The sequence below is a fragment of the Panthera tigris genome, chromosome C1 (assembly GCF_018350195.1).
Source record: "Panthera tigris isolate Pti1 chromosome C1, P.tigris_Pti1_mat1.1, whole genome shotgun sequence".
Taxonomy (NCBI): domain Eukaryota; kingdom Metazoa; phylum Chordata; class Mammalia; order Carnivora; family Felidae; genus Panthera; species Panthera tigris.
Genome location: NC_056667.1, coordinates 157022505 through 157083452, shown reverse-complemented (window position 1 = coordinate 157083452; position 60948 = coordinate 157022505). Strand labels below are relative to the sequence as shown.

General features: G+C 37.2%; 1 protein-coding gene and 1 non-coding gene across 6 annotated transcripts; one reads left to right on the top strand and one right to left on the bottom strand.

Moving 5' to 3' along the window:
* Positions 1-230: 230 nt before the first annotated feature.
* Positions 231-42076, bottom strand: BBS5 (Bardet-Biedl syndrome 5). Of its 5 annotated transcripts, none has more exons than XM_042994642.1 (17): positions 41926-42075; positions 39780-39862; positions 36523-36588; positions 35826-35875; positions 35567-35694; positions 31607-31742; positions 28848-28943; positions 26388-26450; positions 24500-24634; positions 20512-20595; positions 19545-19568; positions 15289-16410; positions 10907-11064; positions 10655-10762; positions 7397-7582; positions 5598-5744; positions 231-793 (listed from the first exon to the last, which is right to left on the bottom strand). In XM_042994642.1, exons 1-17 carry the CDS (start codon positions 41982-41984, stop codon positions 682-684), a joined length of 2757 nt encoding a protein of 918 aa, XP_042850576.1. In that variant the 5' UTR covers positions 41985-42075; the 3' UTR covers positions 231-681. The 5 variants fall into 5 exon arrangements, with proteins under 5 accessions (XP_042850576.1, XP_042850577.1, XP_042850578.1 ...); XM_042994643.1 differs by lacking the exon at positions 41926-42075 and adding an exon at positions 41830-41917; XM_042994644.1 differs by lacking the exon at positions 41926-42075 and adding an exon at positions 41488-41823.
* LOC122241640 lies at positions 34291-34397 on the top strand. The gene has a single exon (XR_006221881.1). It is a non-coding gene; the product is annotated as a U6 spliceosomal RNA (small nuclear RNA).
* Positions 42077-60948: the final 18872 nt, after the last annotated feature.

Here is a 60948-nt window from a genome sequence, read left to right as displayed (position 1 = left end):
CCGACTGAGTCACCCAGGTAACCCCCCCAAAAAATTAAATTTGATTTAAATCATAAACAATATACTAGTGTCACAAAAGGAATGGAGAAAAAAAGAAAGACCACTTAAAGTTGACTACTTAGAGGTTTTTTCCCCTTCAAATGAAACCCATTTATTATACTTTTTAAATAGCATTTCCAAATACCATTACCAAATTCCAATACCATTTTCTCATGGTATGTAATCTTTAATATAATGCATAGAATCTTGTCATATCTTGAAGCACAAGGGAAAGTTTTTGACATTTTAAACATTAAAAAATGTAGATGTACATGTTTCATTCTCCAATTTCATTTATAATAGAAAATGAGTGTAAAGTTACCATAACAATGCAAATGAAAGAATTAGTAAACAACTCAAATTTAGAAAATTTCTTTACAATCGAGTGAGACAGATTAACAAAAGGTATAATCTGTTCAACTTAATACTTAATTTCCTACTAGAAAATGGTTTTAAACAATGATCGTTACATTGAAGATTCAATGACCGAGGTTTTGACACCCACTGCTAACCTCATGGACAGTAATTAGTGAATAATTTCTACATCAATCTCTGTATAGGCTTTTGAAAACATAATAAATTAAAGCCCTATTATCCAAACAAACCACATTCCATTCTATTGTGTTTTTTTCACCTCCCGGTTTATAGTTTAGACAGTTTGAAGAGGTTTAAACGTGTTGCTAGGCAACTAGCTCCTGAAGCATAACGTATTTCCTTCAACATCCCAGCCCATTCTTTTTTATCATCTTCATACCTGATGGAGAAAAAAAAAGTAATCAATAAGCAGTTTTTAAATAGATAGTTCTGTATGTTTCCTTGTATTAAATATACGAATGTGGGTCTTTGAGAAAAACCTATTGGCTCTTAACTAGAGGAGGACACACCTGACTGGTACAATATCATTTGAATTCCTCCTCAAATATGCTTTCTCTGAGCATATGTCTGAACCACCGCCATGGTGTTTAATCTGGATGTTTAGGCAGTTAATTAAGCCTTCTCTGGGAATCAAAGACTGTGCAGAGATGAAGAGTAACAGTTAATCAGTCATTCACATTTGGATTGATAAAGATGGCTGGTCGCTATGAGTCAAAGTCAGCAGACTCTACATTAAGAGTAAGAACTGAAAAGTCAGGGACAGCTGGTCACCTTGATTATAATTTCAATCCTTCCCATACAGTGGTGCCCACCATGGCAGCTGATGCTAGTGATCACTCCAGAACAATCCATTCCCTTCTGCTTTATTGTCCTGTGTGAGTACTATTAGATTTTGCATTTGATGTTAGGTAAGAACTAACATTAGGTTGTTCCCTCAGGGAATATTCACGGTTATAAAGATACAGGAACTTGAATTGCTTTGAAATATGTGTGCCTCTACTCTGCCTGGTGCCTGGAATGCCTTCTCTGCATGAGGAATTCCTAAACGCTGCCCTCTCTCTGAAGCCTTTTTGTAGCTTTCCCTTCATTTCTCACATTGTCCTTTATATAGTATCTATTATAGCAGTTACCATTCTATTGAAAATTTTTCCTCATATTTATGTCCTCAACAAGCTCAAGGGTATTTGAGGGCAAATAATATATCTTATTCACCTTAGTATTCTCCCTCCTCCAGAAGCTATTAATACTTGGCACAAAGGAAATACCGCCAAATCATTCTATGATGATGATTTAAAGTAATAATTTTTAAAAGTAGCTCATACTTATGTAAGATATGTCCTATCTGACTTAATTTTAACAATAGTCCAAATTTAATTTTCAAGATTTGTACTGTACACCAAGTGATTTTTACATTGAGAAAAGTAGACAAAAAATATTTTACCACTAATAAAGGGAAGAACTTTAATTATCTATACAAAATTTGGGGCAACAAATTAAAAGAACGGTTTTAAGTGACTTAAAGAAAAAGTGACCACATTTAAGCAATATCAGGTTAAATGAGGCTTAAAAGCATTTGCTTCCTGACAGTTATGTATTTTTTATTTTTATTTATTTTTAATTTTTAAAAATTTAATGTTTATTTATTTTGAGAGAGAGAGAGACAGAGTGCAAGCAGGGGAAGGGCAGAGAGAGGGAGACACAGAATCTGAAGCAGGCTCCAGGCTCTGAGCCATCAGCACAGGGCCCGACGCGGGGCTCAAACTCACAGCTGTGAGATCATGACCTGAGCCGAAGTCGGATGCTCAACTGACTGAACCACCCAGGTGCCCCAGTGACAGTTATATTTTTACTTTCAGCTTGGTCAATCCTAAATAATGGAAAGATTTCAGCAAAAAATACGAGAATGGAAGGTTTTTGGGGTTTTTTTTTTACATATCACACTAAGAGGGTCTATATGTTTGGAATGTGGTATACTGATAGTTCTCATCTCTGCAAATGTGAGTAGAGATTCACCAGGAAGTTGAGGACAAGTGGGCAGCCACCTTTCTGGAAGATCAGTGGCTCTCAACTTTTTTTTTTCTCTTTAATGTTTCAAGTTTTTATTTAAATTCTAGTTAGGTAACATACAGTGTAATATTAGTTTCAGGAGAATTTAAGTGGCCGTCAACTTCAGTGCACATCTGAGTCACCTGGAGGTCTTGCTAGAACACAGATGGCTGGACCCCCCAATCCCAGAGTTTCAGTAGATCTGAGGTAAGGCCTGAGAATGTGCATATTTAACAAGTACACAGGTGGTGCTGATGCTGCCTTGGAAACCACAGCAGATCACTGGTTTTCAAGAGCACATTTGGAACCACTAGAGACATTAAAAATACTGATGCCTGGGTCCTACCCCCAGAGACTGATTTAACTGGTATGGAGTATGGCCTGGGCAAGAACATTTTTTAAAGTTCCTGACGTGATTCTAATACGCAGCAAGAGTTGAGAATTATTGCTCTAGATTTTATCACCCAAGTGGAAAACACCAGTACCTAAATTTAAAATTTTACAGCCAAGCAGACAGTGATGAATGCATTCTTGCCTTTCCCCAATCTGGCGGTTCCCAAACTTGTCTGCATATTAGAATCATCCAGGGGTCTTTTGAAAGTTTAAAAGCCCAGACCATACTCTAGAAAATGAAATCATAGTCCATAGAGATAGGAAAGAGGTGTCAGTACTTTTTGAAGCTCCCTATGTGATTCCAGTGAGCAAGCAACTTTGGGAACCACTGTCCTAATTGCAAAATCAAACATAATCAGAGAGGATGCCTCTTTCAGGCTCCCCTCAGCAATATAAGGGCTACTTTTAGCAGGAGATGCTCTACTTTGCTGCCTACAACATCCTCCTGCTGAAGCAACTTAGCTTTTGACCACCGTTAGGAACCACAGTGGCTCATGTGGGATTCAGCTGATTGACAGCACCATTCCCTAACATCAGTGTTTTTGACGCTGGCTGCATAGTAGAATCACCTGAGAAGGTTTTGGGACCTCACTGCAGAAATCCTGATTTAATTGGCCTGCGTTAAGGTCCAGGCGCTGGTATATTTTAAAAGCCTCCCAGGTGATTTAAAATTTTTTTCTTTAATGTTTTTATTTATTTTTGAGACAGAGAGACAGAGCATGAGCAGGGGAGGGGCAGAGAGAGAGGGAGACACAGAATCTGAAGCAGGCTGCAGGCTCTGAGCTGTCAGCAAAGAGTCCGATGCAGGGCTCAAACTCATGGACTGTGAGATCATGACCTGAGCCGAAGTCGGACGCTCAACTGAGCCACCCAGGCACCCCCATCCCAGGTGATTTTAATGTGCAGCCAGGGTTAAGGATCACTGCCTATTCACTCTTTGTGCTTATCCCTGTTTTCCAAAAACCCTAACCTTCTCAGCCCTCCATTATTTCATTCTTTTTTTCCCTACTGCTTCCAGCCTTTTTCCATCTCAACTTCTCCCTAAGATAGCTCCTTTCCTCCCTGGAAATCTCTGGTTTCTTTTTGTTCCTCCTCCTTTTTTGGGGTGGGGAAAGATGAGTAATACTTACCTTCCCTTTATAGCTACTTTTTTTCTTGCCTTCTACGTAGCTAGTTACTATTACAACAACACAAGGAAATAATGTTTGATGCATAAAATAATTCCTTGGTTAAGCCACCTGTCTTTCAGCCTTTCAGTTCACCAGGGAATAAGGCATGTGGTGGGTCAGGTATAGAAGCAGTAATATCCACTTTCTACTCTTGGCCTTGGCGGTATGCCTTCACTGATCGCTCTTCCAAAGCTATCCCTACAAATTTATTTATTTATTTTTATTATTTTTTTAAAAATGAAATTTATTGTCAAATGTGTTTCCATACAACACCCAGTGCTCATCCCAACAGGTGCCCTCCTCAATGCCCATCACCCACTTTCCCCTCCCTCCCACTCCCCATCAACCCTCAGTTTATTCTCAGTTTTTAAGAGTCTCTTATGGTTTGCCTCCCTCCCTCCCTAAAAATTTAAATTAGTGAGCAAATCACTTGTTAAAATGAAGATACTGATTAAATTTGGGGTGAGACCTGGGATTATGCATTTCTAAGAAGCTCTCAGGAGATGCCACCACTGGTGGTCCATAGACCATACTTTGAGTACCAAGGTTCCAGACAATCTGGTGACAGACCAAGGAAGAGCATCCATCCTTGAGGGTGGGGGCTGGCCTTCAGCTGAGAGGGAAAGCATGAATTTGGCAGTTTCTGGATGAGTGTACGGTATCAACTCACTAATGCTTACCTCAAGCAACTGAGATCTGCCTCCTATAAATTTTTATCAGCAAACACAGTGCCTGGGCTGAAGGCAGCAGGTGCCATTTGACAGACACATGTGGTATCCTAGTGGTAACCAGATATCTGCATTCTGTATGCCCTGCCCCAACCATGTGGCTCTCCATGACACAACTTACACTTCTGCTCCTAAGACTTCCTGTATGTGCCCTGGTCTCCAGGGGACATTCACTGTATTAGAAACTATGGTAAAATTCACCACCCCCCACACACTGTATAAATACTACATTCGTTTCAAGCCTAACTTCAAAATATTCAACTGAGTAACCACTGCAGGTGTCATCCTTCGGAGACCTGCCCAGCATCGATCTGAGGGGTAAAATGGATTGCTCCTTTTCACCTGTTTCTTTTTTAAAACGCTTTTGTAACTGAATCTTCAAAAACTCAAAAACGGTTTAAATTAGAATCAAAACAGAATTAATGAATTTGTGGAAAACTCAAGAAGTTAACTACATGTTTCTTCAGAACTCTTAGGAAATAAAGTACCCTCTGGTAGAAAGGTTTGGAAGCAGCCCTCACTCTACTGGATGCCTAGTGCAGTACACTTTCAGAGCAGAGTAGAGCTTTATTAAAGAATCAACAGTCCGAATCTCATTTTACTGATTAAGAAAAAGGCCTAGATAAGTTCTTTCCCAAGCACACAGCTAATTAGAAGCAGTACTTGATCATCAAGTAAGTGGCACGTGCAAAAGTTCAGTTAGGTTTGAAAAGCGTTTAAGCTACTATCAAGAAGAAGCATACATGTTGGGAAAGTCTGGCTTACTCTTTACTGCAAAATTGCTTTATCGGTTATCAGTTATTTGATTTAATCTTTGGTCCAAAAAATTGGAGTCAAAAAAACTTACTTCCATATGTCATTGACTTCAGTGGGTGCAAACTCTTTAGACTCCAGTTGAATCATGGCAAAGCCCCCGATGGCATACAGGGATCCAGCCAGGCTGACCAAACTGATGGAGCTTCTTTCTTGGGGAAATTCAGTCATTACTTCCCATCTAGGAATTATTGAAAAGACAGTCAATGTAAAACCTAAGGAAATGCCAAATTTATTTACTGAACAATTATGTGAAATTATAATTTAAAAATTCAAGTTAGCATAGGCATCTAAAATTAGAAGATTAAGTTTTTCTACTGAAAAATAGCTAAATATTTCTTTATTTGAAAGATGTAACCAGATTAAATATAAAGCCCTCAATATGTCAATCTTGGACTATTTCACCTTCATCAATTAGCATGTTCAGCAATGGTTATCAAAATGTGTGCCATAAACTGGGGGGTTGGTACACTTCTAGGGCTCCTGAGTCTTACTGTGCTGGATTTCATTTGAATGGTAATACAAATTTTTAAAAAGCCTGGTTTCCATCATTTCTCAAGAAATCTCTAAATCCTTTGCAGTAAAGGCATGTAATTAACCTAGTTGAGAAACTAGAGTTAGTAATTTTCTTTTTAATGACTTCATCTTTTTAAATAAAGGATTTAAGGGAACTTTTTAATGTTTAAAGCCATATGAAATAGGACAACTAATGATAAAATTAATAAAATCAGTTGGAGGTATCAAGAATCTAGAATGAGTTAGTCATTTTGGCAACTCTCTATTCTATTTCTCTGTCATTAAAAGTGGACCTTTCTCTAAACATATTATTTGTTTTTCTAACTATAAAAATAGCACATATACATTGTAGACAATCTGGAAATACAAAAAGGTATAGAAGAAAACAAATACCACCATGATCATACCCTCCAGACATAACCATAAGCAACATTTTAGTGTAATTTTGTTTTTTTCAAAAAGCATACAGATTTATAAATATAAATGTCTATACATACACATGAAAAAGCTATGAACATAGAGTGTTTATAGTTCTGTGCACTGCTTCTTTAACTTCTTATGAGTGTTTACCTATATGATAGTTTTCAAAAACACGATTTTTAATGATCGTTTAAAATCCTGTCCCATAAAAGTTCCTTGGTGATTTTCAGATACTAAAGTGTATTTTGTAATCAGGCATACATGGTTCCTTAAAAAAGTAATGACAGTGCTCTGATTTTTCTTCATTGCTAAACTAAGAGTGTAAAAACTATGTATTTATCTAGATGAGTGAACTCAAAAATTTGAAAAGACTAATTTTACATAAACGATATCTGTCAAATGTCTTTTCATATTAACTTTAAGCCAATAAAAGCTTATAAGTGAAAATATTAAGAAATTATAAAGAGTATAAAAGAATTAACCATTTGAAGCATTCATGCTTTACAAATATCATAAGCTAAGTGGAGGTCTTTTCATTCTACATATTTCAAATCAAAACACCATACGGAGACATGTATATTCACCCACGTGTATATAATTATTCAGAAGTATTACCTTTGCACGACTAAATTCATAAAGTTAAGTTAATAACAAATAAGGACAAATTGAACACTCCAACATTAACTTGAGGACTATGTGTTCCAAGTTGCAAACACATGTAATGCATCAAAATGTTAGGCTTTTCACACCCAATGACAGTAGAAGGAACCCACATACTTCATCTTAATCCTTGCCTCCCTGCCCTCCTCTCCCCATGTCCTAATCAGAAAGCTTCATTTTCATCCAAAGTTAAAAAGTAGAGTGATTCATATGCTTTGGTAAGATACAGCAACTCACTTATTGGTTATGAGGTCAAAAGCTTCTACCGAAGCTGAAAGGCCATCTTCGGTGACGCCTCCTGCAATCACAATCTTGCCCTTATGTATGGCCACCCCAAACATGGAACGAGGGGTTTTCATTGGAGCCACATCTTTCCAGTCTCCTTTTTTTGGGTTGTAGATAAACACTCTGTTTGTACACTTTCTGTAAACATAAAAGACAACAAAATGGTCCTTTTAGAACCTTCCTTTCTGAAAGAAGCAATTTCACTAATCGTTTAACATTGCTTCCCATCTCAGATACATAAAGCAGAATTAGAAAAACTCATAAGTATTCTGAATCTGAGCCTATGACACAAGTGAAGGACAATTGCGAATGTGGGCACTAAAACTATTTTATAACTTAAATATACTACTGAATGGTAGAGTATCTTTCCTTTCGGCAATCACCCAGAGTGGATTTTAATCCTATCTGCTGCTAAATTCAACAGAAGACACAGATAGAGTTAAAAAAAAGATCATAGACCCTTTTTGTGCCAAGTAACAAAAATGTTAAGTTTATCTTATTGTTTGAATCTCCTAGGAATGACTTAGTTAATTTAAAAAATAATTAGGTATGAAAGTACCTATTTTAAATTTAACTCCATAATATGATGGCTTGTTTCATTTTAGTATACTACTAATACACCAGTGTATTTTAAGAAATCTGGGACTATAGATTAGACAACTAGTCGTCTGAATAGATGAGTAAGGAGAGCAGTTTTATATGCTAAATGCTACCAGGAAAACCTGTACTCATCTGAATTATTCTTAGTATGTTCCTCAGAGTTCCTTAAGGTTATCCATAATTTACTGATAGGAGTTCAAAATGCTAAATAATAATTCATCAACTGGATATATTTGTGGGCTTTTTAATTTTGTTTTTGCTTTTTTAAAGTAAGCTCTACACCCAATGTGGGGCTTGAACTCGCAGCCCCAAGACCGAGGGTCATATGCTGTAGCAGCTGAACCAACCAGGTGCCCCTGGATATATTTGGTAAAGCAAAAAAGCCAACAAACAATACTCCCAACGTTTTAGGAGGACAACTTTTTTCTTTAGTCTTATGAAAGACCAGATATCTGGAGTAGAAGCATTTCCTCTAATATTTGACTATGGGTATTATTTTAAAACTTCTTGACAAGGTCATGATACAAAACTATGTTCTTCAAATTCAGTGGTGTTAACTAGTGAGATTTAGTGCTTACTTTTAGATAATGACTCATTTCAAAGTTCTTTGGCATTCATCAAGCAATGCTGTCTTGGTTAATCATACTCTCAAGATTAATATATTCTTACCAACAAGACCTGTATGCTTCTTACTGACATATCAATTTCCTGGTTACTAATACCACTTGAAGGAAACAATTTAAATCATTTGGCAGGGTCAGTAGATTTTCAAAGTCAGAACACTGCTTAATACACATTTTCCATCCTATTTACTCAGGAAAAATACCCCAAATAAGATTTTGCACTAAGTTTGTAATATGGCCTTCCTTTAAATTATGGGAATGGCTGGGATTAAGGAAAATATTAAAATATCAGAATATGTTATCTTTGAATATGGATAGACTGTATAAAACCCATTGTTCTTTTTAAACAATTAGTTATTTATTTTTATTTTATTTTATTTTTAATTGAAGTATAACTGACATACCATATCGTATTAGTTTCAGATGTATATCATAGTGATTTGATATTTTTATACATTATGAAATGATCCCCCTGGGTAAGTCTAGTTATCATGTGTCACCATACAAAGTTGTTAACAATATTATTGACTACATTCCCTATCCGTATATTACATCCCCATGAGTTATTTTATGATTGGAAATTTGTATCTCTCAATCCCCTTTACCTGTCTCACCCATCCCCAACATCTCCCCACTCTGGTAACCACCCGTTTGTTTCCTATATCAATGAGTCTGTTTCTTTTCTTTTCTTTCTTTTTTTTTTTTTTTTGCTCGTTAGGTTCCCATTGCTTTTTAAAATCACATTTCCTGTGCTATTTGTCATTTTAATTTAATAATAACCATTAATTGTTAACTCAGAATATAGAGTTCTTTATTTCTAGCACATTTCCATATTCTACTCTCCTTTCCTGCTTTGCCCTTATAATTCTTAATTCTGGTTCCCTTTCCAGGATTATCTCTATTTGTTAAGTAGCTCGGGCAAATGAGGACAAGCCAAATTAGGCAGAGTTTTCAGAGGCAGGACATTAGTTCTCACTATTTAAACTGAAAATCTTCATTTTACCAGACAGGCTCCTGGCTTAACCGACTGACTTTTGGAGCCCTCTGAAGTCACTTCTCCCTTTGAGTAACAAGATCCTTTTCCTAATTACCTATCCCTTGAGAAGTGCCTAGAAATCAAGTTATATGAATCTTCATCCTGTTTTTCTCACAAGAAACTAGGCAGCCATGGGTGTACCAGATGCAGCTGTTCTGTTTGATCAGTGCCTCTTTGTGACCAGTTGTTAAACATTTTGACTATCAAAATATTTAAATATTTTTACTCTGTCCAGGAGTAAATCAGTGAAACATTGTTTAGGAAATAACTGCTTTCTTTTCTGTCACCAGGCTCCTCAGTTTCAAACTCACCTATCTAAATTCTTTTATGAAGGTAAAGTACAAATCCATGATATTTTAATGCACTATTGGTTTAGCAGTTATATTTTAGATATAACATTAAAGAGGTACACTTAGTTTTTATCTAGTTGTGGCCAAAAGAATAAGAAAGCCCACTGGCTTTAACGTAGTGAAATATAATGAAAAAGACTTGATTATGCTCCTAAATGCTGCTTTTCAACTGTAAGAATGCTTATGAGGGCGGTATCATGCTAGTTCCTAGCAATATGCTGAATATCTACACATTTACTTTAACAAGTTTTATTTATTTTTTGATACTTTAGCAACTGTTAACTTTTATACAGTTTCCCTTCAGAAATCATTTATAATATCCTCCAATAGCTTTTCAAATTTTATTTTGAAACTTTCACTTCCAAAATGTTATAAGTGAGAACCAAGTCTCATTTCAGTATGTAGATTCAGATGAAAGGAGGGAAGAACTCTTGCAATAACAAAATCATTTGGAGGGGCGCCCGGCTGGCTCAGTCAGTGAAGCATGCAACTCTTGATCAGGTTTGTGAGTTCAAGCGCCACGTTGGGGGTAGAGCTTACTTAAAAAAATGTTAAAGAAAATCATTTGGATGTAAACCATAAGGAGATTTTAGGTACTTACTTGTCATCTGTCTTTCCTCCTAGACAATATATCATCCCCTTATGTGAAATCACACTATGGCCATAGACTTTGATAGGCAGTTTTTTAACTTCATTCCATTTTGCAGTCCTGAAATGAGAAGACGGTAGAATTTCTATGCTTTGAAACACGTTTTCTATGCTTTCAGTTAATTCTAGGTTCTAAAGCTATGAATATGTAATGGGCATTCATATACCTGAATGCTTACGAAACAGGAATGTCATGGCAACTTACACGGGATCATAGCATAATACTGAATCCAGCGAAGCCTCTGTTTGAAGGTCTTTGCCTGCAACTACATAGATTTTGTCATCTACCTCTCCCAGACCGAAGAGACACCTGGCTGATGGCAGAGGTGGAAGTCCAACCCACTCGGATGCTATGTTGTCAAGCTGAAAGAAAAATATATAAGGAATTGTACAGCTTGTTAGAAAAGAGTTACAGTTGTTCCAAGAAATATGCTATATTCTATGTGTTGTTTACAATACACTGAGATAGTGGGACGCCTGGGTGGCTCAGCTGGGTAAGCATCTGACTCTTGGTTTTGGCTCAGGTCACTATCTCACAGTTCGTGAAATCAAGCCCTGCATCGGGCTTTGTGCTGACAGCATGGAGCCTGCTTGCGATTCTCTCTCTGCCTCTCTCTCTGTCCCTCCCCTGCTTGTTCTCTCTCTCTCAAAATAAATAAACTTAAAATATATATATTAAAAAAGAATACACTGAGATAGTCAAAGATGTTGCAGGTAAAATAAAACTGCAATCCAAAAGTATCATATTTTACCTCTGGATTACCAAGAAAAATGAGAAATTCTGCTTGGTTTACCAAAATAGCTAAAAGTAACAAAATCTGGAAAAAGAGAATAGAGTCACTAGAGTTTGGTTAGAACTGTGAGGTTTCTTGTCAAAGTTTCTTCCCATGTTGTCTTGTTCAGGTTCGAAAAAAGCATCCTAATACTGTTAGCTCCTTGGGGAAGAGAAGTTGTGACTGTGGGGAGGGTGTATGTGAGTGACCCCCGAATGCTATATTTAACATGCTCCCCAAGCCAGGACAGCTGGACCTGTCGCTCAGTCCACAGACAACTGGGATGTTAGGCAATATCTTTTTTCTTTTCTTCAAAACTGTGTAGGTTTCTCTCTGTTTCGCTTTATTATTTCTGACATAGGCAGGGTTCTGGCTATAACCTCCTAGCCTTTTGCTGGAAGTCATTGGAAAAACCCTCGCCTCTGTCTTTTTTTAAAATTGTATTAGGAAGTAACTTGCTTGTGTTTGCTGCTGCTACTTCTGCAAGCCTCAGACAGCTCTCTAGGTGCCCATGCTCTCGGGTAGGTAATTCTGGTGTGGCAGGTATCAGTTTCAGCGCTTACTATTGGTAATTTTACATTTTTCCACTTTGCATTTTAGGACATGAAGGCATGAGAAAATTGCTTTTTGAAGGAGTGCAGTTACAGATTTGTTGTTCTCTGTAGTGCTACATCTGTGTAGCAGAAGAAGGAATAAACCCCAGAATAACTGGATACCAAGAGTAGGTGCAGATAATAAGGGCTGTGGTCAAGGGAGGGTCTCTGTAGAAGCCTATGTATATTTCACCTCATAACTTTGGTTAAAGCAAGTACTAATTAAGACTAGATAAAATGAGCAGTTTAATCCTCACATATGCATTGTTAGGTCTGCATTCACAAATTTTTTTTTTTTTCAACGTTTTTTTTTTTTTATTTATTTATTTTTGAGACAGAGAGAGACAGAGCATGAACGGGGGAGGGTCAGAGAGAGGGAGACACAGAATCTGAAACAGGCTCCGGGCTCTGAGCTGTCAGCACAGGGGCCCGACGCGGGGCTCGAACTCACGGACCGCGAGATCGTGACCTGAGCCGAAGTCGGCGCTCAACCGACTGAGCCACCCAGGCGCCCCACACAAATTTTAACATCTAGGTTGTGATCGCTGATTTTTTCATTTTTGAAAAAAAAGTCCTTTCAGCAAGTAAGTGGTGTGTAGTATAGTAGAAATAATGATGAACATTTATGAAGTTTGGACTCTGTGACAGGCTGCGTACGGAACACTTTACACGGGTAATCTCATTCAGTCCTCCAGGATTGCCACTTTTATTATCTGTTTTACAGACGAGAAAACTGAGGCACAGAAAGGTTAAATAATTGGTCAAGCACAGAGCTTTTAAGTGATATTCAAAAACAAGCTATATAAATCCACTGTTTTTTAAAAATGGGAACAGCAATTACAATCCCAGACTAAAGAGTTAACTGCCCACACTGTACAGGACTGTCCACATCACCATCCTCTCCCCAATCAGGGCATTTAGTACAGCAGATGTAACAGTACTGTCTACCAGGCTCTTTTATAGATGATCTGTCAAGCTATTTAACCTGTCTGGCTCCAGTTTCCTCATCCTTAAAATCAGGGTTTGGACCTACATTACTTTAAAATGGGATCCTGTTCAAAGATTTGATGAATCTTTTAATTCTATGAAAAACAAAACAAAACAAACAACCCTCTCTTAGGTAAAAAATTCTCATAATCTATTTATAGTACACAATCAAAGATCATACTACTCCTAACTTAATACATTCTAAACAGACGGGATCAAGCAGAAAAATACAATATAAAACTTGAAATTCTCATATATTTTCTTGTGAGTCATAAATAACCCTTCTTACAGTCAGGTGTTTTTATCCTGGCATCTTGTTGCACTATTTGTCCCTTTTAAGAGAAGCAAGTCATGGGCAATGACAGAGAGTTGACCTTTTCAACTTTGTGTAGCTGTTTTCGTAGCTATAAAGAACATTGAACAGATTTCTTGAACCAGAAATGAGAGGCTGTGCCCATAAAAGTAAGAGTAGTCGGTGATCACAAAGAATGAAATTTTGCCATTTGCAACAATGTAGATGAAACTAAAGTATATTATGCTAAGTGAAATAAGTCAGTCAGAGAAAAACATATCATATTATTTCACTCTTATGTGGAATTTAAGAAACAAAACAGATGAACATTGGGGAAGGGAAGCAAAAATAAGATAAAAACAGAGAGGGAGACAAACCATAATAGACTCTTAAAGACAGAGAACAAATTGAGGGTCGCTGGAGGGGTGGGGGTGGGGGGATGGGCTTGTTGGGATGAGCACTGGGTGTTATATGTAAGTGACAACTAAATTCTATTCCTGAAATCATTATTACACCATACGTTAACTAACTTGGATTTAAATTAAAAAAAAAAAAAAGTAGTAACAGGATGGAAGAGAATAAAGATAATACTGTTAAGTATTCCTTGATCTATGATTTCTAGATACCTGTCTGTCCATTTGTGTTTTATGTCATTTTTACTTCCTAGATATAATGATTGCCTTTTAAATTCAATTTGGCTTTTCTGAAATTTCACTGATTTTAAAATTAGAGCTTAGGAAATTTTCTGGCATGCATTCAAACACTTAGGATTATAGCTTCTGTTTTATTTTTGTATTTCATAGTTAACATTTTTCAATGGAACTTTGAAAATTAAGAATGATTAACATATATATTACATTTTTCAAGATTAGGAAAAGCTGGTTAAAGGTAGTATTTTGTGAAGGCACAGTATGTCGCACACTGAGAGCACACAGTGACTGTGGTATGACATTCTACACTTATCTTTGGCCTTTCCAGTTCAAGTGCCCATAAATCTCAGGCCATGAGTAGCTATGATCTAAACAAACTCATCTGAGCTAGCTGTAAGCTACAAAGTAGCTTAAAAATTGGCATTATTAAAGATAAAGGGTAAGCCACTGATTCCTTCATAAACGGATAAAATATAATGTGTTAATAATATGAAACAAACTCACTTCAAACAAACTATAAAGAGTTTAGTTGGGAGTATTTGGTTTCTTGGACACATCTGTGGTTTCACAAAACAGATTAAATTGGAATGATGTCGAAGTACAACTCTGATCCAAATACATGTGGTCACTTGTCATAAATAAAAAATCATCGTAAATAAAAATTTCTAAATATAATTGATGAATTCAAATTAGTGACACCTTTGTAGTTTTTCCCAGAAGGTAACCCAAAGTTTGTAAATTAAGTTATATAAGTTCTCTTCATTTTCAACAAAATTATATTTTAGGCAGTAAACATAAATAACAGATAAAATACCACCCTTAAGAATTTCAAATCAGTTCAAGAAAACCTGGAAAAAGGCTGAAAATCTGACCAATTATAATTTTTGCAATGTGGAAGTACTACGGTTTAGAGAAATACATTAACCTACTTAATGGGTTAAAAGTTTCAATTTAGGTTTTACTAACACACTGGGTTTTGAAGGATTATAGTCACCATCAGCTATAAACTTAACACTGTGGGTAAAAGAGTGTAAAAAAAATCTGAGTCCTCACTTACACATTAATTAGAACCTCATTCTTCACCAAACCTTTTATTAAATATTAACAAGCAGTTAAGTTAACTGATCTAAGTACTTCTGTCAGCTCTGTAAGTAGCAAAGGTGCAAGGGACTGGATAGACATCTAGTAGAATAAAATGCAAGCAGCCTGAATGATTCACACATCAGGTAACTGGGTAGTAAACAGCAGCCTTTCCTTTACATCTCTACTTTTAGAAAACTAGCCCTTCTTACCTGGAAGAAGTAGGACTGTAGAGGTTGATCTTTATTTTCTTCATCCACATATAGTCCTCCTACCACATACACCTGATTTTGTTGGGTAACAATGCTAGAATGATTTCGGGGAATCTGCTCAGCCAGTGCAGTGAGGTAGCACTCATTTTCTGTGGGATCATAAGCCACGGCAGCTGTGTCATTCACCAAGAGGATGAGGTCTTTGACAAACATTCCATGCCTGGGAATGTCATTCAGGTAACCAGGAAGTAAATCTTCATCACCAACATCACCATTCACCTCCCCAGCCCCAGCCTTCTCTGCATTTTTGCTAGGTTCTGGGAGTTTGCCTGCAAAGGCATCTTTGAGAACTTTGATTTTTTTCTGGAGTTCTGGGTTGCTTTTAATTATATCATCTTTCTCAACGTGATCTTTAAAATATTTTTCTGTCATAAGGCGAAAACGAATACAATCAAACACTTCGCTAAGGTTTTTGACCCTGTTTTCCTTGTCTGTTCGCACCCATTTCATCACCGCCTCAAATACCGCTTCTTCCTTCTCCACATTTAGACTGTCATTTGAAATGACTGAGATCAGTTCCTGCGGAGATAGTTGCATGAAGTCCTCTTCCTTACAAATCTGTACAAAACGATCAGACACAAATTCACGGGCAGAGATCGCAAGTCTCGGGCAGTCAAGAAGAAGTCCTAATCTTAAGATGGCTAGACAGTTACCAGGAGCAAGTCTTTTCTGAAGATAGGAAACACAGACAGTGAACACCGAGGGGATCTGAAAGCGGCTGGCCAAGGCAAAAATATCTTGCACGTTTCCATCGTTGAGATCAATACTGGCAGAGTACAGGTACTTGATGATTAAATCCAATACAGCAGGATCCACATTATCTAATACTACCTCCTTTTTTTTCCCCTCATCAATTTCAGATAAAAAATACTCACGGAAGTAAGGACTACAAGCTGACAAAATCAATCTGTGGCAAGGAAGACTTTTGTCACCTGCTTTTAGGGTGCAATCGATGAATTTTTTTTCATCCAGGAGATCTTTTAGACCATCCTGAAGAAGGGTGGATTGGTAAAGCCGCAGTTCCTCTGTGAGTTCCCGCTGGGAATCCATTTTGTGAGTAACCTGGGTAAGGAAGGGGACACTGAAGGCCTTAGCTCCTCGCAGCACACAGGTCTAGCTGTAAAAAGGCAGATCAGTGTGCTTTGCCCAGCTTGAAGCCTTTGCAATTTAATCCCACCGGCTAAATATAGATACCCACTCTAACAACGGGAATTTAGGAGAGCTGGTTTGGAAAGAAGAGTTGTTCTTGCAGCTGTTATAGATTGAAGGGAACAACTGGAACTTTTAATCACTAAGGAAACAGCTAAGAAACAGGGGATTTAAATGAAGTAGAAAGCTTTAAAATACATAAAGCATTACAGCATATGTCAATAAAGGCATGTTTAAAGAAAATGTTTATTGAACTAACAGAAAACTGAATCATAAAAAATGAGTCAGTCCGCTAAAAATGGTCTAGTGGCAAACTCCTTGGCTGTCTGAATTAATGATGCAAAGGTCAAGAATATGAGGTGAGTTCATCTGAATACTCATAAGCAAAATCCCTTTTCCAATAAGTGTTACATACGAATTTTTATTTTCTATTTAAAACAGTGGGATTTACAATTTTCTTTTAGAAGTACGAAACTTAAAAACTTCTGTTTATGTACTGTAATTTTATTTTTAAAAACCATCAATAATAATACCCCACCATAATTGAAATAATAAATACAGAGAAATTGCTAGTTTTCTAAGACATTCCGAATTATCTTTATTCTTAAATGGAAAAACCCTAATTTGTATTGAATTAAATGATAAAATTATTTATTCATACCCTGCCTTGCTCTACAAAGGATCTGATGTGGCAAACAATAATAAAACAAGTAAAATAAAGGCAAAAGGTTAAAAGGAGTCATCAAGCTTAGACAGAAATAGAAATAGTTAAAAGTCAACAATAGGGAAAGAAAAAACTCAAATATAATATGATTTACTAAAGATACTCTGTGATTTTAAATGTTGAAGATAACCTTTCATTAAATAAAAAGTTAAAATACAGATATAACTCCATGAAAACAATGTTATCAACAGACTACAGCAGACTGAGGAAGAAGTGCTATATATCACCTGCATAATTTGGAAAACAAGACTATATAAGGAAAAAGAAAAGAATATATAACTGAAATCATAATTTAAGTTCTCGATTATAATAGAACACCATATTGATTAGGGAATGCAGAAGTCATGATTTGAAAAAAAATTGATCCTTTGTTTATATGCAGATGACATTGTATACCTCTTCATGAACTATTTTATTATAAAATTATATTGTCACAGTTTCCGAACTCAGTGGGGCTATAGAAATACTGTATAATTTCAAATTTTGGTATTCATGAAAATGCTCAAAAGAATATAAGCTCCATGAAGACAGGAAGTTTTTTTGGCTTGCTTTGTTCAATGCTATAGCCCCAGGGCCTTGTGTGCTCCATAAATATTTGTCGAATGAATAAATGCCCCCAGATCAGTGAATTCTGTATTTTTAAACTTCAAGGTTTCTACCCATGAGTAAAGACTTTTTCTTTTATTTTACATCACAGTGAAGTCAATGGTACTGTCAGCTGCTAAAACAACAGCTGAAAGAAGAGCTCATTGACTCTTTTTTCCATTTATAGATGTCAGTGAAGGTTTTAACACACTAGAAAAAATGAACAGCTGCTCCCGTGTTTAAACAATAAATGACTCATTTCTCTCTACAAGTAACAACTAACATTTGAAAAGATTAATGAGTCAGATGCAAACACCATGCTATGACATTTAAGATTCCTTACTAGTAAGCAATTATGAAGTTTGTTTTGCTTGAAAAACTATTTAAATATATTCCTGGCAGCATTTTGTGACCTGTATAAATTTTTCAAACAACCTTTTCTCCCCTTAACATAGGTTGTTTATTCTAACCCCACCTTTAAAAATGTACAAATCTTTTCCTTTTTAGATAAAGAAACCAATGTATAGCTTTTGTTCACTGATTTTTATTAAACTCAGGTTAGCATTTGGTTGTACTATGTGTTTATGGTTGTACATACCGTTGCATCTCATTTTAATGTTTCTAAAACACTCCTTTCTCTTGAGAGAAAGAGGGCTCTTTCTGCTGATTTCAATGATTTGACAAAGGTTCCTTACAGTGTTTCTTTATACCCAAGCAGTGGCAAAAAACACTGATGCCAGAGAAGTTGCCAAATCTTAGCTAACCGAGAAATCTGAGAATACTCTATTTTTGAAAACTTCAAAGAAGTTTCAATGAATACAAACAAGGAGAAAGTCAATAAATGAACTATTTATTTACAAACTATTTAAAACTATTTCCTTACTAAATAAATGTATTCTTGTCAAATCTATATTGAAATTACTTATAAAATAGTGCCCAAAACATTACACAGGGGTTGATATACTTCAGAGTTAGCTATCATTTTTAGGTTTTACAGAAATGGTCACCTAAACATGACAAGTTTAAGGGTCATAATTTATATTAGAGTTCGTTTACATTTGGAGCTTTTTGATAATTCATTTACCAGATTTTAAAATTAAAAAAGCAGTATTTTGATAACTCCATAAGAATAATCTTATTGTTTTAAATGATGCTTTCAAAACATTAAATGGTGCTGCATAAGTTCTTTATTAACCCAACAAGATACAGTCTTTTAATATCTGCAGACTAATAATGTACAAGCATTAGATACAAAATAAACATATTTACAAACCAGATATGTGATGATTACAATTTTAAATATAATTTTTAGAAGAGAGGCAATAAAATCTTAGATAAATGAGTTTTTCCTTAATCATTAAAAAAACCCCTCTTTCTTAAAAGCTTTTTCTGTAAATGTAAAAACTATTCCATGCCTTATAGCAGGCGACTAGTACTTAATCTTGAGATATCTTTAAATAGAAATCCAGCTCAACTCAAGATCAACTCATCACTTCCCAAAGTCCCTGTAGGGTGAATCCATCCTTCAATTTCTCTATTGCAAGCCCCAGTTCTTCTGAAAATACAGGTTCACGATCTTGTTGCTTTTTGTGAGATAAGAGGATGAGATGGGAATGAAGAAGGTGGGCAAGGAAGAGGGAAAAAAAACAAAAAATAGGATTCACATAAGTTTTGTGAATACTAAATGTTAGAATACAGAAAGTTTTTTTTTCATATACTATAGGTAAAATGTCCTTACCTTATTGCCATCAGCAAAATAAGCCTATAAGACAAAGAAAATAATATTTCACATACTCAACATGTAATAGGTGAGTGGACTAAGAAATAGGTAATTCATTTATAAAACAACTGTGTAACTACATATATTTCACATTCTGTTTCATTCTGTCTAATGCTCTTGTCATCTATCTTTACTATGCTAGCAGCAGATTTAACTTGCCAATCATTAGTAGTGACTACAAGCTTTAAGCTCCAAAAAATGTGCTTTGTAATTAGTACATAATTAGCATTGTTAACCTGAAAGGAGATAAAAAGAATGACTTAAAAGCTATAAAATTTTATCCCTACTTTTGGTTTAGAAGAAGATGCTGGCAAAACAAAACAAAGCAATCAGTGCTTCAATGTATCAGCAAATGCATACATTTGAGGTAGTAGTAGTTTATAATTAAATATTTTACACGAATTTCACACTTGTTTAAAAATACTTGTTCCCAGAGAGGTATGCTAGTCAGATTTATACACCACCATATATAGAAAGCATTATTATTATTCTGGCTATGAAAGCTAAATAATATAAATTTGCAACAGAAAAGTTCATTGTTCAAATATCCTTTTTAAGGTAATACGCCAATAAATCGAAGGGAAGTCCATCTCATAAAGACTAATTATGAAAAGTATAGATTTTTAAATTAATTTAATTAACTAGCATGTTCTATTATTCTTGGGTATGAAAAATCTTTTGCAGATCTGAAATCCTCCGAATAATTGTGTTCTCAAACTATTTCCCAGTTTGGTAACTTAAAGGTAATTTCAAAGAACAAGTCCCTAACTTAAAGAAAAAATTGCTTTCCAACTCATATGTAAGATAACTCTCAAAAAGTCTCATGTTCTATGGTGTTTTACATACTTAAGCCATTACTTAATTAAACATGACTCAGATTTTAAAAATCATAAGATTTTCAGTAGCTCGTCTTCATCATGCTCACCACAAAAGCATCCGTGTGATCATCAGAGTCTATTTCTACATCATCTTGAATCTGTTCAACTGTCAGAGCTTCAAGGGGCTGTGGCTAAAAATCAGCAGATGTTAAAATGCATCAAAGAGGTGATAGTAATTCAACAAATAATTTTAGTAAAATGTGCTGTGAAAATTGTAAATACTTGTAAAAGGATAAAACAGTTGCAAACTACTCAAATCTTAGAAAAATCACTGCATAGTTTATATTCTGTTTATTTACTTGTATGTGTGTGTGTGTGTGTGAGAGAGAGAGAGAGAGAGAGAGAGGGAGAAGAGAGAGAAGAGAGAGCAGGGGAGGGGCAAAGAAAGAGGAAGACAGAAAATCCTAAGCAGCTCTGCACTGCCAGCAGCCTGAAGCATGGCTCAAACTCATGTGCTGTGAGATCATGACCTTAGCCGAAATCAAGAGTCAGAGGCTTAACCAACTGAGCCACCCAGATACACCATAATTTATATTCTATTAAAATTACCTTGAGTAATCAGTTAAACATCAAGGTTTTAAATATGAAGTCAATATCATCAAAAATATTAAAATGACAAATTTACACATACTTAATATGATACTTAGAGATATCCTTAAAGAAAAAAACTCTCATTGGACTTTATCTGATTTTCTTTCACATGGTTTAAAAAAAACTAAGTTTGGATAACAGCAAATTTTCCATTTTCCTTAAAACTGAAATGGTCATTAAACAGAATTTGTGAAAAGTAAAAGAACTATGATTTGCACGGACTATTCTAATGGTAAAGCGAAATAAAATATGGTACTGATATTCATTTTTCAAATGTTTTAGTATCTTTGGTGTGTTAGGCACTATGCTAGTACTACCAAGGGTAAAAAGTTCCTGTCCTTACAAAAGGTCTGTAATCTCGTGGGAAGGGAGCAACAGATAAAACACAATTACAAATAATTAAATACTAGGTTGAAACATATGAAATTGCCATTTTTACTAGTCAAAAATGGTCAAAGATTAATATCATATGGTTTAACCAATGAAAAGTAGCTGTAACAAATGCAATTTATCTATTATAATAAAAATGTATATAGACAGCACGACTTCTGGCTTGTGAATCCCAGAAATTTTCATGAAGAAAAAAGTGGCATATAAGGTAGGCCTTTTGGGATGAAGATGGCTTCCATAGGTAGGGTTAGGGGAAAGGGTATTCCTGGCAGAGGGGACCAGCATCAGCAAAGGTGAGAAACCACAGGATGTGGCTGAAGAATGATGAATAATCCAGTATGGTCAGAATATAAGAGTCCCATGAGACAGAAGAAGCTAGCAGGGCTACTGTATTGAACAACCTCAAAGGAGCATCATTCACACTACATTTACCAGGTTCTTATAGTTGGGCAGTGCACAAGCTGTACAACCAGATACTGTGGCTGTGCAGATAAGGTAGGAAATGTAGACTGGTGTCTACTGAAATTCTTTAATACCAGCCCAAAGAATTTAGACTTTATCTATACTATAGGTAATTGATGGGAGGGGTGTGTAGGGTAGAAGTGTATTACTTGACAAGAGCGACCTGATTCTTTGAGGACAGCCTGAATGTTTCAACCACATTCACAGTTGTGTAACTGTGTATAAGTAACTTAACCTAGCTAAGCCTCAATCTCCTTAACTGTGAGATAAGGATAATAATACTATACTTCAGAGTACTGTTGGGAGGATTAAATGAAATGATGCATATAAAGTTCTTAGAGCAGTGAATTGGAACAGTAGGTGTTCAATGCAGCCATTCAACATCTATGAATATTCACTAAGAGCCTATTAGGTGTTAGTTCTGATTGCTGGAGATACAGTGGTTAAAGAAAATAGATGAAAATCCCTGACTGCATGGAGATTATTTACAATGAAGACTGATGAGTAGTACCAAAAATAAAAGAAGCAAGCAAGCCAGCAAGCAAGGATAAGGGACAAAAAAATGACGGAGGCTGCTGTTTTAGATGGTAGTCAGGGAAGACCTCCCTGAAGAGGTGGCTTTTGAGTAGGGGCTTAACACAAGATGATAAGAGTGAGTCATTATGGCTGGCTATTACGCACTGCGGATCAAAAAAGAAGAAAAGAGAAGAAATGAAAAGCAGAGAATTTGTAGGAGAATTAACATCCTGAGTGCCTCTCATATGCCAGCCATTTCATGGACATGATCAATAACTTTGTGAGAGAGATTATCTTCATTTTATAATGAGAAAATTGTACTTCAAATTTGCCTAGAATCACAAATAAATGGTGAGATGGGGATTAAAGTCAGGTTTGCCAGGTTCCAAGGAACATGCTTGTTCCACAACATTATTCTGGAAGGAAAAGTCATAACAGTAATTGTGGTCTGAGTGTAAAGAAAGGGATAGGAAAAGGGAGGAGGCTGTATGATTGACTGAATGTATGAAATCAGACAATCAGAAAAACAAAAAGGAAATCTCAGCTTTTGAGCACGGCTGACTTTGACTAATGCTAAAAATAAACAAATAGGTCCATCAGTAGGATGGTGCTTTTGAGAAAAATGATAGCATTTTAGGTATGCCAAGTTTGAGGTATGCAATCAAGTCCCAGGGTAGCTTAGAGACTTGGAAAATTATTTATTTACTTAAATTACTCAGATAAACTTTTAAGTGAGAAATTCAATTTATGTTATTTGGAACACTCATTTATGTGAATATCTTCATAAATATTTGGGGGCTTGGCAATATGAGAGAACGTGTCGAGGTCGGAACAAAAGATGTGGGAGTCGTGCACAGCAGTGTACGTGGACGGAACTGGAGGACGGCTGACATTGCTGAGCAATGTACAGAGAAGGCCGAGTGAAAGGGAGAATGCCGAAGGAAGTGCAGAGTGGGAGGAAAACAGAAAATGACGGTTAAGGAGATGAAATACATGAACGTATGTATAATGCAGTCAGCAACCCACAGAGAAGTTTCAGCTGGAAGGGAGGGGGCTATATACAGAGTACTACAGGGAGAGAAAAAACTGCGTGCAAGGAGTGCTACCAGGCAACAAAGGCCTGGCTGAAGTCGGAGGGTGTGGATTTGAACTTAGCTGTCCAGCCCTACTTGATCTTCTCCCTCACGCACTGTAGTCCGAGAGCAGAAGAGACAGGTAATGTATATGCTTTGTGATATGGCTCAACATGCTGAGTGCCAGCAGGGACACTACTGACAGGGGGTGGCGAGGGCACCAGTAACAGTGTACGGTGAGGGCCTGAGCAAAATAACAGATAGCAAGGGCACCTGTGAGAAGACTAGTCAGTGAGGGCACCAGAGACAGAACCTCTGGCAAGGGTCCCACTGACAGAGCAGACAGTGAGGACATCTCCGATGTAGTGGCTGGTGAGGACACCAGTGACAGACCAGATGACAAGGGTCCTAGTTGGAGAGGCTGAAGAATAAAGCCAAAGGAGAGTTCATGTACCTGGAGAGCAGGGTGGGTTTGGGGGCAAAAGCCAGAAATCATACAGAAAGCAAAGAGCAGACATATGGACATGATACTCAAAATACTTCCTAACTGGTATGTCAGAGGCACTGATGAATAGGGAACGGACCTGGCCCTATTGATGGAGTAGACTCCTGGAGTTGCTATATGGTGGGGCTCTGTGAGAAAAGCATTGTATCTGTAAGGCCTGTAAGGTTTGCCCAAATGCTAAGGGGAGGCAGAAGTGGAATAAAAACCAAACAGCGTGAGAGACTGAAGTCTTTCCACATCATAGGAGCCTTGCACGTGGACGCTTCTCTGAATAAACCTCTCACCTAGAAGGGCAGGAATGACAACGGAGCAGCCAGTGGACAGACAGGTGGATAGCTGCAAATTTGTGATGGCTGAGGGGGTCATGCTCACTGAGCAGTCTGTACATTCATCGTTTTAAACAAAGTTCAAAATTGTACACATGTATTTATGTCTGAATTTTATAGATGTGTAAAAGCAATTCAGCGTACTCTGTATTTTACATACTGAACTAATTACCTTTTCTTCCATCTCATAATCCACTCCAAATATAGGACTGGCAGAATAGACTTTGTGAAGTGAATTGATTTCCTTAACTGATTCTTGTAGTTTTTCCACAGGATCTATTTTAAAGCCAAGAACATATCCTCCACTCTGTACAAAAAAAAAAAAAAAAAAGAAAAGAAAAGAAAAAACAAGCCTGGGAATGGTAATCACAGTATATAATAAACTATAACTCTAGTCTTTATTTCAGAGCACCACAGGTAAGCTGATTTTTTCATTTAAAATTTTTGTAATGAAAAATTGAAAGCACATACAAAAATAGAAGAAAGAGTACAATAAGCACGTATGTAGCCATCTCTAGTTTTGACAAGTAGCAATGTGTGGCCAACTCTGTTCCATATTTAACCTCCCTCTCCCCCAAATCTCCTCCTCTCACCCCTCAGGATTATTTTGAAGCATAGCCAGATATCACATCATTTCATCTATAAATATCAAAGATGATATTTTAAGATTAAAAAAAAAATACACTGTATATTATGATGGCCAAGGGAACTAAGCTTTTCTTGAGCTAGACCTTGAAAAACAATAAACCATATTAAAAGAAGAAAGGGAATGGCCTAGCGGAGGCTCTCTCCTTGAAGAATTAGGAAAGGAACCTGATCACGACAGATTGTTGTTGAAGAGTGTTAAAAAATTAAGTAGTGGTGGGGGGCGGGGGGTGGCGACTGGCTGGCTCAGTCAGAGGAGCATGTGACTCTTGATCTTGGGGTTGGTTCAAGCCCCAAATGGGGTGTAGGGATTACTTTAAAAAAAATCTTAAAAAACAATTAAGTAGCATTCTGTGAAAGGTGAGAGCATATACTTTTGGGTTCAAATTCTGTGTTTTACAACAAATTTACTATCTGATGCTGGGAAACATATTTTCCTTAATCTTTTAAGCCTCAGTTTTCTAACCATAAAACAGTTATCTAATTGTATTAAATAAAATAATGTACACATGACATTTGATACAGTTCCTGGAACATTAGCAAGCACTCAGTAAATGGAAGCTACTAATCTGCAGGCCAAGGGGAAGGAGTGAGTAGACATTCATATTCAAACTTCGAATTTAGAAGAGCAGTGATTTTACAAGTAAATGTTTTATTTAAATGTATTTCTGCAAAGAACTGGCCTAATGGGGCACAGCAATTATAATTAGATACCGTATAATCTCAGGGTGCATGTGTGTGTCTATTTGTATATATCTGTGTTTCCCTAGGACACTCTTGTGAATCAGTCAGACCTGAATCAAAATCTATCCCCACCACTTACTAGTTGTGAGACTATGGGCAAGGTTCCTAACTTCTCTAAGCCTCGGATTCCTTGAGTGTAAAATGGGGAAAAAATAGTAACTGTATCATAGGGTAGAGATTGAGATAATACATGAAAAGTACAGTGACTTAACTCTGTCATTAAGAACGATAATCATGGGGCACCTGGGTGGCTCAGTCAGTTGAGGGTCCAACTCTTGATTTTGGCTCAGGTCATGATCTCACGGTTTGTGAGATGGAGCTCTGTGTTGGGCTCAATGCTGACAGCTCAGAGCCTGCTTGGGGTTCTCTCTCTCCCTCTCTCTCTGCCCCTCCCACACACACTCTCTCTCAAAATAAATAAATAAACATAAAAAAATGATAATCATAATGATGATAATGGTTATGTCTGCCCAACAAAGAAACAAACATAAGCAAGGTTCTTCCTATGTGGACAATTACTGCATGATTTTAAACTTTTCATATAACTTCATGTTATAGCTAATATTCTTCTTGGATGTAAACCGGTTACTATAGAAATAAAACTAAAAATATAGACAGTCATATAGTTTAAAAAATCTATTAAAGATTAATACAAATAGAAAATATCTTACCTGCTGAGAGCTTTCTATGACAAGAGCTAAACCAAATTTTGAATCTCTAATCTTTATTGAACGCTAGATGTAAAATGAAAAAAAAAAATGCACGTTTTTACTATCTGATAGTAGTGATTCTTTAACACAAGTTTTTCAACTTCTACACAGTAACCACTTTTCATAATCTAAAGAACAGAATTCTCCCTCTTTCCTGCATTACACTCCCACTGAGATCAAGTAAAATGAAAATGTTCATACTTAGAAACAGGCAGCAAACTTGTTAGGTAATCAAAAGAGGAAATCTCTGAAATGTGCATAAAATTATCTGATTCAAATATCCCCACCCACCCCCCCAATCAGGGAGTCCACAACTTTTCTGAATATTTGAAACCAAAGGCCAGCAACCTTTTAGTACTGGAGAGCCAGCATCTTTTGTGGTTTTTAAGGCTGGGTTAGTTTTTAAAAGTCACATGGATATGACTGTCCTAGTGACAGAGTGTGATGATATCAGATTGCAAGTTGTTTGGACCAGGCTGAATTCATTCCAAAGGCCATTTTTGGTAACTGTATTCTTAAATAACAAAAAGTATCGTATTTGAAGAACAAAAAGCACAAGGTTGTTTACTACTCAGTAATTTTTTAGTACAATACAGATTAGGTCAGGCAAGCTAGAACATATGTAAACGCATATAAAACAGCCATCAACAATACAAACACCAGTTTATCAAATACCTATGCAGATTCTGTCATATCTTCCCAGCCATGGTTATTAAATTCTTATATGTCTTTAGATGGCCAGAAATCATTTTCTTCCTATCAGTTTTTACGATTTTCTGTTTAATGTGTTGGTTTTCTCCACCAGGCTGACAACTCTTTGAAGGCAGGAACTGTGTGCTGGTTCATGGTGTTCACGACTATCTCTCTAGCACCTAGCACAGAGTGGGTGCTAAATATTTGTCACATTAACAATCAGATATTTTATTTTTTTTTTAATTTTTTTTAAATGTTTTTATTTTATTTTTGAGACAGAGAGAGACAGAGCATGAATGGGGGAGGGTCAGAGAGAGGGAGACACAGAATCTGAAACAGGCTCCAGGCTCTGAGCCATCAGCACAGAGCCTGACGCGGGGCTTGAGCTCACGAACCGCGAGATCATGACCTGAGCCGAAGTCGGCCGCTTAACTGACTGAGCCACCCAGGCACCCCAACAATCAGATATTTTAAAGTAACTCAGAAATCAAACGATTTGGCAAAAGATAGGCTTGGGAACAGTTTACAAAGAACCATCCTTGTAAACTCAGAAGTCTTACAAAATGACATTTTCCAGGTATCATATACATTGTGTCTATTCAATAAATAGTTGTTAATGAAACTGCCTAGTCTTAAGACTTCTTATATCCCACAATAAGGGTGATTACCATAGACAAATCACACAGGATTTTCATTAACTATTTTTACGTTCCATCTAATTTGCACTAGAGTCCTATATGTAATTTCCTTATGTAAATGAAATTCTTCAGTTTATTGGAATTTACTATCTGTTTCACTGAATCACATACTTAGCAGAAGATATAAAAAGAACCGCCTTTACTCTCAAAACAACTGGTCTCAGATGTAGTTAGTTCTTATTTTGGATTTTAACAGCTTTAATTGAACTTAAGCTAAAATCATTATCACTAAAAACCATCTTGATTCCTTTCACCAAACCTGTAGTATGAATCTAGCTTGTATTAATGCTGTTTCTGTAAACAGTGAAAACAGTTCATTCACAGAATTAAAGACTTCATTCTGCCTTTAAAAGCAGAAAGTGTGAAGAGAGCCAAAACAAAGTGTGTGGAGCAGTATGCTTAAGACTTGCAAAGAACCACTATACATCTACCTCATGAAAAGGTTATGGAGAACTTTAGTAGCTAACACTCTCCAACTGGAACCTAAGAAAGACACATCTTAAAAAAAAAAAAAAAAAAAAAAGAAAGAAAGACACATCTTAATCTGTATGGTAACTACTAAAAATTTGAAAATCCTGCATATTTCTCTCTTAATAGCAAGTTGATAATGCTGGGGTTTCCCTTGAATGTAAGTACTGTTGCGTCTTTTCTATGCTGAAATTGTAAATTCTCAACATTTTAAAAGTCTGCTCTTAGCTACACTGTTGCCACTTAAAAAGAGGGAGATAGAGGGGCACCTGGGCGGCTCAGTTGGTTAAAGCCCTTGCCTTTTGGTTTTGGCTCAGGTCATGATCTCACGGTTCGAGCCCCATGTCAGGCTCTGCACTGATAGTGTGGAGCCTGCTTGGGATTCTCTCTCTTTCCCTCTCTCTCTGCCCCTCCTCTGTGCACTCTCTCTTTCTCTCCAAATAAATAAACTTGGGGGAGAAAAAAAGAGGGAGATAGAATTCATCTAATCCTGAAAGTTCCATTAACTACTGAACAGAAATAATCTACATTAAAACAAGGTCACCAAAATGCATGCACTTACAATTTGCAGATATGGTATGCTGACGTTAAAACTGTCATTCATATTTGCATGCCACACAATTCTCACATTGGTAATAAAAAAGGTTCCTAAATTTCCCTGTGAAAGATGAGAGATACATCAATGATCATTTGTTTGAATACTTACTCTTTATTTTCTAAACACCAGAGTAATTCTGATTATCACAGTAGCAGAGAATACTAGAATTGAGTATCATGGAGTATTAATGACTTCATTATTCACTGAATCGAAGTACAACTAGATGACTGAAAGCCTGGATTCTGGAGTTAGACTCTAATCGTTATGCCATCAGCACCTACCAGTTGCCTGAGCACGGCCAGATTTGTTCTTGGTGCATTGTATCAAATGTAAAATGGAGATTTGATTAAATAACCCCTATAAAGTCCTTATCACAATGTATAGCACATAGTAAGCATTCTACAAGTGTTACATCTTATTAGGACTGTTGTTCAAAACCTGGAGTAAGTTAAGACAAGGGAACTGTGGTAAGAGAGACAAAACACATGTGATAACCCCCATTAGTCCGTAAGAGTTATTTTATAGCTCTTCAATGCTAACTATAAATCAAACTGTTTTCCAATTACATGGCCCTTCAACAAAATTACTTCAGGATGATAGCTAAAAAAATCTTTAATACTTAATAGCATGGCACGAAAATTAGCTGCTTCTACCATTTATCTGTATCATTATCCACCTTTACCTTTACCTTCTCTCCACCATATACTCCCAGAGGAATTTATTTTATACTTTGAGGTTGGGCATAAAACATTAACTCACAAATCCAAAATCTAAAAAGCCCTCTTCTGGGATAAGCAGGTTTGAAACATCAGAAAAGGCCACTTATTGGGACACCTGGGTGGCTCATTTGGTCAAGTGTCTGACTCTTGGTTTCGGCTCAGGTCGTGATCTCACCACTTCATGGGTTTGAGCTCTGCATCAGGATCTGCTCTGGCATCACAGATCCTGCTTGGGATTCTCTCTATCCCTCTCTCTCTGTCCCTCCTCCCACACACACTGTCTCTGTCTCTCTCAAAATAAATAAATTAATTAAAAAAAAAGACCACTTATTTCTCAATTATCATTGTTAATAAACATAAATATAAGTATCTATATTTCCCTCATCCACTCTCATTTTGCAAGAAATTGTTATACAAAAAATTTCAGCCTCCTTATTCCTGGTGCACATCCCATTAAACAATACTAAGTCTGAGTTTAGAAGGAGTAATTATTTATATCATTCTTTCCTCTCATTTTAGAAGAACAGAACTTACAAAATTCCTAAGGATTTTTTAAAAGAATAGGAGGGCATATTTTATTTTATTTTATTATTTTTCAGTAAACATAAGTTAGGTTACAATAACATCCATATTTTCAATAAAATATTTCTGATAATCCTGAACATCTTAATTAATTAATTTAAAATGCCAGGTGTGGTGCTAGATGGTAAGGATCTAACTGAACAGAGTAATTCCACCCCTACTTTATAAAGCCTACAATCTAATGTGAGGGTATAGACAAGCTCTGTATTTTAGAACAGGAATAATTTGAGGTGGCAATTAAGTACAGACTGCATAGGCAACACAAAAGGAAGGTTTCAGAAAGTGACATCTAAGCTATTACCTAAAGCAGGGGTTTGTAAACTACAGTCTGTGGGACAAATCTGTCTTGCTGCTTCATTTTGTATGGCCTAGAAGCCAAGAATAATTTTTACATTTTTAAATGGCTGGAAAAAAGTCAAAACAATAATTCATGACACATGAATACTGTATGAAATTCAAATTTCAGTGTCCATAATAAAGTTTTATTGAAACACAGCCATGCTCACTTGTTTACAAGTTGCCTATGGCTGGTTTCCTAGTACAATGGCAAGTCTGAGAAGTTATGACAGAAACAGTATGTCCTGCAAAGCCTAAAATATTTACCATCTGGCCCTTCAGAGTAAAAAGTTTGCTGATTCCTGATGAGTAGTTATTCAGATGGAAAGCTGTCTATATACTATAGAACCATTACCAGAGTTTAAAACTAGAAATTAATTGTAATTTAAATTTATGATTCAATGTTTAGCAAAAAGCTTTTCCTTCAAATGCTATAGCTTTAATCCAGTGGTTATCAGTCTAATCTAGATTATAACACACACAAAGGCTGGAAACTATTCTTAGTAAGACACAAATTTTTCTCTAGAAATTGGTTTGTTACTTATTCCAACTATTTGTTGCTTGTATGTTTCAACTGGTCTTAACTGCAGGAGCAAATGAGAAGTTACAATAATAGATGTAGGAATCACCAAATGAGTTATATGTTTAATTCCATAAAGACCAAATTAAAAGGCTTCCATGACTGTCCACCCATGGCTCTCCTCCATCAGCATAAGTTATCAAGAATTGGAGGGTAGTACAGCATGGGGGGAAGAAGATAGCTCTCAGATGAACTAGATGTGTGAGGTCATTTAATTTTGGGGGCCTGAGTTTTTAATTTATAAGTGAATGGGGAGACTGAACTAGATAATCTCCAAGGTCTACTCCAACTGTAAATTCTACATAGAACAAATGCTGCTAAACTAAAAAGAGCACAGAACCATGAAAATATGAAAATCGGAATATTATTTTATATTGAGAGCTAATGCTAACTTATCAGATGTAATGTTTATTTTAAGAGTTAAATGAACATACAAACTCAATGATAAATGGAAAAGTAATTACAAAGCACTGACCCAAAAGGTTCATTAGCTTTTTGCACAATACCTGATCACTGGATAAATTCCATACTCCATTGATTTTATCATATACGTGTTCTTGTGGTAATAATCTTAGCTGCTTGTTTTGAATGAGTGCACTTCTCAGTTTAAAATCACGATACATTTTAGAAGTTTCATATGCTCTATAAAAAAGAACAAACAAAGACTAAACCACCCTGAAAATGTGGTTTTCCTAAGTTATGTTTACCTACCTACCAAAATATATAGTTGTTAATACTCTATGTACATCACTCAAGTAATTATTATAATAAATTTAAAAATTTGCTTTTCAGTAAGTTTTGGTGATCAGTCTTTTAGTCTTTATCATTTTGGTATAGCATTTATAAATGTTTATTTATTTTAAAAATAAATAAACAGGTTTATTTTTACATGTCTAATTTTTAAGACAGCACATATCATACAGCACAAATGAAAGGAAACAGATTTTCCCTCTAAGCTGAAAAACAATGCTTACCTATAATAGACATGGAAATTCTTTTCCCTATCAAACAAAATGCTTCATTCCATTTCTCTGTTTTAGTCAAAGGCACCATTATTCTTTGGACATAAACAGGAGTCCAATTACTTTTCTCATTGCAACCTGAGAACATTATGATCACATCCACCTCCATACAGAAAATTGGAATGAATGTGTACCAACTCCAAAAGAGACCACAGGACAGTGTGTATCTGTGTGCGAGTGTGTGTGTTTTATATATATATATAAAATCCCTTTGTTTTTTTCTCCATGCTTTCTTACTGATAAATAATAAATAATTTTCTTCTGTATTTCTGTAATATAATTATTCTGTAAATAATTCTGTATTTATTATTAGTTTTGATTAGTTTCATTATACCTATTTGGATCACATTTGATTGTTACTTCTAATTTTACTCCACAAAATTATAGGCTAATTTACTCATTTAATAAAACTAAAGGGTTTTCTTAGCCTGAGTAACTTTAGAAGTTATTGACATATATCATAATACTCATTGTCAAACTTATGGTTTTTACTTTAATTAATCTAACATATAAGTCGTGAAAGAGGAGGGGTGCGTGGGTGGCTCAGCTGGATGAGCATCCAACTTTGGCTCAGGTCACAATCTCATGGTTTGTGAGTGAGTGCCCCCACAAACATGCTCAAACTCTGCTGTCAGTGCAGAGTCCATTTTGGATCCTCTGCCCCCTCTCTCTCTGCCCCTCTCCTGCTCACCCTTGCTCTCTCAAAAATAAATAAACATTTAAAAAATTGTGAAAGAGGAGGATTTGAGCATTTGCCTATAAATCTTAATTTCCTTTAGTGCTATAATCATCCATGTTTAACCAGTGGAAAAAATGGAAACTATGCTGTGAGTTATTTGTGGGGGAACTCTTATTTTTTAATATTGAAGAAAAGCAGTTTCTATGCTTCCTTCAAACTCCTTTTCGTATTACATCTCTAAGTAAAGTGAAATAAAGAGCTAAGGTTTAGGTATATGTCCAACAGAACTGGGAATTAGGCATATATGTCCAACAGAATTTGAAAAATATTTAAAATAGCTAAAAAGTAGAAAAGACCCAAATGTCTATGGTTTGTGAGTAAACAAAATATATCCGTACAATGTAATACTATTTAGTTACAAGGAGTGAAGTCCTGATACATGCTACAACATGGATGAATGCTGAAAACATTATATAAGTTAAATATGTCTGATATAAAAGGGCACTATATTGTATGAGTCCATTTATATTAAATGTCTCAAATCGGCAAATCCATAGAGACAGAAGTAAAACAGTGGTTTTTACAGTGGTAAAACAGGGGCTATGAGAAGGAAGGAATGGGGAGTGACATATGGACTACAGTGCTATAAAGGTTTCTTTCTAGGGTAACAGAAATATTCTGAACTGGGTAATGATGGTGGTTGTACAATCTTGTGAAATACTAAAACTATCAAACTGTAAACTTTAAAATGGCAGATTTTATGCTATATGAATTATATCTCAAAAAATCTAAACCATTATGTTGATTAAAAAATTGAGGAGCCTGGGTGGCTCAGTTGGTTGAATGTCCAAATTCAGCTCAGGTCGTGATCTCATGGTTCATGGGTTCAAGGCCCATATCGGCTTGCTGCTGTCAGTGCGAAGCCTGCTTTGGATTCTCTGTCTCCCTTTTTCTCTGCCCCTCTTCCCCCCTCAAAAATAAATAAACGTTAGGGGCGCCTGGGTGGCTCAGTCGGTTGAGCAGCCGACTTCAGCTCAGGTCATGATCTCGTGGTCCGTGAGTTCGAGCCCCGCGTCGGGCTCTGTGCTGACAGCTCAGAGCCTGGAGCCTGTTTCATTCTGTGTCTCCCTCTCTCTGACCTTCCCCCGTTCATGCTCTGTTTCTCTCTCTCAAAAATAAATAAACGTTAAAAAAATATTAAAAAAAAATCATCAACAAAATGCAAAATCAAATAATATACTAGGAAATTAAGAAATAAATTTGCAACATACGTAACAGATGACAGCATAATTAAGAAATTTATAATAGAAAACTAAATAGCCAAAAAAATTTCAACATCACTAGTAATAAGGAAATGCAAATTAAAACAATAGTATATATATTTCTGTGTGTGTGTATAAATATGTGTATATGTATATTTTGCCTGTCATCTTAGCCAAGATTTAAAAAAGTCATAGCACTTAGGGCTGGTTAAAAATAAAGAGCTACAGTGCTCGCTTTGGCAGCCCATACACTAAAATTGGAACGATACAGAGAAGATGAACACGGCCCCTGTGCAAGGATGACATGCAAATTCGTGAAGCGTTCCAGATTTTCTGCAGCTTCTTAGCAAACTGCCACTCTTTGCGGATTAACTTGGAGGAAATGATATGAGTCAAAGCACAACATGTGGCGCTGAATAATGAACTTGTGATAATTTACTAGAAAAATATTCCAGTAAAGCAATCTATGACATGAGAACGAAGTTGAGTGACACCTGAAAATCTATGTGCACATATGTTGTTTCTACATAGCTCGGAAATGAGAAAGTGTAAACTTGCATTTCTTTATAGAATTAAAAAAAAAGAAAGAAAAAAAAAAAAAGAAGGGTGCCTGGGTGGCTAAGTCAGTTAGGCGTCCAACTTTGGCTCAGGTCATGATCTCACGGTTCATGGGTTTGAGCCTCGCATTGGGCTCTGTGCCGACAGCTCAGAGCCTGGAGCCTGTTTTGGATCCTGTGTCTCCCTCTCTCTCTGCTCCTCCCCTGCTCATGCTCTGTCTCTCTGTCTCTCTCTCTCAAAAATAAATAAACATAAAAAAATATTTTTTTAAAAAGAGCTAACATAGTGAAAAGAATTTAGCAAATAATAAAACCAAAACAACCACACACACACAAGAAAAACAACAATAAAACTCTTTAGGGAAAACACCCAGAATGCCTTCTACTGCTAGAAAAACAATCTTTTTAATTCATTAACTGAATTATCCAACTTGGTTATCTAAATTGAATGAACTCTCTATTTCACCGTCACTTCCTTGGTAGCTAATTTAATAGAATCTTCAGTAGAATTTCTTTTTTTAATATTTTATTTATTTGTGAGAGAGAAAGAGAGAGAGAGAGAGAGAGAGAGAGAGAAAGCAAGCAGGGAAGGGCAGAGAGAGAGAGAGACGAGGACTCTAAAGCAGGCTCCAGGCTCCGAGCTGTCAGCACAGAGCCTGATGCAGGGCTTGAACCCATGAGCTGGAAGATCATGACCTGAGCTGAAGTTGGATGCTTAACTGACTGAGCCGCCCCTTCAGAATTTTTTTTTTTTAATTTCCAGTAGTCTTATGTATTTTATAAATACTTAAAAGTGTTTATTAAATTATAACGCAGTATGTTCTTCTATATATTCTCAGGATATTGTAATTTCTTGAGCTTGCAGGAAGATAAACTTTATCCTCTAAACCTCTATATCATAGAATTGCCTTAAAATTATTCAATAATGCATAAAGTATTACCATACCTGTGTACTGCAATCACAGAAGTAAAAAGTCTAGGACTTCCAGGAACCAGATTTGTAAATATAAACTCAAAACGAGTACTGTTACATTTTGTTAGTATATAAAGAGCTTCACTTTGGCCTCGTAATTTCTGTAAGAACAAATTTATTTAAAAGTTCAGACTTTAGGAGCAACTCTCATTTACAGTGAAAACAAAGTCCAACCTCAAAATAGTTAATGTTTCTTCAGTACATACATTTCAATAAGATTGTTCAGACTTACAGAGTTAGCAGTCCTTGTTGTAATGCTCAATATGCAGTTGTAACCGATAGCTAAAATTCAAGCAAAGAATTTCAAGAACATGATACAATCAACCGAGAGAAAAAAAAAAAAAAAATATATATATATATAAAATACTTTAAAACATTTTTACAAATTTAAGTTAAATAATTAAAAGAACTAGAATATCAATTCTGCCTCTTTGCACAAACAACGTTCACAGCATGGGAGAAAGGAAGTTTGCTTCTCTAAAACCTATATTGTATTATTCACTGAACAGCTTAGTACCACTACCTCAAGAGAAAAAGTCTTGCTGGATAATCTAAAATAGTTTTAAAAAATAAGTAAAACGAAATTTAACACAATGGAAGGTTGCACTTTTATTAGAATTTAGATCCCTCTTTTTTTGGGATTAGTTTAAACAGGTCATAGCAAGTTGTCAAAGGTAAGTAAAGAACAAAAACAAAAGCGAAACCATTCAGTGTAAAAGCACTAATCTCATGTCCAAGAGACAAAATGGACAGACTGAAAAACATTTCTTTTGGATAATGATACAGTCTATACAGGGCTGCTCAAGTTTTTATCAATTTAAGTTTCCCACATATTTCATGGTACAGTTTTTTTGGTATCAAAAGCCACTGTGCAAGTTCACTTGACAAAGTATTTTTATTCTTTAATATCATCTAACAAAAATACTCACAAAGATTGACTCTGGGTAATGCCAAAGAGTGCCAGATAATTCTTAAATTTGTTACTAAGAGTCTCCCTAAAAGCAAACAAACAAACAAACAAACAAAAATAGGTTACCTTATATAAGGACCCATTTTTGCAGCACAGAAAGAGGTAGACGTAGAACTTCTGGCTCAGTATCAGCAGTAATCCTCACAGATATTTTCATACATTTAGCAACTGAATGTGTTTATTGTTCGTATCTATCCTATATAAAGTATACAGTGCATGATTTGGAATCCCAGAGAAACAAAATCTGATAGTTACAGAGGGGATACAGGTATCCAATGCCAACAGCTTGGTTTAACTCAGATTAAAAGAGAGAATTGGGTCTTGGTGGAAGTTGCTCTGGGAGGTCCCAGCAGGTCAAAAATGTACAAGTGAGAATGAGTATGGGATGGCAGAATTACAAACTCATTCAGTGAAATCACCCTTCTCAAAGGACTTTCATATATACACTAATCCCTGCCACAGGAGTACTCTCTTAACAGTTCTCATTTATATAAGAACTTATATACCCATTTTTTTTTTTTTTTGCTATAAACAAAATTTTTTTTGCTCATATGAAGTTATGACCAGGCTAAAGTCTGCTTAAGGCTTTATGCTTTTCATTCCTAGCCTCAGACTGACATTCTTATACTGAAATATAGAGTTAGATAACTTCCTTTCTCAAAGTGTGTCTTATGAAATAGTCGTCTCTATAAATGCTCTGAGGAAAAAAAGTCAAGTAAATCTGAGCATGGTAAACTATGTGTCTTACAGATTTAGAATGCAATTAGCATATTAGGATAGTTTTGAGATATCCTGAATAAAACTCCCTTAACTTTGTTTAACCCCAATATTTCTCCAACAAATTATAACCACAGAATTCTCTTGATGAGTAATCTATAGCCAGGTCATACTCTTTCCTCTTTGAAAACCCCTTCCCAAACACCAAAATATAACTGTCCCTGTTCTTCCTAATCTCCCAAACATTGAAATATGGCTGTTTCATTCTCATACAGCTTCAGTGTGCAAAGCTAATCTGATAATTTCACGTCAGGCTACTTACAGTGAAATGGATTAAATGTGCTAATCTTTTGGGGTATTTATAGTTTGATGTGGTTTTTTTTTTTTTTTTTTAACGTGTATTTATTTTTGAGAGAGAGACAGAGCTCGAGTTGGGGAGGGGCAGAAAGAGTCGGAGACACAGAATCCAAAGCAGGCTCCAGGGCCCGAGCTCTCAGCACAGAGCCCAATGCAGGGCTTGAACTCACAAGCTGTGAGATCATGACCTGAGCTGAAGTCAGACACCTAACTGACTGAGCCACCCAGGCACCCTGGGGTATTTATAGTTTTAACATGAGTCTCCTGAACTTTGTAATGCCTTAATTTGGTCATTTTCAAACTGCTGGGAAGGAAGGGATGGAGATGGCTAGAAGACAGGAATCCCCTTCTCTTTTCTACCTTCTTATTAATCAGCAGCTCTGCACACTCCTGTAAAATGCCATTTTCTGGGGAATTGTTTCTGAGATGTGTACAAATACAGTTATTTTTATTAATAGGAAGATTTCAGGCACTATTATGGAGACTTCTGGCAGGGAGGTGTTTTGCCCTCTCTACTCTGAAGTGCTAGTATATGATTCTATACTTAATGAGCACTCAATGAATTCAAAAATGGTTTATTACCCATAGTCTTTGTTTGGACTGGTGGATGGACTGTCACATAAGAGTTCCTGCCAGTCTGTATGAGAACAACTAAACCTTCTCAGGGCTTCCTTAAGTTATTCAGGTTTGTCAGGATCTAGCCATCTAGAGATTATTATTCCACCCTCAAAGGCACAAACTAAGACTTCTTATTTGCTGCGAAATCTTCACACCTCACTCTCACTTGGGCCTGGCTGACACTAGGAAGCATTTCATAAATGTGATCTAAGCAGTCTTTCAAGGATGGGCCCTTGCCACTGACAGGATGTGCCTATAGGCTGCTGGTTATGACAGGTTCCCTTCACAGGGAAGAAAGGCCCACAATTAAACCTGCTGTTCACATACCACTCCAGAGCAGACCAGAAGAAAGACCCAAAGAGCAAGTGGCCACTTGAAAGGCTGCAGTGTTAGGGAGCCTGTGTGGCTCAGTCGGTTAAGCGTCCGACTTCAACTCAGGTCATGATCTCACGTTTCATGGGTTCGAGCCCTGCGTCGGGCTCTGTGCTGACAGCTCAGAGCCTGGAGTCTGCTTCGGATTCTGTGTCTCCCTCTCCCTGCCCCTTCCCTGCTCATGCTCTCTCTCTCTCTGTCTCTCAAAAATAAACATTAAAAATTAAAAAAAAAAAAAAAAAGAAAGGCTGCAGTGAGCATGTTCTGCCAATAAGGGTTACTGTTCAGTCTCTAGGATTTACTGCTCCTCCTTATCTGTTCTGCTAAGGGTTACTGTTCCTTCTCTAGGATTTACTGATCCTTCTTACCTGAATGAGGTCTGCTCCTTTCCCCCCCACTTACTCTTCTCTTGAATAAGAGGTTTATGACCCATCTTCTTAAACCTCCTTTCCCTTAAAAAGCCTTTTCAGATATACTAAGCTGCCTACTCATCCCCTATTTTTTTTCTTAAACAACAGTAGTGACGCTTATAAGGCCTGGTCACTGGACTTGGCTCCATTACAGCTATATGAAGCCTGGGACTTTTCAAAGTTCAAGCCTTTGGGATTTGGTTTGGGGTGGGAAGGACTCTAGAGTCCAACTCTGGCTACTCCTCAGACATCTCACATGATTCTTCAGTGCTTAACCTACAAATAAACTTCACAATACAGCCCTAAATTTGTACTCCATATGTTCATCTCCAGGTGTCAGTCTTGGGACATTGTGAGTTACTCTTGGAGTTCTTAAAAGGAAGCATGGCTCCAGATAGCAAAACTATGACATACTTATTCTTTTCGTGGGGAGGCAGATTCAAAAGTCAGAACTATCCCATGCTCCTTACAGACAGGAATCCTGGAGTTTTAATAGTTATGTTGGAGAAAGCTGATTTCAAAACTGGGATTTATTTAAGGACCTGTATTCCCCGGGCTGCAGGTTTCATACCTATTCTTTCTTCTCTTTAAGTCTGACAAAAGTCGTATGTAGATTTAACTCTTTCACTTTCACAATTATATTTACACATAATGCTGTCTCACATCTTATTCTCCAGCTGATATGACTTATCATTTGTAAATCAAATCAGAAATATAAAAAAATATTAGGAAATATACTCACCTCTATCCCCATTATTTCCTTTGGTGTCTTCAATTGAATCTAAACAATCAATAAGGGCTTCTCCAGGTCTTGTTTTCATTTGTCTAAGATAAATATCAAGGCTTTAATTTTATAGCTACAACTATACCCACTTACAATCTAGTTAGAGACAGAAGAGACATATGCAGATAAAACAGCCAACAGTATAAATGATACAGTACCAAATACTCGTGCATTTGAAAATAAGGTCTTAAGAACTTCTAGAACCTGGAGACTAGTGGGGCCTGGAGTGACCAGGGACATGCAAAGAAGTCAGAACTAGAATGAGAGGTAGGATTTGGAGAAATAAGAGAGGGAGAGAGTCCATGATTAAAGACCAGAAATAAAAAAATGATGAGGGAATGTGGGAAGATCGATCTGGCTGGAGAAGATCTATGTTAAGAGGTAGTGAAAAATGCATGCCACTACTTTTGAATGCTAGTCGGATAGATATGAGCCTTGTCCTGTGGATGACGGAAAACCTTCAGAGGTTTCTGAGTAGAGGAAAGGAGGTCAGGCAGTTATGGAAGGAACAAGCTAAAGCAAAGCATCGTTAGGACTTGGTAAACAATTAGATACAGGGAATAAAAGGAAATAGAGTGGAGAAGTTCGCTAACTGACAGAATGCATCTAGAGTGTTCAAAAACAAAAACCTAGCAGAGTATGTGGTACAGCCTAACATATTCTCCATAGCGTTGGCTTAATTACCTATTGAAAATGCAAACATGATCATATATCTTCCCTGCTATCTTCCACATCATCCTACTGCCTACAAAATGAAGTCCCAAATCCTCAGCTAAACATTTTATAGTCTGGCTACTCTACCTTTCTGATTGTTCCTCCATCCTCTACCTGCCAATTCTGCCTTCTAGCCAATGACGTTTGTACTTCCAAGACTCTGCTCCTAATGTTTTATTCTTTTTTTTTTTTTTTCTGGAATACTCTCTTTCTGTCTACCTGATAAGGTCCTGCCCAACCTTCAGGGCTGAACTCAAATATTATTTCTTCCTTAACGTCTTCCCTAAGCAGAATGAACTATTCTGTATTCAGGATGGCACTTACCACGTTAAAAAAAAAAAAAAAAAAAAGTTGTCTATGTGTATCTCCTGCACTAAAATGGGGGTGTGGGTATCATTATCCCTAGCTATCAGCACAGTAAATAGCACATAGTAAGTATTTGATAAATATTTAATAAAGTGGAAATGTTCATGAAATGGACCTTTGTTTGGATTAAGAACCCTCCAAGAATAATAGAAAGTCATAGGATGTGAGCAATATGTAACTGTCGTTTATAATTTTATAAATTCCCTTCCCTCACAAGTTCTTAAAGGATCTAAGACCATGTTAGAATTAGAAGTTAATATTTCGTTGGCTATCCAAGGTTTTGTTCATGATAAGGAATCATAAGAAGTGGCTAAGAAGCTTCATTCATATCATTAACCCAAGAACCTCAGCTTTACTGTTTTCCAACAGTTAATATCCCAATGGGCATTTTCCCCGGGGACTTTGGGTAGGCAGATACTATTTTCTTTTTAAGGCATGGAATTTAAAAAAACCCAAGGTTTCTGTTGAGAGGTTCCAAAAGGTAGCTCCTTTTTCCTATTGGTGATTTAAATGAACAATAAGATGGAAACTTATCGTAGAAATAAAGTTTGCGTGGTTAGGAATTTTGGAAAATGCTTATTCCCACCTCCCTTGTTTTACAGACGAAGAGGCTCAAGCTCAGAACGGTGAAGTCTAAGGGCCCACAATGTGTGTCGATATTCCAGGCTTAGTTTTAGAACCCTGGGCTCCTGAGTCCCTGCCGAACGTTCTTCCACCACACGAAACTGGCACCCCAAGCTCACTTGGGTATACCGGACGCCCAAGCCCTGGATGGTCCTGGACGTATTTGGGCTCAGCTTTCTGATAGGTGCCCGGGGTCAGGACGCGGCCACGGATCGCACAGGACTGAACCACTGTAATTCACATGCATTCCCGCAGTGGCGGAGCCAACCCGGGGTCTCCCCGGGAGCCGACCACAGGCGCAAACCTCCTCCCGCTCTCGCGAGGCCCGTGAGCTGTTGGGGCGCAGGCTCCTCCTGAAACCTCGCTGCGGCGCCCTCTACAGGCCCCGGGAGCGACTCACTGCGAGGAGACGTCGAAGCGGACATCCCGGTCCTCCCAAAGCGCGTCCAGCACCGACATGGTGACCGAGGCCCAACGCTGGCACTCTCGGCAGCAGCGGAGGCCGAGTGGCGTCTCACTGGTTCCAAGGCAACGGGTCGCCTGTGTCACGACGTCTACGGCGGGCGCCGAGAGCCAAGCTTCCTGAGGTAGGGTGCGCGCTTTCCCGGGCCTGTCGCGTCACTAAACGGATTTGTGGCTCCAGGCGAGATGGGGGAGGTTCAAAGAAACCTAGCTGGCTCCGGCCCAGGAGTGTGTGCTTGACCTCTGACTGACTTTCCTAGCCTCCAAACACACATCCTTAAGCCATTCCACCACCTCCCCCCATTTTGCTACAGTCAAGAAATTTAGACTTAAAACTTAATTCTTTACCTGGCTCCGCCGGATCAGGTCCCGCACACCTGTCCGATCTTTTGCTACCCTCTCCTAATGCCTACCTTCCAGGGAGGCAGGGCTCCCTTTCCCTGCCTGGAACTCTCTTTCCCCAGATTTCTGCATGGTCTGCCCCCTGTCACTTAAGTCTCAGCTCAAACGTCAACTGAGGCGGTCCCTGATCTGTCACTGTACCCTGAGCACCCAGAGGACAAGACCTGATCTATCTAGTTCACTTTGAACAGTGCCTGGCACAGAGTAGGCACTCAATAAAAACTTTTTGAATGATTCAAACGCCTTCCTTTCCTCAACTTATGACAATTCTTTAATTCAGTGGTTTTCAAAGCGTGATCTGGAGATCCCCAGAGTTCCTTAAGATCCTTTCAGGGCACCCACAAGGTCAAAGTATATGCAGGATAACAGGAAGACCTTATTTGCCATTGTGACTCTTATTTATTCTTTGGATGTACAGTGGTGTTTTCCAGAGGTATGGGAATCTAGCTGTCTTCTATGAAGCCAAACATTACAAAAAAAATCTGCAAACTTGCAAATTTGCAAAAATGTAAAACAATGCTACTCTTCTCATATTTGTGGATAATATAATTATTTTTTTAAAATGTTATGTACGTTGACATACAATGAGCTTATTACTTTTTAATGAGTCAGTAAATGAATTTTTAAATGTGTCATTAAATATCAATAGATATAACCCATATAAACAAAAGTTTTTCAGCTGCTCAATAATCATTATTATTTTTAAGAGTATAAAGGGGTCCTGAAATCAAAGGTTTGATAACTACAGCTTTAAATGATCTAGAGCTCCTCTGTATTAGGCTCTGTGCCAAATACTAGAGACATGGAAGACTATAGGAGTTTTCCTCACGTTGAAGAAACTAATGGAGACATTGGAACATATGGTGGACATAAACTAAGGTGGCCCCCAGTGAGTCATATTCTTATATAATCCTTTCTCCTTAGAAGTGGGCATAACCTGTGACTTGCTTCTAGCCAACAGAATATGGCAAAGGTGATGGGATGTAAAAGTGATGGTATATCATTCCCATGATTATGTGGTTATGTAAGACTTGGTTTTAGCTGATGGGAGCAAGACTCTCTTGCTTGCCTTAAAGAAGCCAGCTGGTATGATATGGCCTTGAGGGACAGCAGCTTCAATCATATAAGTGCAAGGAAAGGGAATTTACCAACAACCTAATGAGCTTGGAAGTAGATCTTTCCCTAGTAAAACTTCTGATAAGGCCTTTGCTCCAAAAAGTGTCTGGATTGCAGCCTGGCATGACTATAAGCAGAAAACCTGGATAAGCCATGCTTGGAGTTCTGATCTATAGAAACAGGTAGATTATAAATGTCTGTTGTTTTAAGCTGCTGAATTGGTGGTAATTTGTTATGTGGAACAATAGAGAACTAATACAGGTTGTGGAATCATGGGTGGTGCTACTCTAACAAATAGCAGAGGCTAAGACCAGCAAAATTCTGTTAGGAAGCAGGCTGATTATTCACTTGCAAATATATGCTACCTTTCATGAAAAGGCAAGGATAGAAGTTTTGAACTGGAATATCTCTGTTTGCCTGTGCCTGCCTGGCCCAGCATTTTATGATGGGAGTGTTGGGGACAGACACCTGGTCTCTTTAGTTTCCCAGGTCTGCCAAGAGGAATTGTGCTTCAATGAACTGTACTTAATGGATTATACACAAGAGCATCATTTGCATCACATATAGATGATTTAGATGATGAGATCATGGGTTTTAAGCTGAGGGTGTAATAGTCTGAGAAGGGAACCTTGGGAGGGAGCACTTTTTTTTTTTTTCCTTTGGGAGGAGCATGAATTGTTGACTGCCAGAGGGCAGACTGTAAGCAGAATTCTAAATGGCCCCTAAGATACCTGTCCTCCTTCTATGCATACCTTATCTAATTCCCTTCCCTTGAGCATGGAAGAATCTATGAATATGATAGGATATCAGCCCTGTGATGAAATTACGTTATATGGCAAAGATGAGATTTTTGCAGATATTTAATGTCCCTTGAATTCATCAAAAATGGAGACTCTCCGTGGTGGGCCTGACCTTATCAGATGAGCCCTTAAAGGAGATATTCTTTTCTGCTGGTTTTGATGAAATGGTAGCCAAGTTTGTGAGAAAACCACACAGCTGGGAGCTGAGGGCAGCCTCTAGGAGATGAGAGGCAGCGAGAAAACAAATTCCAGCCATCGAACCACGAAGAACTGAATTCTGCCAACAGCCTGAATGAGCCTGGAAGAGAACCCCAAGCCTCAGATGGGATCTTAGTGAGATGATTCAGTCAACTCACTGACACCTCGATTTTAGGTGATACCCTAAGCAATGAAGTCAGCCCAGACTCCTGACTCACGGAAACTGTGAGACAAATAAATTTGTATTGTTTTAAATTTCTAAGATTGTGTAACTTATTGTAAAGCAATATTAAATTAATATACTGACATCACAATAGGACTTTCATAATGAAGACTGAAATGAAGACCTACTTTTCAATGTGCTTATAACTGGAGATTCAATCATATTCTTTGTTTCCCAGACTTTCTTTTCCTCCTGTCTTTGTAAGGAAAGTTTTTTATGTGTGTATATGTTTTTACTTTTTAAATAAATTTTACCAAAGTATAATTTACATTAAAAATGCATCTATTTTATTTAGGTGTGCTCTTTGATGAATTTTGACAAGTATATGCATCAATGTAATCACTCCCATAATGAAGCTATAGAACATTTCTGTCACCCCAAAAAGTTTCCTTGTGCCCTTTTGCAGTCAACTCCAGGTCCTGGGACATCACTTGTTTGCTTTCTTTTACTGTAGATTGTTTTCTTTTTCATTATTTTACTGTGGTAAAGTAATTATAAAATTTGCCATACTGTATACTAATTTTGAATGTTCTAGAATTTTATATAAATGGCATAATAAATTATATGTACTATATAAGAGTACTATATATCTTTTCCTGTATCTGGTTTCATTTATTTGGCATAATGTTTTTTTTTCTTTTTCAAGTTTTTATTTAAATTCCAGTTTGTTAACATACAGTGTAATATTAGTTTCAGGTGTAGAGTTTAGTGGTTCATCATATGCAACACCCAGTATTTGGCATAATGTTTTGAAGTTCATCCATATTGTTACATGTATCAATAGTCTGTTCCTTTCTAGTGCTAATATCACATTTTTTATTTATTTAAATTTTTTTAATGTTTTATCTATTTTTAAGACAGAGAGAGACAGAGCATGAGTGGGGATGGGATAGAGAGAGAGGGAGACACAGAATCTGAAGCAGGCTCCAGGCTCTGAGCTGTCAGCACAGAGCCCAATGTGGGACTCGAACTCATGAACTGTGAGATCATGACCTGAGCTGAAGTCGGACACTTAACCAATTGAGCCACCCAGGTGCCCCTAATATCACATTTTTTAGATATGTTGCACTTTGTTTTGCCTTTGGACATGTGGGTCCTTTTCAGTTTTTGTCATTAACAAAATTGCCAAGAACATTCATGCACAAGCCTTTTTGTGGATGTAAGTTTTCATTTCTTTTGGGTAAATATACCTAGGAGTGGATTTTCTGGGTTATATGATAGTTGTATGTTTAACTTTTTAAAAAACTGCTAACTGTTTTCCAGAACAGTTATGTCACTTTACATTGCCACCAACAATGTATCTCTGTTACTTGTCAATCTTTTTAACTTTAGCCATTCTAGTGGGTATATAGCATCTCATTGTGGTTTTAACTTGTATTTCTGTAATGACTAATAGTATTGAGCATCTTTTCATGTGCTTACCAGCCACTTGTAAATATTTCTTGTAAACTGTTTGTCATTTCACAGTTTTTAATGTGGTTGTTTGTTTTCTTATAACTGAATTTTGTAAGAGTAAAGTCCTTTGTTACGTAAGTATGTTGTGAATATATTCTCTCAGTCTCTGGCTTGCCTTTTCATTTCTTAATGTTACCTTTCAAAGAACAGAAGTTTTTAGTTTTTAATGTTAATGAGATTTAATTGATGACTTTTTTCTTTTCTATTTTATGGTTTTTTGTGTCCTCTCTGAGAAATCTTTCCTAGCCCAAGATCACAAAGATTTTTTTCTGTTTTCTTCTAGAAGTCTTATAGTTTTGGATTTTCATTTAAGTTTATGGTCTGGTTTAGGTTAATTTTTATATCTAGTGTGAGGAAAAGTTCCCCAGGAGGTTCCTTTATTTTGTACATGGATATTCAGTTGTTCTAGCACCATTTGTTGAACTACTCTTGCCTGCTCATGTCTTTCAAGAACACCTATTTTAATATAAAGTTGCATGTCAGTTATACTTCTTTAAAAAAAAAAGCGTACCTGTTGAAATTTATATCTAAAAGCAAAGTTAAGGGCTTGAGGGGGGAAATGGCTGATGATCTTAGAGCCTAGTGCAAGCCAATGCGTAGCATGGGTAGCAAAGAAGCAGAGTAAAGTCAAAACAAGAATAAAAATTAGTCATTACCTTTATGTCACTGAGTCATTGCTTCTTCTCTCTACTCCACTCATCTCCTTTTTAAAATGATCACTTTTATTAATGTTCAGAGTTCATGGATAATGATAATCTTTCCTTCAAGGTGTCAGCTTCTACTTTTTATATGTGTTCATAATATGTTGGATACCCCAGTGCTTGGTATTCTTCCTGCCAAGAAGATACATCTTACTAGGAAGACATTCAGTAAGCCAAAGTATATTTTATAATCTTAATATTTATTTATTTATTTATTTATTTATTTATTTATTTATTTATTAAAAAAATTTTTTTTTAAGTTTAGTTTCAGAGAGAGAGAGAGCATGAGTAGGCTAGGGGCAGAGAGGGAGAGAGTGAGGGAGAGAGAGAGGGAGAGACAATTCCAAGCAGACTCCACACTGTCAGCACAGAGCCTGGTGTGACACTCAAACTCACTAACTGTAAGATCAGGACCTGAGCCGAGATCAAGAGTCAGATGTTTAACCAACTGAGCCACCCAGGCTCATAACCTTAATATTTAAAAAATCTAAGATCTAGAATTTATATAACATAAAATATGCATTAGTGCAAATATTTTACTCTGTTCAATTAGATGTCAATCAATATTGATTGAAATATATTTCTATCTTAAAATTATTGCACTTAGAAACAACTTTTCAAGTCCAACTACTAGAGAATGGCTACTAAACAAAAAGACTTCAGAGAAAGAAGTAATTATATTTGTGCTTTTCCAAGTGTTTGGTCCGTTTCTTAACTCTGAAATATGCCTTAGCTTCTATGTGAAGACAGTCATTAAATACATGTCACAAGTTCCTGAGTAGCGTTTATTACAGGCTGTTTTTTAACATTAATTAATGAGCTAATTAATATTTGGGAGAGAGGGAGAGCATGTGCGAGCAGGGGAGGGGCAGAGAGAGAGAGAGAAAGAGACAGAGAAAGAGAATCCCAAGCAGACTCTATGCTGTCAGTGTGGAGCCTGACGTGGGGCTCAATCCCACAACTGTGAGATCATGACCTAAGCTGGAATCAAGAGTCAGGACGCATAATTGACTGAGCCACCCAGGCACCCTACAAGCTGTTTTAAAATGTAAAAGAGAGGGGTGCCTGGGTGGCTCAGTCGGTTAAGCGTCCGACTTCAGCTCAGGTCATGATCTCACAGTCCGTGGGTTCGAGCCCCGCATCGGGCTCTGTGCTGACAGCTCAGAGCCTGGAGCCTGTTTCAGATTCTGTGTCTCCCTCTTTCTCTGACCCTCCCTGTTCATGCTCTCTCTCTCTCTGTCTCAAAAATAAATAAATGTTAAAAAAAAATTAAAAAAAAATGTAAAAGAGCTACTAGATGGTTTTAATGTTACTATAAAAATTTTTATTTTGAATTAATCTGTACACTGAAAAAGTTAAATTTATGTAATCCTTTGTTCTTTTGCTGAACAAAGATTTTCTTACTGTAAAGAAGTTGTGGGGGCGCCTGGGTGGCTCAGTGGGTTAAGCGGCCGACTTCAGCTCAGCTCATGATCTCGCGGTCCGTGGGTTCGAGCCCCGCGTCGGGCTCTGTGCTGACAGCTCAGAGCCTGGAGCCTGTTTCAGATTCTGTGTCTCCCTCTCTCTGATCCTCCCCCGTACATGCTCTGTCTCTCTGTCTCAAAAATAAATAAATGTTAAAAAAAAAAGTTTTAAAAGAAGTTGTGGAATCCATTTAAGGATTTTAAGCTTATGCAAAATAAAATGAAACATTATGGTTTATTTTCAAAGTCTTCTATGAGATGTATTCCTGGACATCATAGAGGATGCATTAAGAAATGATGTTTTCTTACATTACTGAAAAGGAATGTGCTGCTTAGCACCTGGGTGAAACACAAAAATTCTCTATTTGTGAATATTCATCAGCAATTAATATATGTTGTTAAGAACAGTCTGCTATGCTTAAAAACTTGTTCATTTTTTTTGATGTACCACATCCAAAGTAGATGTATTTCTTGATCAGGTAGATTGAGTTGAGTTTAGTGTAAAAGGCTGGCAGTAGATTATGCAGAGGAGGTGAATCTCAACCTTAATGGGAACAGGAAAGGGTAGGGTAGGGAAGAGAGGAAAGCTATGGACTCCTCACCTCATGTCTTCTTATGTAGTTTTCTTGGTAATAGCTATAGCCCCTCTGTTTGGATGCTACTAGTAGTAGGAAGTATCAGGCCCCTTCTCTTCCCCAATGTTAACAGCCTCATTGACCTCCAGTCTGGTCAAACTGGAAACAAACCAATGACTCCGAAGTGAATCACCCTAGTTCCAGTCATCATACTTCGATGTGTTTTCCCTAAGCTGTAAAAGGATGCATTCTCTTTATCATTATCATTATCAAGCCAGATTACCCCAGAATTCTAGCATTACATCTCACTATTTACCAATGGCCAGGAATTCTGAACTATTGAACTGATTCCCACTGTGTATCTGTGCTTTTCTTTCTGCCATTCCCTGCCTGGGCACACCATCCTCCCCAATCTAAACCTATCATATATCAAGTTATACTCCAAAATTAATATTTATATTACCACAACCTCCACTAAATACTGGGCATGCCACTATATATTGACCATTGTTGCCAAAATGATAGACGTTTCTGTGGCAGCCACCTTTCCAAAACTAAATATAGTCATTTATATCCATACTGTCGTGCAAGTGTATTACACACATTGCAAGGCCTTGATCTAAGTTGATAAACATCATAACCCCTGTGTATCTTCTGTATAAAAAAGAACAAGGAAAATGTCTATAATTATTTATATTTCAATATTAATCATTTTTATAAAACATTTTACAAACGTTTTTAACTCACACCTCCAAGTAGATTTACTGTGCTGCCCAAAGTTATTTTAATAGCATGCCATTAATAGTACATAGTAACGCAGTTAGAAGGTTATTATTTTATTTTACAATATGATTTGTACACTCAAATTGAGCTTCAGTGCTCAATGAGCTGATAAAATAGCAATTCCTCACAGCATTAAGCATAAACATTATGAATGGAATGGGTTTCATCGTTATTGTTCTTTCATGTAAATCCAAAACACAAAAACAATCTGATGACGTTGGAGCCATTTACAGTACATTAACCATCAGGCTAATTTTAAAGATTAAAGGGGTTACAGAAAGAAGAAAAACGTTATTGTCTATTTCTTAGAATTTCTGTTATCTGCTGATTGTAACATAACTAGTAAAGCTTAGAAAATCCATTTTGTAAGCTATACTATTATCTGTACTAATAAAGCAAACAGTATAAAAAATGCTTTCCAGAAGACTGTCAGCTTATATAGCTTTAGGATACATTGTGAGGGGAGAGGGAGAATAGAGGGAGAGGAAAAGGGAGAAGCCTGGAGAGAGGCTGAAGTAGAAATTGCAATTTCAACATAATAGCAGAAAGTCATTTGAATGGCATGGATATTTAACCCTGGATTTTAAGTTATCTGTAGAATTGTGATGTAAACCCTATTCATCTCACAAAACTTTACAACACAAAGGCTTTGTGTGAGTATTTCTCCCTCGGTAGATATCAGAAAGTGATGCCAAATTCCATGGCTCAGAACAGGGCCAGGGGGTTTGTGAAGAAGGGGCCATCTATAATATTAACCGGTTAATTCAGAGGGAGTCAGAGGTTGGAGCTGTAGGTAACTATGAGAAGATAAACCCTCTGAGATAACACAGACACCTTGGGGATATTATTGGATATTGTATAGAATGTGGAGTGGATGTTTCAGCCAACCTTATTATTATTTTTTTTTAATGTTTATTTATTTTGAGAGAGAGAGAGAGAGGGAGGGGTAGAGAGAGAGAGAGGGAGAGAGAATCCCAAGCAGGCTCTGCACGGTCAACGCAGAGCCTATCGCAGGGCTCCATCTCAAGAACTGTGAGATCATGACCTGAGCCAAAATCAAGAGTCACTTAACCGACTGAGCCACTCAGGCGCAGATATACATATATACTCACACATATATATCCATAAACTGTGGTAAGTGTGTAAAGAAATAAAAAGAATTTTTTACATATTTTTAAAATTAAATTTCTTTGTATATATTATATAATTCTGTGATGTAGGATCAAATGATCAGGGGGTAGATAATATCAACATGACTTATTACTGATAATGCCAACCTTGATCACTTGATTAAAGTGGTGTCTGTAGTAGGTTTCTCTAGAGGAAAGTTACTGTTTTGTCTTTCCATGCTCTGTTGTTTGGAAAAAAGCCACTAAGTCCTGCCCATATTTAGGGGAGGAGAATTAGGCTCCATATCCTAGAGGGGGAAATATCTACATTTATTATTTGGAATTCTGTAAGAAAGATGTTCCCGTTTCTTCCATGTTATTTATTTATTCAGTCATTTATTTATGTCAGTATGAACTCATAAGTATTTAACTTATTCTCTGGGTTATAATCCAATACTATAGTTATTTATTTTGTTGCTTAAATTCAAATGCTTTTTAACTCACTCACTCACTCACTCACTCACTCTAAAGGCATATGTGAAAGAGGAGCAGACATAATAGGATTCTATTTATGTTTTTGGCTTCTTACTCATTCCTCTCTGAGTCACTGTTTTTTAATGTCAGCCTTCTGAAGAAATGAGAGTCAGGTGGATGATGAACAGTGTATGTGGCACAGTCGAAGCTCAGGGGAGGTGGCATTGGGTAAGTGCCTGGAGCTCTATATGCACCTCACCAGCCCACACCAGACACCTATGACAGACAATACCAGTGACTTTTTGACTCTTCAATATTGCCCATTCCTAACCGAGAGTCCCAGAAACAACTTAACCAGGTTCCCAGAATAAACTGGGACTAGTTTATAAAAGTTTCCTCTCTCAAGGACTGGACCCAAGTAACCAACCAGTGAGCTATATGATTTTAGCAGTTTGGAAGAAAGTGAAAAAATAAACTGAATTGACTAAAAAAGAATCTACAAGTTTTGTCAAAAAATACGTTTCTTTAATTAGATTAATTATAATCTCTATTATAAAGAATTTTTAAAAAGAAACACATTTTATCACTTGATCACCTCAGGCCATGTTTAATTTTTAGATCACCAAATGATTATATATATATTTTTTTGAGCGGCAAATACAAGTTTATCTTAGGTTAAAAAAAAGGCCTTTCAGTATCTCATTTTTTCAAGTGCATTTTTTTAATTGTTTTTCAAAACTATATTTGTAACTGAATCCAGATATAAGAATGTATTTCAGACAGCAACTGAATTCACAATTAGGAGCTTTCAATAGAGTGGCTATAGTAGTTATTTCATCATGCCATTGAGCAATGTTAATATTAAGATTAAAAATTAAATTAGAAATTTTATAAATTAAGTGGAATTTTATAAATCAAGTTCAAAATGAGCTTCTATAAAAATGAATTGCTATAATTTAAAAAAATTAAAGTAATGGGTTTTAAACTATCGAGCATTGCTATATTTTATATATCCTTACTTATCATTTTAGGGTTGGAGGACAACCATAAAATTATCTTAGGGAAGATGGAAATAGAGCATAATAAAAAGGGGATAGGAAGGATGAAAAATATAGGCAAAATTTAGAATTCCTAAATATCACACCTAATTTTACCTACTCCAACAGATGTAGCTTTACTGTAACTTTGGTCACTTTGAGTCTGATCCCCACCCCCCCATCCCCCATATATATATCCAAGTAAATAAATTTAAAAATTAAATGTAATAAATGTATTTTAAATTAAAAGGTTAAAAAATGCTGCAGCAATTGTTCCTAAAATTTTATCACACATTTGTATGGCCTCTGGGTTCTATAAGAAGCTGGTCTTGAATTTTCCCACTTAGCTTTTAGGACCAGGTTTGATAATAAAATAATGAGTGTCCAAAAATCAATACATGCCAAATAGGCTATACAGTTTAGAATTTTTATTTAATGTTTATTTAATTTTCAGAGAGAGAGAGAGAGAGAGAGAGGAGTGAGGAGGGGCAGAGGAGAGGGTGGCACAGAAACTAAACCAGGGTCCAGGCTCTGAGATGTCAGCACAGAGCGGATGTGGGACTTGAACCCACTAACAGAACCCACCAACTGTGAGATCACGACCTGAACCCAAGTCAGATGCTCAACCAACTGAGGCATCCAGGCGCCCCAGGCATCCGACTCTTGATTTCGGGCCAGGTCATGATTTTACGGATCGTGGGTTCAAGCCCCGTGTTGGGCACTGCTGGCAGCGGGAGCCTGCTTGGGATTCTCTCTCTCCCCCCCACCCGCCCCTCCCTCCTTAAAGTAAATGAATAAACTAAAAAAAAAAAAAAAGAACACGTATCGTAAATAAAAACAGTTCTCCTTGGGGTGACTGGGTGGCTGAGTTGGTTGAGTGTCCGAGTTTGGCTCAGGTCATGATCTCACGGTTCATGAATTCGAGCCTCGCATCAGGCTTATTGCTGTCAATGCAGAGCCTGCTTTGGGTCCTCTGTTCCCCTCTCTCTCTGCCCCATCCTTGCTCGCACTCTCTTTCTCTCTCAAAAATATGTAAACATTAAAAAAAATGCAAAAAAAACCCCCATGTTCTCTTCACGGGTTTTTATGGACTCTGATGAAGTTGTTTTGCTCAGGGAATGATAAGGAATAATTTGAACCTATTTAACAAGCTGCTCTATTTACATAACCATAGAGTCTAGGAAATGTGACCAGAAGCTTCACTGTGATAAGGAGCTGAAAATCACAGGATTCCTTCTATCACTGTTTCCTACTTTCCCTCTGGTAAAGTCACAGTCATTCTTAGAGTAATGCAAAAATGGCAGTAATAACGCTGAGATTTTGACCCATGGGCCAATTTCACATTTGGCTCAGAACCGAGGCGGAAGCTGGAATATGATTTTTTATTATTTATTTATTTTTTAAATGTTTTATTTATTGTTGAGAGAGTGCAAGCAGGGGAGTGGCAGAGAGAGGGGACAGAGGATCTGAAGTGGGCCTGTGCTGGGGTGCCTGGGTGGCTCAGTTGGTTAAGTGTACACTCTTGATTTCAGCTTAGGTCATGATCTCACAGTCTGTGAGTTCGGGCCCTGCGTCGGGCTCTGCGCTGACAGCGAGCCTGCTAGGGATTCTCTCTCACTCTCTCTCTGTCTCTCTGCCCCTACCCCACTCATGCTCCCTCTCTCTCTACCTCTCTCTCTCTCTCAGAGTAAATAAACATAAAAAACATAAATAAAATGAAGTGGGCCCATGCTGACAGCAGCAAGTCAGATGCGGGGCTCACATTTGCCGAAGTCAGAGACTCAACTGACTGAGCCACCTAGGTCCCCCTGGACTATGATTTAAATTTTTTTTTAAAATTTCTTTATTTTATTTGAGAGAGAGGGAGAGAGAGAGAGAGAGTGTGTGTGTGTGTGTGTGGGTGTGTGTGTGCAAGTGGGTGAGAGTGGCAGAGAGAGAGAGAGAGAGAAAATGTTAAGCACGGGGCTTAATCCCACGACTCTGGGATCATGACCTGAGCCAGAGAGTCGGATGCTCAACTGAGTCACCCAGGTGCCCCAAAGAAGCTGGAATATGATTAAGTGAGGCCTTAGCCACTATCTTTTATTATTTATTTACTTATTGGGATTGCTCATATCTTAAAAATTTAGCTAAATCATCACCTCCACCTGAAGGCTTCCCAACCCCCACCTCTGTTCCCCTCTTTGAATTCAAGGCTCCTTCTCTGTTCTTCCTTTCCAGGTGAGCACTAACCATAATATATTGAAATTATGTGTTTCCACACTAGATGGTTAGCCTCACAAGGATCATTTTTTGAATCCTGAGTACCTAGCACAGTGCCAACCACTTAGCTGATGCTTTATAAATGTCTGTTATGGAGTGAAGATGATTCCGTATTCGTTCTCATCAGCCCAACCAACTTATGAGATGTTCTGGTTTTGCTTGGTAATTTCCATTTGATTTCCAACTTTCTATGACAACAAGAAAGGAAGTACACTGCTTTATAGTTAAATCACAAATTTTCATTATGCTGTATATTTATATACGACCCTATGCTAAGTAACATAATTCTAGCTTACAGTATTAAAGGAGAAGGCAACAGAATTGAACATACGAATATAATTTTTAAACAATCTATACTCATTACCAGAACTAAGATTCTAGTAGTTTATAGTCAACCTCTTCCTTCAGCTCATCTCTGGACTTGAGTAAGTATCAGGTTCATTTTAGTGGAGATTGTAAGAATTCTCACTATTTCATGCTCACTTAGAAGGCCTGTCCTAAAGGCTTGGGTTGGGATGGCCTGAGATAATATGTAGATCATGGGGCATATAAAAACTTAAAAGCCACTTGGTAGTGGAGGAATCTCTAGGGAGACCTGAAAATATAGGTAGCCATCCTCCAGAACAGCTGAAACTGACACAGGACCAAAGGACATGTGACTACAAACCGAGCACTGCTTCTAAAACAGTTCTAAAACAGCGACTCATAAGGTGAGAGCCTTTGAAATTCCTGATGTCCAGGCTGCACCCTGGACCAATGGAATCAGCATCTCTGTGGGCATAGCCCATTAATCTTCATGTGATTACAACGTATAACCAAGTTCGAGAATTCCTTCAGTAAAGAGAGATGCGCTAGGCATGTACAGAATAATGAAACAGGTTTCAAATGGTTCTCCCGATTGTAGATATTGGATTGTTAACGAGCTTCTACTTAGATGATCCACCCCACAGCAGAAATCAGGTTTCAAACAGTGGGACTTATTTATATATTGACTATTAGTTTTTCTCTAGAATTATTCCGGAGAGGTAAGTAGATAATTATACAGATAAAGAGATAATACATTTTGTGAAGAAAACTTAAAATTCAGGGTGCCTGACTGGCTCAGTTGGTAGAGCATATGATGCTTGAGTTCAGGCCCCACACTGGGCATAGAGATCACTTAATAAAAATTAAGGGGTGTCTGGGTGGCTCAGTCAGTTAAGCTTCCAACTCTTTGTTCCGGCTCAGGTCATGATTTCATGTTCATAGGTTCGAGCCCTGCATCAGGCTCTGTGTTGATAGTGTGGAGCCTGCTTGGGATTCTCTGTCTCCTTCTCTCTCTCTCCCTCCCCCACTCATGCTGTCTCTGCCTTTCTCAAAAATAAATAAATAAACTTAGAAAAAAATTAAAATTCAAGTTTGCCCTCTTTATGTTTTTTAGGGGATAGCTTTTTTTTTTTTTTTTTTTTTTTTTCCTGAGTGCCTTCCTTCTCCCGGAAATCTAAGCAGACTTGTAGGACTAAAGGACCTAGTCCTCTTAAAATAAAGACAATTGCTGTCAAAGCCAGTAATGGTAGCCCACAGTTGCCATAAATCATCTTAATTGTCCCCTTGCTTTGGGATGTGGGCAGGAAAACACCTTCCTGGTCATTAGTTCATGTTATCACTTCATTGGCCTGGTTTTGCTTCTCTTTTTCTTGAAAGTGACACTGAAGTCTTATTATCCTACTTCTACAGTGTTGGAAAGAGGCACCCGCTCTCACACCTTTTTCCTGCATCCTTATGATGTATAGTATTGCAATGCAGGCCAGAGCTGTGGTATCTGTGTAGAGTGTGTGGGCAAATAAGATGCAGCAGACATGGTCTGGAGTGTCAGCAGGATGTCATCACCGATGTGCGCTCACTGTACTGGGCTTGCATGTGGACAGAGAGGCCACATTCTGCGCACTGTCAGTTCAGGTCAGGACACAGACCTCCTAACCCTGCAGAAATATAAGCATGGGTAAGCATGGAGAGGCATGGGTTTTCACCAACGTCAAGAACTTTAAATCCAGGCAAATCTGGATTCTAATAATAGTAATAGTTAATACTTTTATAGGGCTTTTCATTTGCCAGGCACTGTTCTAAGTGCTTTAGGTACTTATTTGAACCATACAACCTCTCCATAAGGTAAATATTGTTAGTATCCCTTCCTTACAGGGGCCACCTCAAGCACAGAGAGGTAAAGGAACTTGCTAAAGGTCACACAGGTAGTGTGCTATAGAATTCAAGATTTGAACCCAGAAAGCGTGGCTTCTGATCCTGTGCTTTTATCCATTACTAAACACTTCCATGTATCAGGCATGTAACCTCCCTTGGGCAAGTTACTGAATCTCACTGAGTCTCCTTTCTCATTCTTAAAGTATTTATCTCACAGAATCGGTGGGAGGAAAATAGCTAGCACAATGCCAAGCACGGGTTTCTCTCTGTGAATGTTATTCTCCACCACCAGGCGGGTGATAGTTGGCTCATTCTATGCTATGGGCGAGGACTGGGTGGGGGACTCGTGTATTTATTAATGATTAATTAAAAGAGGCTTAAGGTTAGTTTGTTTTTGTCTCCTACTTCAGAATATAGGATAATAAATATAATTCTTGTGCCCAAACAGACCACATTCTCAGACCATAGTGAAAAAATAATGATTTCAGAAGATGACTAGTTTCAGCCGCTTTTGTCCTGAGTAAAACCAACTTCACTTCAGTTCGGATGTATTGTTTAGCCAAGAAATCCACCCAAAGGCTTTCATGATGTATATCACATATTGGGCACTACTCTAAAAGCACTTTACTGGAAGCAGAAATCTACTCAAACTATAGTAGTTGGAGTAGAGATGACATAAGAATTGCTTTTTTTTTTTTTTTTGCCATTTACAAACCGTTCATATGACTCCATTTATATGAAATGCCAGTATAAGCAAACCCACCAAGACAGAAAGTAGACGAGTGGTTGCCAGAGCCTGAGGAAAGGGTGGAGGTGACAGCTACTGGGTGTGCAGTTTTCTTTTGAGGTAACAAAAATGTGGAATTAGATAATGGTGATGATTGTACAACTCTGAATTTGCTAAAAACTACTACTTGTATACTTTTTTTCACTGTGCAAAAAAGCATATATAAATGCCCAATAAACATCTGAGAAGAAGCTCAATCTTGTTAATCATTGGAGAAATACATAACTACAATGAGACTCCTACCAGAATGGCTAGAATTAAAAGTTAACAATGCCAAGTTTCTGATAAAGATTTGAAGCAATTTTAATTTTCATAGGCTTCTGGTAGGAATGTAAAATGACACAAACACTTTGATAAACAGATTGAAATCAGCTAACACAGCTGAAAATACAAATACCTTATGGATCAGCAACTTCAGTTTAGATACATATTTAAAGGAAACACATGCATCTGTATACTAAGAGACATACACAGGACTTTTCATAGCAGCATTATTTATAATAGTCTTAAACTGAAAACAACCAATATCCATTGATTTATAAATGGATAAATAGGGATATATTCATAAAATGGAATACTATCCGCTTATGACAAAGAAAACTACAATCGAGAGCAGCAACATGATGTATTCACGTATGTTGAATATTGCACAAAAATTTATAATGAATATAATTATATCATTGAAATAAGCAAAACTAAACTATAGTATAATTTATAGTTCACTGGAGATAAAAGTATAAAGAAAAGCAAGGAAGCCATAACTATAAAAGTCAGGATTATGGTTACATTTATTAGAGAGGGAAGAGATTATAAGCGCCAGAGGGCAGCCAGGAGCCTTCTAGAATGCTGGCAACATTTTCTTTCTTGGCCTGAGGGAAGATTACATGAAGGTTTACTATATGGTAATTTATTAATTATTACAATTATGTTTTAATGCATTTGCAGTAGGCATGTTATACTTCATAATGAAAATGTTAAAGAGACAGCGAGGCATCATGGGAGTTCAAGAATAGCAATTGTGGGGAAAAAAATAGCAGTGTGACTCTTTTGCTGAAAAGCCAACCAGTCTGTTACTGTTCCCCCTGTATTACCACTAGTACTTTGTCTATAAAGTAAAAGGCTGGTTGACAGATGGCTCTAAGTCCTCCTTTAAATGTTTTTTTTCTTTCTTTTTAATTTAATTTTTTTTTTAATTTACATCCAAATTAGTTAGCATACAGTGTATCAATGATTTTAGGAGTAGATTCCTTAGTGCCCCTTACCCATTTAGCCCATCCCCCTTCCCACACCTCCTCCAGTAACCCTCAGTTTGTTCTCTATATTTATGAGTCCTTCTGTTTTGTCCCCTCCCTGTTTTTATATTATTTTTGTTTCCCTTCCCTTATGTCCATCTGTTTTGTCTCTTAAAGTCCTCATATGAGTGAAGTCATGTGATATTTGTCTTTCTGTGACTGACTAATTTCACTTAGCATAATACCCTCCAGTTCCATCCACATAGTTGCAAATGGCAAGATTTCATTCTTTTTGATTGCCGAGTAATACTCCATTGTGTGTGTGTGTGTGTGTGTGTGTGTGTGTGTGTGTGTATCACATCTTCTTTATCCATTCATCCATCGATGGACATTTGGTTTCCTTCCATACTTTGGTTATTGTTGATAGTGCTGCTATAAACATGGCGGTGCATATGTCCCTTCGAAACAGCATACCTGTATCCCTTGGATAAATGCCTAGTAGTGCAATTGCAGGGTTGTAGGGTAGTTCTATTTTTAGCTTTTTGAGGAAATTCCATACTGTTTTCCAGAGTGGCTGCACCAGCTTGCATTCCCATACTTGTACACTTTAAATGGATGAATTTTACAGTATGTGAGTATTTCAAAAATGGTGTTATAAAATGAGACTGTTGATGTAAATGTCATTGTCTTTGTCTCTTGTGCCATCAGCAGTACCCAGAGGGAGGAAGGCATGGGCTGGGTGGATATTTTACAGATGACTGCTGCTCATTTTAGCAGTGATGGATGGATATTATTCCAGGCAGCACTATAGGATATAGGACTATTATGACATTTTTCAGTTCAAGTAACCATGAGAGGCAGTTTGGGGTGACCAAATTCTCTATACATATTCTGAAACAAATCCCTATCCTATTGCTACCCTAAGCAAGAGTCGCATCACCCAGAGCTATTGTGAAAGTGACCAGATATGCTCAAACTTCTTGGCATACTGTGGTTTACACGATGCATATCACATAGCAGGTACTCAGTAAATGTTTGATGAATGAGTAAATGAGTGATTAAGACTCCCCATGGACTCTCTGGGTTGGAGCAAAAGTTTCTTAACCCAAATAGTACTTTTTAATTAATTTATTTTTTATTTTAGAGAGAGAGAGAGAGAGAGTGCAAGCAGGGGAGAGGGGCAAAGGGGAGAGAGAGAGAGTCTTAAGCAGGCTCCACCCTCAGTGCAGAACCCCACTTGGGGCTGGATCTCATGACTCTGAAATCATGACCTGAGCCAAAATCAAGAGTCAGATGCTCAACCAACTCAGCCTTCCAGGTGCCCCTACTTTTTAATTTTTTTTGCACCCAGAACAACTGCACAGTAATCCAAAGTATGTTGATGCAATATTTTAAAAATGATATTCAAATGCAATGAATTGTGTTAATATTAAAAATTTAAAAAGCTATTAGGATAGAAAAGCAATGCCCTTCCCCACTTCCTCCTTACTTACCACAGAGGCATTACTTAGTTTTTTAAAATAAGGAGGTCTGGGGGGAGGGAGGAGGTGTATGCTCTTAATTTTTTCTCTAGAACAATAGTGACACCCTGTGGCAAATTCTTGTAATAGATTTTATTAAAAAAAATTTTTTTTTTAATGTTTATTTTTGAGAGAGAAACAGAGTGTGAGCGGGGAAGGGTCAGAGGGTGAGGGAGACAGAATCTGAAGCAGGCTACGGTCTCTGAGCTGTGAGCACAGAGCCCAATGTGGGGCTCTAACCCATGAGTTGTGAGATCATGACCTGAGCTGAAGTTGGATGCTTAACCAACTGAGCCACCCAGGTGCCCCATGTGATAGATTACATTAAACCAAGTGGGTGTAGATTCCCTGCTTGAAGGCAAAGAGTACTATTAACCAAACTAATCAGATTTCAGATTAAATGAGAATTTATTGAGTGCCTACTACGCACAGGCACTATGCTAGTGCTTTCATAGATGTTATTTTTTATATCATTTTATATTTCTTGCAGATGACCAGATGTTAAACTAATTATACCTATGTCGTAAAGCAGGTATGGCATCCAGAATGCCTCAAAATGTATACAAAATGTGTGTGTTTTTAGAAAAATGGGCCCTTAGCTTCCACAACACTTGACACTGCTATCATGGAGCGTATTTCTAACAAT

What these genes read in the sequence shown, in the direction of transcription:
- BBS5 (XM_042994642.1), bottom strand. Translation starts at nt 41,984, where the DNA reads ATGTCGGTGCTGGACGCGCTTTGGGAGGACCGGGATGTCCGCTTCGAC. An exon ending in CAACAAGGACTGCTAACTCT is followed by an intron (nt 35,695 to 35,825) that starts GTAAGTCTGAAC and finishes TTGTTCTTACAG; the next exon opens with AAATTACGAGGCCAAAGTGA. An exon ending in TCTGTGATTGCAGTACACAG is followed by an intron (nt 31,743 to 35,566) that starts GTATGGTAATAC and finishes TCTTTTTTATAG; the next exon opens with AGCATATGAAACTTCTAAAA.